Genomic DNA, 72089 nt, shown 5'->3' with positions numbered 1-72089 from the left:
CCAATCCTTCTCAAACTCTTTCAAAAATAGAAGAGGAGGAAATGCTTCCAAACTCATTTACAAAGCCAAAACAAGATAAGGATACTAAAAGAAAAGAAAATTAGAGGACAATATCCCTAATGAACATAGATGCAAAAATCCTCAACAAAATATTAGCAAACTAAATTCAACAACACATTAAGAGCATCATACACCATGATCAAATGGAACTTATTCCAGAGATGTAAAGATAGTTCAATATCTGTAAATCAATCAATGTGATGCACCACATTAACAAAATGAAGGATAAAATCACATGATCATTTCAAGAGAAATAGAAAAAGCATTTGACAAAATTCAACATCCAATTATGATAAAAACTCTCACCAAAGAGGGTATTACTACAAAGAGGGTACATACCTCAACATGATAAAGGCTATATATGACAAGCTCACAGCTAAGATTATAGTGAAAAGTGAAAATTTTAACCTCTAGGATCAGGAAGGAGACAAGGGTGCCCACTCTCACCACTGCTGTTCAACATAGTATTGGAAGACCTAGTCATAGCAATCAGACAAAAAAAAAAAAAGGAAATAAAAGAGATCCAAATTGGAAAGGAGGAAGTAAAACTGCCACAATTTGCAGATCACATAATACTTTATCTAGAAAACCCTAAACACTCCACCAACAGACTATTAAAACTAGTAAACGAATTCAGTAAAGTTGCAGGATACAAAGTCAATATACAGAAATCTATTGCATTTCTATACATTAACAATGAACTAGCAGAAAGAGAAATTTTTTTAAAAATCCCATTTACAAATGAATCCAAAAAAAAAAAAAGTTAGGAATAAACTTAACCAAGAGATGAAAGTCCTGTACTCTGAAGACTATAAGACATTGATGAAAGAAATTGAAGGCCACACAATAAATGGAATGATAGCTCATCTTCATAAATAGGAACAATTAATATTGTTAAAATTTCCATACTATCCGAAACCATCTATAGATTCAATGCAAGCCCTATGAAAATAGGGTGGCATTTTTCACAGAACTAGAACAAACGATCCTAAAATTTTTATGGCACCACAAAAGACCTGGCATAGCCAAGACAATCTTGAGAAAGAAGAACACAGCCGGAGGTGTGACACTCCCTGATTTCAAACTATACTACACTACTAGCTACAGTAGTCAAAACAGTATGGTACTGGCACAAAAACATACACACAGATCAATGGAACAGAAGAGAGATCCCAGAAATAAACCGACACTCATATTGTCAAAGGTGCCAAAAACATCCAATGGGAAAAAGACAGTCTCTTCAGTAAATGGTGTTGAGAAAACTGGACAGCTACACGTAAAAGAATGAAACTAGACCATTTTCATACACCATATGCAAAAATCAACTCAAAGTGAATTAAAGATTTTATATAAGGCCTGAAACCATAAAAATCCTAGAAGAAAACATAGGCAATAACCTCCTTGACATTGGTCTTAGCGATGTTTTTGTGAATTTGACTCCAAAGACAAGGGAAACAAAAGCAAAAACAAACAAGTGGGACAACATCAACTAAAATGATTCTGCACAGTGAAGGAAACTAAAATGCTTCATCAAAACTAAAAGACAATCTATCAAATGGTATAAAATATCTGCAAATGATATGTCTGATAAGTGATTAATTTCCAGAATATGTAAAGAACTCATACAACTCAATATCAAATAAACAAACAATCCAATTAAAAAATAGCCAAAGGACCTGAATAGACATTTTTCCAAAGAAAAATGTTGGCTATACAGATGGCCAATGGAAGCATGAAAGATGCTCAACATCATGAATCATCAGGGAAATGCAAATCAAAACCACAATGAGATATCAACTCATACCTATCAGCATGTCTGTTATCAAAAAAACAGCAAATAACAAGCATTAGTGAGGATATGGAGAAAAGGGAACACTTGTGCACTGTTGGTGAGAATGTGAATTGATGCAGCCACTATGGAAAAACAGTATGGAGATTTTTCAAAAAAATTAAAAATAGAACCACCATTCTATTCAGTAATTCTACTTCTGTGTTTAGCTGAAAAAAATGAAAACACGAATTGAAAGGTGCATATGCACACTGATGTTCACTGCAGCATTATTTACAGTAGTCAAATTATGAAAGAAACATAATTGTCCATTGATAGATGAATGGATAAAGAAGATATGGCATATCAATCAATGGAATACTACTCAGTCATAAAAAATAATGAAATATTGCCATTTATAACAACATGGATGAACCTTTATGCCATTATATTAAGTGACGCAAGTCAGATAAAGACAAATACCCTATGATTTCACATATATGTGGCATCTGAAGAACAAAACAAACTAACAAACATAATAAAACAGAAATAGTCATAGACACAGAGAACAAAGTGGTGGTTGCCAGAGGGGAGAGGAGGTAAGGATATGGGCAAAATAGGTGAAGGAGATTAAGAGGTATAAACTTACAGATATAAAATAAAGAAATCACAGGGATATAATGTAAAGCATTGGGAATACACTCAATAATATTGTCGTAACTTTGTATATGGTAGCTAGATGGTAACTAGGCTCATCGTGGTGATCTTTTATAGTGTATAAAATTATTAAGACAAGACTTCTGCCTTCATGAAGATTATGGGTAAACAGAGTTAAAGTGGTAGATAGAACTGAATGAGAATAATATATTCTCAAATATACATTACATGACAGAAAGATAGGATGTATAAAGAACATAGTATTCAATGCATTGACATAAAAAGAAAAGTGATTAAATATTTTAGCATCATCTTTACACATTCATATTCATTTATTTTAGTTGAAAACAAAATACTCTAATATGATTAGCTTAATTTAATTTTATTAATCATGTCTAACCATCATCAATTAGGTAAATATTTCATGAAGATGATAATGTCTTAGTATATCTATTTTTATGTCATTAATTTTTAACCTTCATTAATTTCCAATTTTCAAGTTTCAAATGCTTTTATGAAACTGCTCTGACATCTTAGGATTTTACATCACTTTCCTGTACCAAAATACTGCATGAAACAAAACATTTTAATATGTTTTTTTCTCCAAAAAGACCACATTAGGCTTTGTAAAATGTGTTAATATGTACAACATAAAATATGTGTTTATGTTGATAATCTCTGCTATAACTTTAATTTGTTTAAAAGCAATTTAAATTTTTTTTTATTTTATCTTGGGCCATGCCACATGGCTTGTGGGATCTTAGTTCCCCGATCAGGGATTGAACCTGGGGCCATCCATGGCAGTGAAAGCGTGAAGTCCTAACCACTGGACCACCAAGGAATTCCCTAAAAGCAATTTTAAATGTAGTGATATCTTACTAGATGTTAATAAAAACTCATAAGGTGATCATATACATGTTTACAAGGGGGATAAAAATGGTAAAGATTATTTTTCATGAGGCAACTTAAAATTTTAACTTAAACATGTAACAATATTCAGTTTATAATAGGAAGTGTTTTGTATTTCTGGTCCACTAGTCCTATAAAATAAGTCCCTAGTACATATCTATAGAGTGCAATTTGATAATTCACATATTGGTCACGCTTTATCAGAGAATTGAGTGTTTAAAATATAGAGGTGTCTATATTTGTAAAAAAAAAAAAAAGTCTTTTAAATGAGCACAAATAGAGCTACTCGTTAGTCCTTTAGAGTTTCTTTAAAAAATATATATATATTTTATTGCTGAGCCTTTATAAACATAAGAAGCAGCTAGCCAACAATCTTTTTAATTGGACTTTCCAAACATATACAAAGTCATAAACCCTTTTTCTTTAGAAAAAATAATTTAACTCTAAATGTTAAATTCTGTAGACTAGAGAAATGATAAATTAACCAATATTTATTCTGCGTATTAGATGAGCTTGAAATGGACTTTGAGGTCCTTCTTATAAAAATCATTGTGCAAAAGAATGAATTAAGCATCTGAATACATACAGGAGCCATATAGTACATTATAAACTTCACCCCTTAACAGCCAAACCATAGTCTATGGACGAAAAAAAAAAGTGGTATGGCAAAACAAAACAAAAACTTGCTGCGGTAGCAGAGTCCAACTTGTTTGCTTCCTGCTAATTGTTTATGATTTGTTTTCTTCCTTTATTAAAAAGTCTATATAAATTACACATTATTTGATTATATATACTTATAAAGTCCAAAGACAACAGATTAAAGAAAGTAACAATTAGAAGTCTTCTTAATGTCAACTTCTAATCTGACACTTCTTTTAAGAGATACCCACTTATAACGGTTTAATACAATTTGTAATAAGTTTCAAGACTGATTTTTTATTTCTTTTTATTTGGCAGGACTTTTCTTTTGTTCTGTGAATTTTGTCCAGTGTTCACAGCTCAGAACTAAAGTCCTTCAGTGCTCATTTTACGTTCTAAAATGAACCATAAAGGAAATGCCAATATTTAGGGCTCAGTATTTTCCCTTAGGGCATACAGATTAAAACTTTAGGCACGGAAAGTTAAAGTGACTCACCCAGGACCACACTTAAACTAAATAGGATATGTCGATTTAAACCTAGACAATCTGGCTCCAGAGCTGGTTCTGTTAACCACCATGACTGTTGTTTCCATGGAAGGTCCATGCATGTCTTCAGGTTTATTCCTAATGGACTCATTTGAGAATATAACTTTATGGTATGTCCATATCTGTGTATAAATTTTACTTCTAATCACCATGTAGTAACATGTGGTACTGAAGTACCATGGTTTATTCAGAAATTCCTTCATTAATGGAGTTTGGGATAGTTTCTAGTATTTTGCTATTGCAAACCATACACCAATGAACATCATTGCACACATAGCTTTGCTTTGGAATCCTGAGAAGTGCTAATTTAGAAGTTATAAGTATATTAAATCTTGATAGTTTCCATCAAATGGACTTGCAAATATATGCATCAAATTGTACTCTTTTAATAGTGTCTGAAAATACCAGATTTCATACTCTTATCAGCATTGTTCATGATCATTTACTTTTTTTTCTTTAATATGATCAGTTAAAAATTGAATCTCATTAAAAAATTATTACCCATGCTCTTTGCAATATTAAGGATAGATTTTAAGGATTTTTTTAATATTTGCAATTTGTGTTTTTTCTTTTGTATATTGTTTTTTTCTAATTGAAACATTTTCCATTGGTAGCTTATATTTTCCTGATTAGTTTATGGAAATTTCTTACATATTAAGGATGTTGATCCTCTGTTATATACTGTCAATATTTATTCTAGTTGTGTCATTTACGACCTTTATTTATGGTGCTTTTGGTTATATAGAACCTTTAAATTTTATGCAGTTACAGCCATCATTGATTATAGAAGCTATGGGTAAAATTAAGACATACTAAACTGGAGAACTGTATTCTTTTTTTTTTTTAATTTTTATTGGAGTATAGCTGATTTACAATGTTGTGTTAATTTCAGGTGTACAAGTGAATTAGTTATACATATACATATATCTACTTTTTTTTTTTCTTAAGAGTCTTTTCCCATATAGGCCATTACAGAGTATTGAGTAGAGTTCCCTGTGCTATACAGCAGGAGAACTGTATTCTTAACAGCATTTTGTTTAAAGGGAGGCCATTGCTAGCCAGCTCTAGCAGAACTTTGATAGGGATGCAAAACTACTCGAAGTTGATAAGATTAGAGCTTTATAAAATGAGTCTACTTTTGTCAGGATTTTACTGCACTTTTGTCCTCTCACATGTGCAGGTGAAGAATCTCTCTTAGGATTCTAATAGCAAGCAACTAGAGAACTCTGCAAAATTAAGATAACTGGTTCTTAATGGAGAACTTTGGGATGGAAAAGAATTAATGAATGAGGGAGTGGAGCAGATAAGCAGTATAAGAAAATAATGCCTGTGCTTTGGATGATATTAGACAAGGGCTTTTAAATTAGGCGCTGGTCAAAGTATCTACTTGGATTTGTTGGTAAGGCAACTGAGTCTTTAAGGCATAAGTGTGAAAACTAATGCTTTAAAACAGGAGTCCCCACCCCCACCCCCAAAAAAGCGAAGCTTCATCTGCCACTCCCCATTGCTCCCCATTGCTCGCATTACCGCCTGAACCATCGGCATCCCACCCCCGTCCGTGGAAAATTTGTCTTCCACCAAACCGGTCCCTGGTGCCAAAAAGGTTGGCAACTGCTGCTTTAAAACATTATGCATGTGCAGGGTGCACAAAGATAAAGTCACATATGCCTTTGATAATATCAACTTGTGTTAAATACTATATGTATGTTTTGGTATCTGACAGGAGAAGTTACTGCTTACTGCCCTCCTCTTCAAAATGTACTAGGCTATTATTGCACATTTTCACTTCCAGATACATTTTAGATGGTTTGACAAGTTTCATAAAAGTCCTGTAGGGATTTATAGAGTAATTGAAGGAGAAATGACATTTTTACAATAGTGAGTTCTCCCTTACAGGAATATGTTCTCTTTCAGTTCATTGAGGTCTTCTTTTACGACTTTCAGGAAAGCTTTATAGTTTTTCTTTTTCATTTAGACATGACCATTTTTTGGTTATTTGTGAGTTCTAAAGTGGTTCTTGTGTGTGTGCTACACTTTTTAAATACTTTTTTCATTTTCTATTTGATAAAAATGGCACAAAGGTAGAAAATTATGTGTGTTAATTTTTAATTTGGCCACTTGTTTATTTTATATGTCTAAAAATGGGAAATTAATTTTCTTGTTTTTTCATTATAATTAAAATGTTTGAAAATAATTGCAATTTTGAATTCTGCATCCCAATATTCATATCTTATCTAGTAAAGTTCCATTTTATTTCTAGCTTGCCAATTTTTTAAATTATATAAGTGTTGAATTATAATTGTTAATGTATTGCATTCCATTCACATATTTTCTTTCACTTAGATGCCTGGCAAGTTGATGCTGGTAGTTGATGGGAGGTTTCAAATCCTTTCAAGACTTTTTCCATGTTGGCTTCTCCACAGGACAGCTTGAATGTCCTCATGATATGGTGGCCAGCTTTCCCCAGATTACATGATCCAAGGTCACGGCAGAAGCCAAGATGGCCTCTTGCTCTGGCCCTGGAAATCATAAACTGTCACTTCTGCTACAGTCTGTTTGCTTGAATCAGTAAATCTGCCCACATTGAAGGGGAGGGAAATTAGGCTCCAACTTTCAAAGAGTGTCACAGAATTTGTGGACATATTTTAAAGCCAGCATATTATACCCCTATAAAGTACAATATACATATGGTTGCACAATTAATTTTTATGAATGGTGTAGCCTGTGTATTCTGCTACATTTTATTCAATGTTTTGTGATCCATCATCTATCTATCTCACTATATTTCTATCCATCCATCCAACCAACCATCTATTGTTTTAGTATTTTTATATAAAATTTCTGTGTACTTTCATTTTATGAATATATGTTAATATTCATTTTCCTGCTGAGGAAATTTAGTTCAAGAATTTTATTTTTGACCTCAAACAATGGTGTTATAAATGCTTACATATATTTTCTTAGGCAACTATGTGAGATTTTTTTGATAGGATATATATCTAGGAGAGAGATTTCTGAGTAACTGTTTTAAAATTCCATCTTTACAGATATAGTCAAATTTCTCTCCTCAAGCAGCATATTAGAGGACTCATTGCTTTACTTTGTCACACATTTGATATCTCTTGTCTTTCAATTTTGTCAATCTTAAAGTATGTTACTATAGTTTTCACTTGAGCATCTCTGATTGCTAAGGAGGTTGATCATATTTCAAATGTTAATTTACCAGTTTGGATTTTCTCTTCTGAGAGTTGACTTTTTTTCTTTTGCCCATTTTTCTAATGGTTTGTTACTTTTTTTATTTATTTGAGGAAATTACTTATATTTTGTTATACAAACACTTTTCCCTTGTGGAATCGAAACTGATACTTTTAGTTCTGACTTTATGAGTAAATAGATCTCACAGTCAAAAGAGAAACAAACACTTTACCCTCAAGATTAAAAAACAAAACAACAAACAGAGTTAATCTGTATACTTCTGGTCCCAAAATAAATGAAACCTTTAACATTTCCCCTAACCTACTGACTCCCTAGTAAAAGCAAGTTTATTCCTCATTTTTGCAATATTGCTATTTGAAGCTATGTCACAATTTTTGTGTTTAGGGTAATCATGAAAAAACCTTACTTTCTGGTTGGCCTTGCATACAACATCACTGCTGAATACACTTATAATTAACTAGATTACCTTTAGTTTTTTTACACTATCTACACAGTCATATCATCTATGAGTAATCTTTATATATTTTCTCTCTTGTTTGTTTTATTTTTCATGGCTTCCAGTACAATGTTGAATTATGATGAAAGTGGACATTGCTATATCATTCTCAATTTTAGGAGGAAGGCTTTCAACATCTAACTATTAGGCTTGTTTTTACTGCTTTATTGTTTTGTATATATACTTTAATAACTTAGATTGCTATTGTAGTTTTAGTTGATTGAGAAATTTTCAATCGTTAGATTTTTTTTGCATTCATATAGGATCATATGATTTTTCTCGTTTATTTTATTAATATTATAAATTACACGGTTTGATTTCTTTCATCAGTTTGGTAATTTTCTTATATATAGATCTTGTATATATTTTGTTAGATTTATACCTAAGTATTTCATTCTGTTTGGATCCTAATATAAATGGTATTGTGCCCATTCTAATTTGTAGTATACTATTAAAATTTTTTGGAAGAGTTTTAAATCTACAGAAAAATTGTGAAGATACTACAGAGAATGCCCACATACCCTACACACAGTCTCCTCCATTGTTATTACTCTATATTATAGAATGGTAAGTGTGAAATAATCAATGAAACAATATCGATATATTATTATTAACTAAATCCTTAATTCGAATTCCCTCAATTTTTACCTATTTTCTTTCTGTAACAGGATATTGATTTAAATTTAGATTCCTCTTGGTTGTGACAATTTCTCCAAATTTTCTTGTTTTTGATGACCTTTGCATTTTGGGGAGTACTGGTCAGTTATTCTGCAGAGTGTCCCTCAAGATTTGTTAGTTACTTTTTACATGATTAGACTCTGGTTGTGCATTTTGGGGAGAAAGTCCAGAAAGGAAAAGTGCCATTCTCATTACATCATATCAAGGATACATTATCAACATGGCTTAAAACTGATGTTAACCTTGAGGTTGTTTGGCAGGTGTTTCTATTGTAAAGTTACTTCCCTCCACTTTTTCATAGTGTTGTCTTTGGAAGGGAGTCACTATGTACAGCCCACACATAACGAGTGGGAAGTGACACTTCACCTCCTTGAGAGCAGAGTATTGACAAAAATTATTTAGAGTTTTTTTGCATAGAAAATTTGCCTATTTGTCCTCATTTATTTAATTAAATCATTTGTATCCACATAAGACATAGATATTTATTTATACTGTGGCATATAATTCGACTCTGCTTTATTTATTTTGTTGTTCAAAGTGTTCCAGCTTTGGCAATTGGGAAATCTTTCAGTTAGCTCCTGTATTCCTTTGACATACCCCCATTATTGTGTATGTACTATTTTGGAGGAGAGGAGGCATATCTATATTTTCTGGCACTATAAGATACAACAGGCTCATCTTGTGTATTTCCCGCCCCAGTCCTAGAATCAGCCTTTTTTTCCAGGAGGTGCTGGTTCCTTTTATTGGAGAATGGCATTAGAAACCACGAGCTGGGCAGTAGATGTGCTCGTTGCTTCTGGGCCCACTCAGCTGACAGAACAAGGAAATATATGCATGGATACTAACCCATGTATATACACATGCTTATAACTATTTCTACGTGTAACCATCTGTATCTATGTTAAGTCATGAGTTCATACTGATGTCACCAAACCTTATCCATTACCACATAGAACATTCCTTTGCTTATCTGTCACTGCTTACTTCAACACTGAGAAACCTGGCTCTCACTATACACCATCCATTTACTTAATTGTTCAATTCCAGTATAAATATTATTGGTTTTAACCTTGTTAACCCATATCCCCTGGACACAAATTTATCAAGGAGAGTATAGTGCTATGCAAAGTTTCTTTGCCTTTAGTCTTACAGACTAAACTAATTTACAAAGTTACTTAGGTAACTTTTCCCCCATTGGCAGTGGTATTGTTTGATGCATTTATAATACATTTATATGATTTTTATGTATATATTTCCATTTCTGTACCAGAATTCTCCATCTGTGTTTTCATATTCTGACTATATTAAACATAATCTTGTGTTTTGTAAGATAATCTCCTTTATGCTTCTCCTGTGGTCCTTCTTTTATTTTGTTTGTTGTTTTTACTCAAATTTTGTCCTGTTATATACTTGGAGACTTTTGTTTATAAGTTAAACATTACATGTGAAATGTTTTAGAGATCATTTGAGCTTCTGGATAATGTTATCTTTCTCCAGAGAGGATTTACTTTTTCTCTGGCAGGCAGATGACAAACCTAATTAATATAATCAGCACTTGAAATTTTAACAGCTGGTCTTTATTCTCTGGTTTATTTTCAGTTCAACTTTAATCGTTATTTTGTAGCCCTTTAGGTTCCCAGACCTCAGTTATTTACAAGAACTTTTCCTTATTGGCAAGTCCTAATTTCCACACACCCCTGCCACCCGCCCTTAACTGCATGAGACTATGGAAAGTTCTGCTGAAGTTTTCAACTACTTCTCGGTCACAGCTTTTAATATCACCAATCAACATGCTGGAAAAGCAGCACCCAATGTCATTTTTACCTCTTTTGACTTCCAGTTTCTCCTAAATAGTGGCTATAAAAATTCATATTGCTTAAGCAACTTTTGGATGGTCTCAAGGAGATGGTTTTTAAATATTTTTGAAGATTATTGCATATGACTGTCCCATCCATCATTCCTGGAATAGCAAGCACTCACTCCCACTCCTTCCTGTATCTCTACCCTAACATCTGGGATGAATTTTCTTCTTCCAGAATCTTTTAAAAACAATAAAACAGGGCCTCCCTGGTGGCGCAGTGGTTAAGAATATGCCTGCCAATGTAGGGGACATGGGTTCGAGCCCTGGTCCAGGAAGATCCCACATGCTGTGGAGCAACTAAGCCCGTGAGCCACAACTACTGAGCCCACGTGCCACAACTACTGAAGCCCACGCGCCTAGAGCCCGTGCTCTGCAACAAGAGAAGCCACCACAATGAGAAGCCCGCGCACCGCAATGAAGAGTAGCCCCTGCTCGCCATAACTAGAGAAAGCCGGAGCACAGCAACGAAGACCCAACGCAGCCAAAAATAAATAAATTTATAAAAAAACAATAAAACAGACCCAAAATGGAGTTGCTTAGGCTAAGCCCTATGTCACCAAACTGAGACTTAATTACAGTTTGGACTCTCCCAGAAATGGAATCTTAAACCAGCCAATCAGGAATCGTCTGATCAGCACTAGTGAGGTAATCTGCTTGATAGATCCCTGCCATCCCCTATAGAAAAGTAACCTTGCAATAACCAACCCACTTTTTTGTCCAGTATTAACTACCTTGTTCCTGCTTCCTCCTGCCTATAAAAGTCTTTCATTTTGTAGAGCTACTCAGAATTACTTTCCATCTGCTAGATCAAGTGATGTTTAATTCATGAATCATTGAATAAAGCCAATAAGATCTTTAAAAGTTACTCAGTTGAATTTTTTTTTAAAACATACTTCTATACTGAATGTTTAGATTTTTGGGCTTCTAGATTCATGGGTGGCTGCATCTACTATTGGATTCTCTGCCTTAAGTCTCTACCTAGGTTTATTTTCAAACTTCTTGCTCCATAAAGATGAGAAAATCTGAGATCCAGTTCACCAGGTTTAGCAAATGCCATCAGGAAAAAAATTGATTCATTTTTCTCCATACCTCTCTAACTCCAGTCTTTACTAGATTAAGTAGCTTGTCATTTCTTCAATGCTTTGAAGAAGATATTTTTCTTACTCCTTTACCAGTAGCCATATTACATCAATGAAAACAAAATGCTTCTCAAATCTTATCTCATTATTTTACATTGTTTTTCCTTTTCTTTTCATTATGGAAAAAGTCTTAAGTTTGACTGCTATTTCACTGAATCATGTTTCAAAATTTTAAATCTGTATTCTGTTTCTCATTTTGGTTTTAACTTCTTTTTAAAATTCCACTCAATTTTTCCTTATTTAAATGGTTCCTAATCAGGACGTTTGATAAATTGTATAGATGCAGTTTCTTCTTGAATATCATTGAGAATAGATTTACACATTTTCTAAAATTCCTTTTGTCCTAGTTCTATTTCATAAGATAATCTTAGTTTACACAAAGGTTTATTTTTATTTAATTAAAGTATGTTTTCTTATGTTTAGTGAAACTTTTAAAATTATGTTTTAAAGAGAGTTTTCTTCTTTTTCAGTAGAAAACTTAGATAATTTCTATCTGGTTGCTTCTATTCCTGTTTTGATATGTTCAAATAGTTCAGTCCTAACAAAACAAAGTAGAAATGCTTAGCTTGGCCATAACATTACATTGCTAATTTAGAAACACAGAAGCTTGTTGGGAATAGAGTGGAAGCCAATATTAGCTTGGCTTCTCTGTCAATTAATTTTGCATTTTGTGTGGTAGCAAGGAATTAGTGTTTCCATCCACGTCAAAATAAGCTTGTGCAAGCACTGCCACAGAATCCAAATTCAGTGCGACTGCCTTTGTTCGGTGTGCTTCCCAAAAGTGACTGAGGGAAATGTTTGTATTGCACATGCCCCATAACTTGTCTGTGATTCTAGCATTTATTAATTGATAAGGTTTCTAAGTAAAGCTCTTCCAGGTTTTCTCCCATTTACTTTCACGTGGTATATTCCTTTGTATTACCAAGGAGCCAAGTAGTGTGTCTTCTTTCTCCCATTTGGTTATGTCCATACTGTTTGTGGGAGAAATTAATCAGAATCCCTAATCTGTGGATATCACTTTGATATTCTTCTGAATTTATTAAAATCTAATTTTAATGAGATGTTTTTTTCAAAGTAGGGGCAGTGAAATTAGATAAGTGTGTTCAGGTGTTATCTGAGAGTATACAAAATATTTTATTTTAAACATTGTTTTTGTCCAAACTGATGACTTAACATATCAAAGTAACATAGGATATTGCTTTTTGAAGAAAATTAAATGTCATCAATTCCATCTTTATGAACATAGTTATTTTTTAAATTCTTATTGAAAGAACTCTTTTAAACATATATGTATATGCACATATATACAATCATATAGTATTATTTACATACATTAAAATAAATATAAGCAAAACAAATTGATAAGTTATTTATAACATTTTAAAACATTCTGAGATTTACTATTTTTAATATGTTTGCAACTCAGATACATGGTGACTTGTTTAAATACTTGATACTCTCTACCTAAATCTACGGGAGCAGTTATTTGATTGGCTATCTGCCCCTGAATTTGTCTAATCTTCACAACTGATGCATTCAAGTTGTTCTTTTACTATTTTTCCAGCAGACTCTGGAGTCTATCTTGTATAATTGCCAAGGGAACTTGGAGAACTAATTTCCAATTTGCCTTCCTGCTGTCTACTGTTGATTGTGTGCCCCAAATAGGCTAACTGTGTTCCTTTTTTATGTTTCACCATCATCTAACAGAGAAGAACTTTAGTGAGGTATGCAAATCTCCTGCTAAAAAATCAATTTAGGTGTTTGTTAACAATGTGTATTCCAGAGTCTATACTATACTTATTGAAGCAGAATATCTTGGGAAATAGTGCAGAAAACTAAATATTTACCAAGTTCACTGGGTGATAATTGTGCACAGTGAAGTTGATATCCACTGCCACCATGATTCAGAGCAAGTCTTGGAATTAGACAGATGTGGGGTCCAAGGAAATTGCTATTTACTATATGTAGGATTGTGGAAATGGACTTAACATGTGTGGCTCATTTTACATATCTGAAGTACAGTATAGTATAGACTGTAGTACAGACTAGATATGAAAATATAGTAAAGTATTACTTATAAATCTTTTAGTACAATTCTTGGAACCAATTACATTTCATCAAATATAAGATGCCATCGATTTAAAGATGTAAGATTATTTTATGTATAGTAGGAAGAAGAGGAATTACACTATGACACGATACTCAGTAATCACTTAGACATTTTATTTTGTATTTATTGAGTTATTTTAAACATGTATGTACATATATCTAATCATATAGCATTATTTGCATACATTAAAATAAAACATAAGCAAAATGAATTGATGGAGGCATTTCTAAAACTTCTAAACATTCTGAGATTGACTCTTAATATCTTTGAAATTCATAAGTCCATCTTCTGTTCTACCAGCATCATGATACAAACATTACTAAAAAGAATGGTCAACTGTTGGCTCAGGGCATTTATTTTTCCAGCCAGTGACTTATTTTTCCAGTTTGGGTGCTAGAAATAAAATAATTTTATCAGAAGGTATCAACAAAAGATTTTCAAATTATACCATGACTAACATTCTTTCTCCAAATTGGTCCCAAGATGATTTTTGATTCAACAGTTAAGTGACTGCAATTGTCTAGTCAAACTTTCATGAGTAACAACCATGTTTACTCAAGGACAATTGACAGACGTGTCACAACTGCCATGAGGCTGAGAGTGATTGAAAGATTTAGTAGTCAACCCAAATACAGAGATATTACAATATGGGGGAATTGTGCATTATTATTTGAAAAAAAGAATTAGGGAAGGACAGTAGTATGTGCTCAAGAAAAATGGTAAGCAGATAGTAGCTGCCATTTTCTATTGAGTGCTTTATTGTGGTCCTCTCTCACACCATGTGCTTGACACCTACTTCCATCTTTCAAATCTTGACCTTGTAGAAGTGTCTGAGTCTCCATTACTCTACCAGATCCCCTTGTAACGTAGTTCCTACTTGCCTAGAGCTCATCAAATACCCTTTAACTGAGGTTTTGTATCTGAAGTCCAGGGCTTTGCACAAAGTCCTTCAGTAAACGTCAGGTTCTATCCTTTGCCCCTATGCTGCTGAGACTCTCCCTGAATGCCTTGTCTCCAGGTCATAACCATCCCTAACCTGGTCTGCCCCAGCTTCCTTAACCCACTTTTAATGCCTATAGAGGTTTCTGAACTCCACCTAGAGATTCATTCTACTTCTATAATTATTTTGTAAACCATGGAATACTATATGAGAATATTAATGATGCATCTCTTTCTTTTTCTTTTTTTTTAACAGACATTTTGCCTTTACTGCTGCAAGATATTGGAAATCTGTTCAAGGTTTTGACCTTTTATGAATCTGGATTTTTCACTCCACAGTTAGCCGGAGGATTTAACATAAGGTGAAGATTATGTACAAAGGTTATTTTCCCCTTCTGCTTCATGAGCAGTAATATATAGTTAGTTATAATTTTACCAAAACTGGGAGATAAGTGTCTGTTGGTCCCTATGTCACTTCTACTCTTAATTCTACAGAGCACAATCAGTTATTTAAATTGACTTTCAAAGCCCTTGGTAATCTGGCTCCATATTAATTCTTCAACCCTATCTCCTTATGCTTTCTTCTAAAAACCTCTGCTCAAGTCAGCTTGATCTCATCACGGTCTTCTGAACACACCATGTGCATTCCCACCTTTACTCTTCAAACATCCCTGCAGCTAAAACAAATTTCATTCTCTCCTTTTTTTCTCAAGTGTTGCATCTTCTCCTGCTAATCAAGAACACACTCATATTTCCCTTCTTTCATTCATTCAATAAATATTCCTTGAACATATATTATTACCAGGCAAGTAAATAAGAAAAAAAAAAAAAGCCTCTGTCATATTGGAACAATAAAGGGTGTAGGAAATAATCAAATAATAAACCTAACTATAAAATATATTTTTAAATATTATGATTATGCTAAGGGAAATTTGAATTGGAATAAATTAACAGACTTTATCAATAACTGTCAATTCCAATCTATAGCATGTTCAAATATTGTGCATTGGATTGTTATTTTACTCATATGTATATAGCTTGCCTCCATAGTTACAGCATAGAATCAAAGAAACTGAATTAATTCATATCTGCAGTAGAATTATCAGTGCATTGAGAAATAAGAAAGAAATTCAAACTTTGCTCATTTCCCTCATAAGATGGCTTGCAATCACCTGGTATGTAAACATATTAAAGCCTCACAATAACACAAGTATCTGTTACCTATGCTGACTCTTGTGTTTCCCCTACCCTGTGCAGGGGAAGTGGGCATTCTTATGTTCTCCTTGAGGATAAGTAAGAGTAGAAATGAATTGGAGGGGAAGATGATGCTTGTCTCTTGCCAGAGAATTGGCCAGCAACTCAGTCTCAGGGAATAAAGGGGCAGAGAGTAGATTCCTATGTCCCCAGTGTTTTCCAGGGCCACTAATTGGACAAATCTTAATACTGCAACCACACAATAAGTAATAAGTATAAGATTGTGTACCACAATCTTAATACTGTAGCCACAGAGCCTGCTCAGAATATTTAAGCTGGAGTGAACAAATTCTATCAGGTAGTGATAATCTATTGCCCAGACTTAATGAACTATGAAATAAGCAGAATGGACCCTCACATCTATGTTGAAAAGCACTAATAAGCTATTACAGAATTGCACTGAATATTTAAATTAGAGTGTAGATTGTTTCACCTATTATTGTTAAAACCAAAGATGTTGATAACATTTTCCATAGATTTAATAAGTATCTAATGTCCTTGCTATTTGCTTAGTATTAACTGACAATTCTGTAGATACCAAACTTATAGCATAATATTTGTATAATTTTATAAAACATCAAAACTTCTCTCTCATGCTTATAGAAATAAAAATTTGGCAGTGAATTCAGCACATGAGATATTAAAATTTACCTTTCACTCTTGCATTTTAAATGACACCTGTAAATAGCTTAAATATCTGTAGGAATATTTCTACTTCTTTTCCCTTTGTCTACTGGTGTCTGCAGAGTTCCCATCTGGATTTGGAAATCTATAGTAGATAGTATTATGGCTCCACAGGACATTACATTGGGTTCCTTGGAACTGGAGGTAAATCATCTCTACAAAAGTTTCCTTCTTATAGTTGAAGAGCCCATACTGGTTTGTCTATAAACATTTGAAAATCTCAATTCTTCTCCCACTCTTTGAGGCCTAATCAGATGTTACTTTTGACAAATTACTTTTCCCCTCTTATTCATGAGGTCACCATTCCTTCCTTTTTATTTTTCAAGAGGCATTATATGTTCAACTTCAACAGATGTATTGCTTTAAAAATGCCTTATCATGAGTTATATTCATCTGTGAAAACAGATGTATGGACAAAATAACTCAAAGAAAAGTTTATACCAAAACTCATGTAATGGGTGTTGAATGGTTCCAGTCACCTGGAAAAAAAGATGTTAGATTTAGTAATCATTGAGAGTTGCTACTCAAATATCCTCTGTTTCTTTTTTCCCCTGTTGTTTTATTTTCTGCTATTTGCATCAACTTGGGCTTAGGGATTTGGGCCCTGGATTCCAGCCCATTTTTCCCATTGGAAGTTTTTCAGAAATCCTGTGGGTAAGAGAGCATCTGGTTTATGATATTTATAAGTGTCTGAGCTCCCTAATATGCCTAGTTACTGTGGAGACTAAAAGCAAATAGGAACCTGCACTGAAAACAAACTGACAAAGGCTGAACCGAAAAGACAGCTTAAGCATGGAAAGTGCATGGCATTATTCTGCAGTCCTTTCCAACTGAAGTTTAGAACAGGTCATGTTCAGTGTCCTTTCTTTGCAAAGAGGCCAACTTAAAAAATGACATTATTTATCAATACTGAAAATAGACATCAGATAACCCTTACAGCTTAGCGTAACGCACAATGAAAGCTTTCTGACGTTTGAATTGATTCATTCTGTATGAGAGATTATATATGCTTCTACTGCTGTTTGCTCATTGCTATTTTTAAATGTGACTTTTTTCTTCTGGATAAATATTGCATATATCTACCTCAGTTTACTCATTATTATAACAAAACAGGACCTCATACATTTAAACCACATTATTTGTAAGTTAAATCCACTTTTCATAGACAAGTGTTCCTTATCTGAAAAATGAAGGTGAAAAATGATGCTACTCTGTTTGCTACCCCACTTCCTTCTGTACCTTTGCCTTCCTGGCTTTACCACTTCCCTTTTAATTTTTATTATTTAAAAGAGATGCTGTTTTTTACTCTAATACTTGATGTCTAAGGACACTCCCGGCTTTAACAATACACAGAAATTTATCTGTTCACCATCTTTTCCAAAGGGTGCTACTATTTGATGCAAATGAATAAAATAAGGAACATTGTATTTTACTTAAAAATAATTTTCCAAAATTTAAACATTATCTTATACATAAAAATACATCTCTGATACAAACATATTATAATTCTTCACACATATGCTTTTTATCCTAATTACAAACTCATCTTTATTTAGAAATGTTGAAAAAGGATTTTGGTTGGAGAAGAGAGGATGGTGCTGGAAACAAGTACTAAAATAATAGAATTGGAAAGACCTGACATATGGGCTTTTTTAGGACTTAATTTCTCCATCTGTAAAATGTTTTCTTTGGGGATATTTTTTGGAGGAGCTGTGATACTGTGGAAAGAAGATGAAATAGAGATTCAGAAGACCTGGATGCCGCTCCTGGCTCCACCGTTTATTAACTGGATACACTTTCAGTTACTAACCACCCTGACAAGGTCCTTGTAAGGATCAACTATCTATGAAAGTACTTTATAAATTACAAAGTTCTATCTAAGTCTAATCTATCAATATTTATTGCCGTATCCCTAATTTGCAAAGTGGGCTTATTTATAGGAGATTCACAATGCACTGTTTTTAATTAAATATTTTTAAATTGCAAAATGATGGATGCTCCTTGGAAGAAGAGAAACAATGCAAGAATATGTAAAGACAAAATTGATAACTTTCCTGTAAACCCCTTTCTTAATTCTCAGACACAAGTGATATTAAAAGCACAGTATATAACGTTCCACAACTTTGTTCATGTTCACGTAAATGTATATTAATATAGTTAACTTTAGTTTTACATTTGATAATTATTCTTGTTTTTCCTTATTATTCTTCACTTATACATATTCTTGTGGCTTTGTATTTGTTTTTTCATTCTCTTTCTTTTTTACTTAAAAGTATGTCATGTTTGTGTACTTTGTGATCTCTGCACATGAAAGGTAGAAGATCTAACATTTTTAAAAATCACTTTATAATTTTATATGGTGAATGTACTGTAAGTTATTCAACTATTCCTTTATTGATGTCCATTCATGTTATTTCCAAGTTTTTGCCACTAGAAATTATTCTAAATAAGCTTCCTTCTATAGCAAGACCTTAATTTCTATTGGATAGATTCATACGGGTGGGTCAAAAATGTATATTTTTAACTACAAAAGATAATATCTGATCTCTTGCTGAATTTACATTCACACCAGTCATGAATGAAGAGGGCCAATTTTTAAAGTTTGGTTAATCTTATAGATTTTTAAAAAGTCATCATGAATACATCCATTTTATTTGACTATTAATTATGTTGTGCTTATTTTCATATGCTAGTCTACTATTTAGAATTATGCCTGTTTTTATTTTTAGCCAATTAGTGGGAAAATCTATTTTTTTATCTTTTACTTGTCCATTTGTAGAAAGTTAAAACTATGGTAATATCAATAACCTTTTGTTCAATATTATTGTATCTTTGAAGGCTCTTACAAGACTTAATAATTAGATAGTCTCTAATATAATACACAAAAGCTTAATTTCAGCCAATGAAATTCTCTAGCTCAATGCTGTCCAATAGGACTTTCTGTATGATGGAAATGTTCTATATCTATGCTGTCCAATATGGGATCCATGAGCCACATGGGACTGTTGAGCACTTGAAATGGAGTAATATGGCTGAGGAATTACAAACCTAATTTTATTTAATTTTAATTCATTTAAGTTTAAATTTAAATAGCCACATGTGGCTAGTGGCTCCTTTAATGGAGAGGGAAAGTCCAAAGTTCTTTCATGTGCTTAGAATTGATTCTCTGGGCAGGGGAGGGGGAGAGTGTGTTTTTTTAACTTAAGAGTTAAAATATACTGAAATGGTTATTTTTGCATAAATAACCATTCGTATGTGTTACTGAAGAACTGGTTAGAATGACTTACAATCAGTCAACTTGATCCATTTTGGCGTGTCAAGTCAATCAACTGTCTTGCAATCAGACTTAGCATTTAGATGCTCAACATTCAGAAATAGTAAATGATTCTGCTCAAGTGAAATTTAATTGGTCAACTATGAGGAAATGGCTCCATAATATTGAATGGCATGCTATTCTATTTTGCCAATATTCTGTTACTATATTAATGTTTTTACAAGGTATGCATTCTTAATTCAATAGTATATATTTTTATGTAATGTCTTATAACATCCTTCTTTTCTATTTTTTAGGAGAAAACATTTTCTTTTACCTAGGTTCTGCCTCATGTGACTTCAGTCAACACTGGAATTTTTTTAAAAGGTAAGTTTAATAAAAGTAAAGTATTCTACTATTCTCCCTGTATTTTGAATTTCCTATAATTAGCACCTGAAATGATTTTTCTCTCTCTCTCTGATTTGATATCAGATTGAGTCTCATCTAATCATGAGATTTCAAAGCAAATACTTTGAAGGAGGCTTTTTTTTTTTCCTGCTATTTTTTCTTGCAGAAAGAAAAGTCAAGAAAAGTTCTAGCTTCTAGCTGTTACTGGCACAAATCTGGGCTTATTAGAGCTATCCCAATTTGTAAACCTTACCAGTTTCATATGCAAATATTGATGGCTTGAGTAGCAGAAAATGTAATCCTATTATAGTCTCAAATTTATCTGAATTTTTAGAAATGCTGATTAGCCTTGTTAATCACCTGGCTTCTTTCTCAGATACTATTAGTATCTGTGGTGGTTTCACATCCTTTCATGTGAGAAAATATGATTTTGGCTACAGCTGCTTCCAAGGTTCTCTTCTGTCAGAGAAATATCACAGCATAGTCTCTTTTACTTCTCAGTTTGAGTTTTAGTAATAAAATATCTAGATAAATATTTTGTTACACATCCATTAAATTAAAAATTATCTATTTCACAAAATCACTTAAAAATTACTCTGTAATCTCAAGCAGTGGAAAAGGCTTTTCAGTTCAAATCTACCTGAATTTGAGTCTCAGTGATATCAAAACCCTACAACATAACATTAGACAGTACAACCAAAAATGTGAGTCTTGTTAAGCAGAAAGTTTAAATAAAACTAAAGTGTATCTGATAGTTTACAAGCATAAAATAAAAAGGACTGCTTTTGTTATTTCAACATGAGTAACTTAGAATGTCTTTTTTTTTTTTTATTTTTTTTATTTTTAAACATCTTTATTGAAGTATAATTGCCTTACAATAGTGTGTTAGCTTCTGCTTTATAACAAAGTGAATCAGTTATACATATACAATATGTTCCCATTTCTCTTCCCTCTTGCATCTCCCTCCCTCCCACCCTCCCCATCCCACCCCTCTAGGTGGTCACAAAGCACCGAGCTGATCTCCCTGTGCTATGCGGCTGCTTCCCACTAGCTATCTATTTTACATTTGGTAGTGTATATATGTCCATGACACTCTCTCACCCTGTCACATCTCACCCCACCCCCTCCCCATATCCTCAAGTCCATTCTCTAGTAGGTCTGTGTCTTTATTCCCGTCTTGCCACTAGGTTCTTCATGGCCTTTTTTTTTTTTTTTTTTCCTTAGATTCCGTATATATGTGTTAGCATACTGTATTTGTTTTTCTCTTTCTGACTTACTTCACTCTGTATGACAGACTCTAACTCCATCCACCTCATTACAAATACCTCCATTTCATTTCTTTTTATGGCTGAGTAATATTCCATTGTATATATGTGCCACATCTTCTTTATCCATTCATCTGTCGATGGACATTTAGGTTGCTTCCAGGTCCTGGCTATTGTAAATAGAGCTGCAATGAACATTGTGGTACATGACACTTTTTGACCTATGGTTTTCTCAGGGTATATGCCCAGTAGTGGGATTGCTGGGTCGTATGGTAGTTCTATTTGTAGTTTTTTAAGGAACCTCCATACTGTTCTCCATAGTGGCTGTATCAATTTACATTCCCACCAACAGTGCAAGAGTGTTCCCTTTCCTCCACACCCTCTCCAGCATTTATTGTTTCTAGATTTTTTGATGATGGCCACTCTGACCGGTGTGAGATGATATCTCATTGTAGTTTTGATTTGCATTTCTCTAATGATTAATGATGTTGAGCATTCTTTCATGTGTCTGTAGGCCATCTGTATATCTTCTTTGGAGAAATGTCTATTTAGGTCTTCTGCCCATTTTTGGATTGGGTTGTTCGTTTTTTTGTTATTGAGCTGCATGAGCTGCTTGTAAATCTTGGAGATTAATCCTTTGTCAGTTGCTTCATTTGCAAATATTTTCTCCCATTCTGAGGGTTGTCTTTTGGTCTTGTTTATGGTTTCCTTTGCTGTGCAAAAGCTTTTAAGTTTCATTAGGTCCCATTTGTTTATTTGTGTTCTTATTTCCATTTCTCTGGGAGCTGGGTCAAAAAGAATCTTGCTGTGATGTATGTCATAGAGTGTTCTGCCTATGTTTTCCTCTAAGAGTTTGATAGAGTCTGGCCTTACACTTAGGTCTTTAATCCATTTGGAGTTTATTTTTGTGCATGGTGTCAGGAAGTGTTCTAATTTCATACTTTTACATGTACCTGTCCAATTTTCCCAGCACCACTTATTGAAGAGGCTGTCTTTTCTCCACTGTATATGCTTGCCTCCTTTATCAAAGATAAGGTGACCATATGTGTGTGGGTTTATCTCTGGGCTTTCTATCCTGTTCCATTGATCTATATTTCTGTTTTTGTGCCAGTACCAAACTGTCTTGATTACTGAAGCTTTGTAGTATAGTCTGAAGTCAGGGAGCCTGATTCCCCCAGCTCCATTTTTCGTTCTCAAGATTGCTTTGGCTATTCGGGGTCTTTTGTGTTTCCATACAAATTGTGAAATTTTTTGTTCTAGTTCTGTGAAAAATGCTAGTGGTAGTTTGATAGGGATTGCATTGAATCTGTAGATTGCTTTGGGTAGTAGAGTCATTTTCACAATGTTGATTCTTCCAATCCAGGAACATGGTATATCTCTCCATCTATTTGTATCATCTTTAATTTCTTTCATCAGTGTCTTATAATTTTCTGCATACAGGTCTTTTGTCTCCTTAGGTAGGTTTATTCCTAGATATCTTATTCTTTTTGTTGCAATGGTAAACGGGAGTGTTTTCTTAATTTCACTTTCAGAGTTTTCGTCATTAGTGTATAGAAATGCAAGCGATTTCTGTGCATTAATTTTGTATCCTGCTACTTTACCAAATTCATTGATTAGCTCTAGGAGTTTTCTGGTAGCCTCTTTAGGATTCTCTATGTATAGTATCATGTCATCTGCAAATAGTGACAGCTTTACTTCTTCTTTTCCGATTTGGATTCCTTTTATTTCTTTCTCTTCTCTGATTGCTGTGGCTAACACTTCCAAAACTATGTTGAATAATAGTGGTGAGAGTGGGCAACCTTGTCTTGTTCCTGATCTTAGTGGAAATGGTTTCAGTTTTTCACCATTGAGGACAATGTTGGCTGTGGGTTTGTCATATATGGCCTTTATTATGTTGAGGAAAGTTCCCTCTATGCCTACTTTCTGCAGGGCTTTTATCATAAATGGGTGTTGAATTTTGTCGAAAGCTTTCTCTGCATCTATTGAGATGATCATATGGTTTTTCTCCTTCAATTTGTTAATATGGTGTATCACATTGATTGATTTGCGTATATTGAAGAATCCTTGCATTCCTGGGATAAACCCCACTTGATCATGGTGTATGATCCTTTTAATGTGCTGTTGGATTCTGTTTGCGAGTATTTTGTTGAGGATTTTTGCATCTATGTTCATCAGTGATATTGGCCTGTAGTTTTCTTTCTTTGTGACATCTTTGTCTGGTTTTGGTATCAGGGTGATGGTGGCCTCGTAGAATGAGTTTGGGAGTGTTCCTCCCTCTGCAATATTTTGGAAGAGTTTGAGAAGGATAGGTGTTAGCTCTTCTCTAAATGTTTGATAGAATTCACCTGTGAAGCCATCTGGTCCTGGGCTTTTGTTTGTTGGAAGGTTTTTAATCACAGTTTCAATTTCAGTGCTTGTGATTGGTCTGTTCATATTTTCTATTTCTTCCTGGTTCAGTCTCGGCAGTTTGTGCATTTCTAAGAATCTGTCCATTTCTTCCAGGTTGTCCATTTTATTGGCATAGAGTTGCTTGTAGTAATCTCTCATGATCTTTTGTATTTCTGCAGTGTCAGTGGTTATTTCTCCTTTTTCATTTCTAATTCTATTGATCTGAGTCTTCTCCCTTTTTCTCTTGATGAGTCTGGCTAATGGTTTATCAATTTTGTTTATCTTCTCAAAGAACCAGCTTTTAGTTTCATTGATTTTTGCTATTGTTTCCTTCATTTCTTTTTCATTTATTTCTGACCTGATCTTTATAATTTCTTTCCTTCTGCTGGCTTTGGGGTTTTTTTGTTCTTCTTTCTCTAGTTGCTTTAGGTGCAAGGTTAGGTTGTTTATTCGAGATGTTTCCTGTTTCTTGAGGTAGGCTTGTATTGCTATAAACTTCCCTCTTAGCACTGCTTTTGCTGCGTCCCATAGGTTTTGGGTCGTCGTATCTCCATTGTCATTTATTTCTAGGTATTTTTTGATTTCCCCTTTGATTTCTTCAGTAATCACTTCATTATTAAGTAATGTATTGTGTAGCCTCCATGTGTTTGTATTTTTTACAGATCTTTTCCTGTAATTGATATCTAGTCTCATAGCGTTGTGGTCGGAAAAGATACTTGATACGATTTCAATTTTCTTAAATTTACCAAGGTTTGATTTGTGACCCAAGATATGATCTATCCTGGAGAATGTTCCATGAGCACTTGAGAAAAATGTGTATTCTGTTGTTTTTGGGTGGAATGTCCTATAAATATCAATTAAGTCCATCTTGTTTAATGTATCATTTAAAGCTTGTGTTTCCTTATTTATTTTCATTTTGGATGATCTGTCCATTGGTGAAAGTGGGGTGTTAAAGTCCCCTACTATGATTGTGTTGCTGTCGATTTCCCCTTTTATGGCTGTTAGTACTTGCCTTATGTATTGAGGTGCTCCTATGTTGGGTGCATAAATATTTACAATTGTTATACCTTCCTCTTGGATCGATCCCTTGATCATTATATAGTGTCCTTCTTTGTCTCTTGTAATAGTCTTTATTTTAAAGTCTATTTTGTCTGATATGAGAATTGCTACTCCAGCTTTCTTTTGATTTCCATTTGCATGGAATATCTTTTTCCATCCCCTCACTTTCAGTCTGTATGTGTCTCTAGGTCTGAAGTGGGTCTCTTGTAGACAGCATATATATGGGTCTTGTTTTTGTATCCATTCAGCCAGCCTGTGTCTTTTGGTGGGAGCATTTAATCCATTTACATTCAAGGTAATTATCAATATGTATGTTCCTATTCCCATTTTCTTAAATGTTTTGGGTTTGTTATTGTAGGTGTTTTCCTTCTCTTGTGTTTCTTGCCTAGAGAAGTTCCTTTAGCATTTGTTGTAAAGCTGGTTTGGTAGTGCTGAACTCTCTCAGCTTTTGCTTGTCTGTAAAGGTTTTAATTTCTCCATCACATTTGAATGAGATCCTTGCTGGGTAGAGTAATCTTGGTTGTAGGTTCTTCTCCTTCATGACTTTAAGTATATCCTGCCACTCCCTTCTGGCTTGCAGAGTTTCTGCTGAAAGATCAGATGTTAACCTTATGGGGATTCCCTTGTGTGTTATTTGTTTTTTTTCCCTTGCTGCCTTTAATATGTTTTCCTTATATTTAATTTTTGACAGTTTGATTAATATGTGTCTTGGCGTGTTTCTCCTTGGGTTTATCCTGTATGGGACTCTCTGTGCTTCCAGGACTTGATTAACTATTTCCTTTCCCATATTAGGGAAGTTTTCAACTATAATCTCTTCAAATATTTTCTCAGTCCCTTTCTTTTTCTCTTCTTCTTCTGGGACCCCTATAATTCGAATGTTGGTGCGTTTAATGCTGTCCCAGAGGTCTCTGAGACTGTCCTCAGTTCTTTTCATTCTTTTTTCTTTATCCTGCTCTGCAGTAGTTATTTCCACCATTTTATCTTCCAGGTCACTTATCCTTTCTTCTGCCTCCGTTATTCTGCTATTGATCCCATCTAGAGTATTTTTAATTTCATTTATTGTGTTTTTCATCATTGCTTGATTCCTCTTTAGTTCTTCTACGTCCTTGTTAAATGCTTCTTGCATTTTGTCTATTCTATTTCCAAGATTTTGGATCATCCTTACTATCATTATTCTGAATTCTTTTTCAGGTAGACTACCTATTTCCTCTTCATTTGTTAAGTCTAGTGTGTTTTGACCCTGCTCCTTCATCTGCTGTGTGTTTTTCTGTCGTCTCATTTTGCTTATCTTACTGTGTTTGGGGTCTCCTTATCACAGGTTGCAGGTTTGTAGTTCCCGTTGTTTTTGGTATCTGTCCCCAGTGGCTAAGGTTGGTTCAGTGGGTTGTGTAGGCTTCCTGGTGGAGGGAACTAGTGCCTGAGCTCTGGTGGATGAGGCTGGATCTTGTCTTTCTGGTGGGCACGTCCACGTCTGGTGGTGTATTTTGGGGTGTCTGTGGCCTTATTATGATTTTAGGCAGCCTCTCTGCTAATGGATGAGGCTGTGTTCCTGTCTTGCTAGTTGTTTGGCATAGGGTGTTCAGCACTGTAGCTTGCTGGTCATTGAGTGATGCTGGGTCTTGATGTTGAGATGGAGATCTCTGAGAGATTTTTGCCATTTGGTATTACGTGGAGCTGGGAGGTCTCTTGTGGACCAGTGTCCTGAAGTTGGCTCTCCCACCTCCGAGGTACGGCCCTGATGCCTGGCTGAAGCACCAAGAGCCTTTCGTCCACACGGCTCAGAGTAAAAGGGAGAAAGAATAGAAAGAAAGAAAGAAAGAAAGAAAGGAAGGAAGGAAGGAGGAAGGAAGGAAGGAAGGAAGGAAAGAAAGAAAGAAAGAAAAAAAGAAAGAAAGGAAAGAAAGAAAGAAGCTATAATATAGTGAAGTAAAATAAAGCTATTGTAAAGCAAAGCTATACAGACAAAATTTCCCCTAGAAGCATATACATATACACTCACAAAAAAAAAAGGAAAAGGGGAAAAATTAATATATCCTGCTCCCAAAGTCCACCTCCTGAATTTGGGATGATTCGTTGTCTATTCAGGTATTCAACAGATGCAGGCACATCAAGTTGTTTGTGGAGTTTTAATCCGCTTCTTCTGAGGCTGCTGGGACAGATTTCCCCTCCTCTTCTCTGTTCGCACAGCTCCTGGGGATCAGCTTTGGATTTGGACCCGCCTCTGCGTGTAGGTCGCCTGAGGGCGTCTGTTCCCCGCCCAGACAGGACGGGGTTAAAGGAGCAGCTGCTTCGGGGACTCTGGCTCGCCCAAGCCGCGGGGAGGGAGGGGTACAGAGGAGGCGGGGCGAGCCTGCGGCATCAGAGGCCGGCGTGACGTTGCAGCAGCCTGAGGCGCGCAGTGCGTTCTCCCGGGGATGTTGTCCCTGGATCACGGGACCCTGGCAGTGGCGGGCTGCACGGGCTCCCGGGAGGGGCGGTGTGGAGAGTGATCTGTGCTCGCACACAGGCTTCTTGGAGGCGGCAGCAGCAGCCCCAGCGTCTCACGCCCGTCTCTGGGGTCCGCGCTGATAGCCGCGGCTCGCGCCAGTTTCTGGTGTTCGTTTAGGCGGCGCTCTGAATCCCCTCTCCTTGCGCGCCGCGAAACAAAGAGGCAAGAAAAAGTCTCTTGCCTCTTCGGCAGCTGCAGACTTTTTCCCGGTCTCCCTCCCAGCCAGCTGTGGTGCGCTAACCCCTTCAGGCTGTGTTCATGCCGCCAACCCCAGTCCTCTCCCTGCGATCCGACCGAAGCCCGAGCCTCCGCTCCCAGCCCCGCCTGCCCCGGCGGGGGAGCAGACAAGCCTCTCGGCCTGGTGAGCGCTGCTCGGCGCCGAGCCTCTGTGCGGGAGTCTCTCCGTTTTTCCCTCTGCGCCCCTGTTGCTATGGGATCCGCGCTGTTAGCTGCGGCTCGCGCCCGTCTCTGAAGTTCGTTTAGGCGGCGCTCTGAATCCCCTCTCCTCGCGCACCAGGAAACAAAGAGGGAAGAAAAAGTCTCTTGCCTCTTCGGCAGCTGCAGACTTTTTCCCGGTCTCCCTCCCAGCCAGCTGTGGTGCGCTAACCCCTTCAGGCTGTGTTCACGCCGCCAACCCCAGTCCTCTCCCTGCGACCGAAGCCCGAGTCTCAGCTCCCAGCCCCGCCCGCCCCGGCGGCTGAGCAGACAAGCCTCTCGGGCTGGTGAGTGCTGCTCGGCGCCGAGCCTCCGTGCGGGAATCTCTCCGCTTTGCCCTCCGCACCCCTGTGGCTGCGCTCTCCTCCGTGGCTCCGAAGCTTCCCCCCTCTGCCACCCGCACTCTCTGCCCGCGAAGGGGCTCCTAGTGCGTGGAAATCTTTCCTCCTTCACAGCTCCCTCCCACTGGTGCAGGTGCCGTCCCTATTCTTTTGTCTCTGTTATTTCTTTTTTCTTTTGCCCTACCCAGGTACGGGGGGAGTTTCTTGCCTTTTGGTAGGTCTGACGTTTTCTGCCAGCGTTCAGTGGGTGTTCTGTAGGAGCAGTTCCACGTGTAGATGGATTTCTACTGTATCTGTGGGAAGGAAGGTGATCTCCGCGTCTTACTCTTCCGCCATCTTCTCTCCTCCTAGAATGTCTTAAGAGTACTATAAATTCTGATTAAACATTGATTAAGAAAGCTTAGATATTCTAAATCAGAAGGATAATGAAAAGAATGTAACTGTTAAAGTTTCAAATATAACCTTTTTTGCTGATAATGTATTGTGCAAGATTAAGGATGAGTACAAATGCATTGACACTTCTCCTATCAAGGATCGGGGTTACTTCGCTACTTCCTTAACAAATAGAGCATGGCAGTAGTGACACCATGACAGCTCTGGCTTAGCCTTTAGCAGGACAGACAGATTCCCCCTACATCTCTTGGAGCCCTAGGGTGCCATGTAAGAAGTCCAATGACCCTGTTGAAGAGCCCACGTGGAGAGGCTCTGAGGTTTACATGGAGAAAGAAAGTGACCCAGTTGAGACCAACCTTCTCACTATCTGTGCCAATAAAACAAAAATCTAGTTAAAGTTATCTTGGACCCTCTAGATTTACCCATCCACCACTAATCTGAGCCCTGCTCAAATTCCTGATCTGCAAAATCATGAAATATACTAACATGTTTTTGTTTTAGACCACTAAATTATAGGATAGCTAGTTACACTATAATAGATAACAACAATAACAACAACAGCAAAAAAGTAGAAGTGAAGGAAAAGAATTTCTTGCCATTTGCAATTACATAGACAACTGATTAGTTTTACATGTATTAACTGTTAAAATAGTAATCCTACACTAATGTATCCAAACTTGTTTGAGCAGATTAACTGACTGAGAGTTTTATTAATATGTGTGAATAATCTTTGCAATAATTATTGGTCTTTACTATTTACTTTACAGAAGTAACCTGTGGTAAAGAGAGTACACAGGAAAATCAGATATTTATAGAGGCAGTTTATTGTATTTGCAGAGTAGGATTAGGTACCTATCAAAAGATCTGAGATAAAAGATCTACTCTGTCACTCATTAGCTTGGAGACTTCGATCGAGTCACTATCTTTGTGGGTTTTAAATTCTTCATCTATAACATTAAGTCATTAGATTGCCTATGCAGAGGTTACTTCCATTTCCTTGAGAAATCTCTAAGCCCCTGCTGTGTCATTGTCCTATATTCTTTCATGAGATGGTCAGTCAGGTGTGGCCACAAGAAAACAAATTTTCTTATGTCCTAGGTCTGAGAGAGACAGGGTCATGAAGGGACCTCATGAGGGGAGCACCAAGGGAGCTGGCTCAGCCAAGTGGGTGGAGAGCTGAGAGAGAGAGTGAGGACCTGTGGGCAAGTGAGGGTCAGGGTGGAGTACTCAGCAGAAGGTGCCAGAGGATTTCATTGTTGTGCTTGAATGTCACTAGGTCATGGTCAGGGGAGGGCAAGAAGGGGAACCTGTAGCAGGGGTCAGCTTTATCATGCTAGTGTACCTGGTCACCCGGGAGGGCTGCTTATAGCCTGTTAGGGGGGACGTTGAGGCAGCAGGAAAATAAGGAGTTTTAAAATTTACAATCCAGTCATTAGGTTGTGCTATGGTCTGGATTGTTCGGGTGTCCCTGAAATCCATATGTTGAAATCCTAATGCCCAATGTGATGGTATTAAGAGGTAAGGGCTTTGGCAGGTACATAGGTTATGAGGGTGGAACCTCTTGTGCTCTTATAAAAGAGACCCCACAAAGCTCCCTTCTGCCATATGAGGATTCAAGGAGAAGTCAACCCAACCGTGCTGGCACCTGATCTCAGCCTCTAGCCTCCAGAACTGAGAGCAATACATTTCTATTGTTTATAAGCTACCCAGTCTTTGGTATTTTATTATAGCAGCCCAAACAGACTAAACTAGGTTGTAAATATTTTAACACTTCACAACTAAATGTGTACCAAACCTAGGAGGTTTGAGAGCAGATAACTTCCTTCCCTACCATTACGTAATATAGTATTATAAACATTTCTGGTGGTCCTAAATATTTCATTCTCCTAAACTAACCCTTGATAGTTTCCCAGTGAGAACTACCTTTAGAGGAAGGAGTTGATACATACTGCTTGATTCTCAGGTGTTGGATTGTCAGGTAACAGGTGTAGCTGGGAGAATGCTTACCTATACATTATTTATCACTAGAGGCTATACTTTCTTATGCCTCATGTGAGCAATCCAGTATATAAATAATATGCATTTTTTCCATTAATTTGATTCCTTCTCTGCAGTTTCCATACTTTAAGGTTAACTGTGACAGATTCAAATTATAAAATAATCTTAGAAATAATTCACAATATAGTGTTAGCTATAGAAATTTTCTAACATTTGAATTCCCTAAGCATGTGAGTTTTGGGGGAGCATTATTACTGCACATGAGTTTTACCTTTAGCGTCAAGTAAATTGGTTACATTGTGTATTTCACCGTAGCATTTTCTGTCTCCTTGCTTTCATTTAAGATGACACTTTGATCAAAGGTGACAAAACATGAAATTATGGCCAGCTGTAAAAATGTCACATGCTATTTCAAAGTCCTCCTGCAGTTGGAAAATTTCCTGATTATTTGGACCCACCAAGGGAATTAAAATTCAGTGCACTTGACATTACAGCATGTTTTAACAAGAGCACAATTATATTCCTACCCTGTTCCAATATAGAGTTGCCTAGTGAGAACTGTCAGACAAGCCCATGGGGGATAGGAACTGTCACCAAGCGTCCGCTCACACAGGAGAGCAAAATGAAGTCAATGGTTTCTCCCTTTATAAAAATCACTAATTATATTTTATTTGAAAATATGTGCTCCTACGCCCAGAGCAAGCCCCGAGAATGTGAGAAAATCAGTCTATTTTCAAGCTTTATGGTGAAATCCTTTACATAGTAAGAACTGTTAGCTGTTTTCTCCTCTGTAAAAAGAAAAAAAAATTCTAGGACATATGTAGCAACTGTCACAATCGTGAAAAATAAGACATTTTGAAAATATGTCTGCAAAATTACCAGCTTTATTTTTATGGAGAGAGAAAAAATGTACTTTGTGGGCTTTAATTTTATTGAAAAATATTGATTGAACACCTACTTCATACTCGGCTATTTGCTAGGCTCTGGGGTACAAGAAATGCATAAATACATTTTCTGCCTTTGTCGAACTCACAGGCTAGCAGAGGAGACATAAATGCAAATAAAATTAATTCCCTAGTCAGAAGGAGAACAAAGATGAGAAATAAATAATTATAACTCAAAGATGATAAGGCTGTCTCATAGCACGGGTTCAAAGTGCTTAGCCTAACACCAACTGCAGAAAACTTAAGTCTACAAAAAATAGACTTGTGAAATACACAATGTAACCAATTTACTTGAAGCTTGGACCCTCTAGATTTACCCATCCACCACTAATCTGAGCCCTGCTCAAATTCCTGATCTGTCACAGTTAACCTTAAAGTATGGAAACTGCAGAGAAGGAATCATATTAATGGAAAAATACATATTATTTATATACTGGATTGCTCACATGAGGCATAAGAAAGTATAGCCTCTAGTGATAAATAATGTATAGGTAAGCATTCTCCCAGCTACACATGTTACCTGACAATCCAACACCTGAGAATCAAGCAGTATGTATCAACTCCTTCCTCTAAGTAATCATTCCTTAAAATGTAATTGTCCTAAGAAGGTGAAAAGTATACTAATTCACCGATTTATAATGGTTTTCGTATTAATGTATGTCTTCTAAATTCAGGAACCACTTTAGTTCATTAAACATGTTTGATATTGTCAACTTTTTAACTCTAGTTAAAAAGAAGGCTTTTTTTAAACTCTAGTTTTTACTTATGTTTGGTGTTTGCATCTAACAAAAGGTAAAAAATCTAATATAATCAGAAGACATAAAGTAATGGTAAAGCTAAGGAAGAGGAAAAGGGGAGTTTTGTGGAAGTGTATCAGCAGCTCCACAGTAGGAAGGTGGAGGTGTGCAGAAGAGGTGTCTGAGCTTCTATTCTACATTTGTGAGAGGAGCTTTGAATTCATCTACGTCAAATATTGAGCATCAACAAAAGACTTACTTAAAGAAAAAGTCATACTGCTCAAAATATTTTGTGTATTTCATTTATTTTTCTCACTACATTAATACCATAAGGAGGCATTTCCATTTCTGTGGCAGGCAAGATCAGTTTAATCCCACTGCAGATTTGACCCAAATCTTTAACTTGTTTTGATTCCTTTGAGACTCGAGGTTCCACTCATTTCTGTGGTTGGAAGAACACCAAGTATTCTAAAGTACTGCCTTTTACCTCTTCTTTGATTTTTCTCCTCCCACCAACTAGCTGACCTGAAAAATATCTCCTCAATATATGAACTTAACTCATTACTGCTGATTAAATTTGATAGACCTCTCTTGTCTTATATGTACCCTCAATTCATCTTTTGTGAAGTCTTCTTACTCAATGATACCACTGGGTGGTTGGGTGGTGTAGCGTTCGTTGAGGTACCCCTTCCACACTGAAGAATAAGTTGTTACATCTGACCCCTCTTACAACTGAAAAAAATAAAAATTAAAAAAAAAAAAAAGAGTGCCAGAATGCCTAGTGTCCTCTTTGGATTCTGGAGGCAACGTATTACTATTTGGGTGTGTTATTCTGGCTCCTTTACTGAGTGACCAGAAAAGCTGCTAGTTTTGAGTGGGGCCCAGAACAGAAGGCTCTACAAAAGGTCCAGGCTGCTGTGCAAGCTGTTCTGCCACTTAGGCCGTAAGATCTAGCAGAGCCGATGGGGCCTGAAGCATCAGTGGCAGAGAGGGATGATGTTTGGAGCCTTTGACAGGCTCAGAGGAGCCTGACTAAAGTTTGGACAAGGAGAGAGTTAAGGGGACTCATTAGTCAATGAACTGGACTCAACACACTCTATTCACCACAGAAGCATATATCTGACTAGTAAGAATCTTAAAATGTATTTATTGACATCTCTCTGTAAGTGAATCAAGTGGGTGTAAAGCGGCATAAACACAGCAGTGAAAACCAGCCTCTTCCATATATGTTGGTATGTTTCATGTTATATTTTCCTGTTTCCATTTAATTGACTTCTGTCTGATTTTTATTATCTTCTGCCTAATTTTGGCTTAATTATTTTTCCTAGTTTTTTAAGGTGGATGTTAGATGACTTGTTCAAGACCTTTTTACTTTTTAAAAACCATATATTTCCCTCCCAGAATCGATTTATCTGTCCCCATAAATTTTCATATGTTTTTATTTTCATTCAGTTAAAAATACTTTTAAAGTTCCCTTATTATTTCTTTTTTAATGTATGTGTTATTTAGAGATATGATCTGAGATTATAAGTATTTGGGTGTTTCTCAATTTTTTTCTATTATTAATTTCTAATTCAATATTTTGAATAATGTCAATACCTTAAAATTATTGACTTTTGGTTTAAGGCCTAGCCTAAAATTTATCCTGAAGAATGCATGTATATATGAAAAGAATGAGTATTATTTTCTTGTCTGGTAGAATAGTCTGTAAACATCAATTAGGTCAAATTGACCGATAGTGTTGGTCAAATCTTATATAATCTTACTAATTTTCTATCTAGTTTTCAAAAAAAATCTATTTTTGATAGAGGGTATTGACATTTCTACCTAAAATTTTTAAGTGACCTATGTATGCTTTTAATTTTCTTAGATTTTGCTCCTTCTTTGTTAGGTTCATATATATTAGTGGCATTATATTTTCCTGATATATCGATCCATTTATTATTATGAAATGTCCCTCTTTGTCTCTAATAATATCTTTTGTCTTATAGTCTGTTCTGATATTAATCTATCCATTTCAGCTCTTTAATGTATGGTTACTGATTGCATGATGCAACTTCTTCCATCCTTCTACTTTTTTCTTTTTTAATAAATTTATTTATTTTATTTATTTATTTTTGGCTGTGTTGGGTCTTCATTGCTGTGCACAGGCTTTCTCTAGTTGCGGCGAGCGGGGGCTACTCTTCATTGCGGTGTGCGGGCTTCTCATTGCAGTGGCTTCTCTTGTTGCGGAGCATGGGCTCTAGGCATGCAGGCTTCAGCAGTTGTGGCACGTGGGCTCAGTAGTCATGGCACATGGGCTTAGTTGCTCTGCGGCATGTGGGATATTCCCGGACCAGGGATTGAACCCATGTCCCCTGCGTTGGCAGGCGGATTCTCAACCACTGCACCACCAGGGAAGCCCCCATCCTTTTACTTTTAATCTATTTGTGTTTATGAATCTGTAGTGTATATTTGTAGACAGGCTATAATTGGATATTGTTCTTTAATCCAATCTAACAATACCTTTGGATTAGTGTTTAATCTATACACAATGTTATTATTGATTGGATTAACCTCTGTCATTTTGCTATTTTTTTAATGTGTCAAGTCTTTTTTGTTCTTCTGTTTTTACTTTTCTACCTTGTTTTGTGATTATTAAAATTTTTTTATTGTACCATTTTAATTTCTCTGTTGTTTTTTAGCACTTTTTAAAAGTTATTTTCTTAATGGTTGCTCTAGAGATTACAATATGAATTTTAACTTATCATGGTCAATACTTTGTTAATTCTGGACATAGATAGCAATACTTCTCCAGTATGATTCTATTTCTTCTCCTTCTTTGATACTAATATTTTCATGTATATTTCATTTATGTATGTAATAAGTTCAATGATATAGTGTTATAGTCATTGGCCTTTGCAACAATATTTTCTTTAACTATTTAAGAGGAAATGGAAAAAAATACATTTGCCGTCATTTATATTTATCTATGTTTTTGCCATCTACAGTGCTCTTTATGCTTTTCTGTAGATTTGAGTTATCATCTGATGTCATGTACTTTAAGACTGAAAGACTTCCTTTAATACATTTTAAGGCATTTCTGCTAGGAATGAATTCACTTAATCTTTGTTTATCTGTGAATGTCTTTATTTTTCTTTATTTTTGATGGTAGTTTTATCACATATACATTTTGGGTTGACAGGTTTTCATTTTTTCTTTCAGCACTTTGAAAAAGGCATCTTGTTGCCTTCTGGATTCCATTGCTTCTGATGAGAAGCTAGCCATAAATCATATTGTTGTTTCCTTGTACATAATTAGTCAATTTTCTCTTGCTGCTTTCAATTTTTTTTTTATATTTGTCTTTTAGCAGTTTGACTATGATGTGCCCAGATGTAAATCTCTCTTTTTCCCATGGGAAGTTTTTTGAGCTTCTTGGCTCTGTAAACTGTTTATCGTCAAATTTGGGACATTTTGAGCCACTATTATTAAAATAGTTTTCTCTCCTTTACTTCTGGGACTCCTATGGCATATATGTTGGTATGTTTCATGTTATTCCATAGTTTTTTTTTTTTTTTTAATGTTTCCTCTTTAATTTATTTTATTTTATTTATTTATTTTTGGCTGTGTTGGGTCTTCGTTTCTGTGCCAGGGCTTTTTCTCTAGTTGCGGCAAGTGGGGGCCACTCTTCATCGCGGTGCGCGGGCCTCTCACTGTCGCGGCCTCTCTTGTTTCGGAGCACAGGCTCCAGACGCGCAGGCTCAGTAGTTGTGGCTCATGGGCCTAGTTGCTCCGCGGCATGTGGGATCCTCCCAGACCAGGGCTCGAACCCGTGTCCCCTGCATTGGCAGGCAGACTCTCAACCACTGCGCCACCAGGAAAGCCCCTATTCCATAGGTTTTTGAAACTCTATTCCTCTTTTAAAAATATTTTCCTTTCTGTCTTCAGATAGGATAAATTAAATAGATTCATCTTCAAGTTTGAGGATTCTCTCTTCTGCTATCTAAAATATGATGAGGGACCAATCTATTTTCATATTGGTTATAGTGCTTTTCAATTTTAGAATATCGATTTGGTTCCCTTTAAACAGTTTCTGTTTCCTTATTGAGATTCTCTTAAGTGTTGATTCATTGACCACATATGTTTCTTTAACCTTTAAGCATGTCTTTTAATTCTTGAACATATTTATAATTTCTTCTTTGAAGTCTTTGTTATATTCAACATCTGCACCCACTCAGGAACAGTTTCTATTGACTGCTTTATTTCTTGAGTAGGTCACATATTCTATTTCTTTGTATGCCTCATACTCTGTCATTGAAAACTGGACATATTAGGTCATGTATTGTACCTACTCTGGATGCTGCAGTAGTTGATATCTTTGCTCAGTTATTTTTTTTCTCATTTTTGATTTTTTCAACTCCCCTGACTTCCTGGGGTTGCTCCTGTATCCACATACCTCACTGGTCAGCCAATGATTGGTTAGAGGTTGTGCTGAACACCATGAGCCCATAAGATTTCCACCCTCTGCAGATAGACGTGTGTTTAGTTAAGGAACATATGTAAAGTTCAGACAGCTTTCAAGTCTCTTTTGGCATTTGCTTTTAACCATGTCCCTTTGGGTCTCCCCTGCATGTGCACACAGTCTGCTAGTAAACCAGGTGTGAATTAAGAGTTAGTCTCACTTTTATAATGCTCTTTCATTCCTGCTGTTCCCCGGTAAAATAAGTGGCAGGTCCGTTGATAGCCTCAAATGGGACTACAATCCAAAGAATAGCAGAATTGAAGGCTTTTCTCATTTGTTTCCTATTGAATGTGCTACTTTACTGACAACACCCTTCACAGCTTGTGCTGTGAACCTGCAGGTCATGGCAGCACTCCCCATGCAGTGAAGCTCCTGCTTTACATGGTCAGCACCACACTAACCAAGCTGGGAGTGGGATGAGACCAGGTCCATGGAAAAAAGCCACTGTCTCGCATGGATCTTATTCAATGTTTTGGCAGCTTTTCGTAAATTAAAGCCTTTTCCATTTATTGTTGGTAGTTTTCAGAAAGATTTTTGCTGATTGTGCCCAATTTTATGGTTTTTTTAGGGCGTGAAAAGAATTTACCAATTTTTTTATTCTTCCATACTCCCATTTTTTAAAATGAGTATTGAGTGGGAACTTACTACACAATGTATTTACAACTTACTATAAGGTTACTAATTAATAGAGTATGAACCTGGAGTAGAAATAATTTACAAGTCTATAAGTAAAAGTTCATAAAAGGATCTAAATGAAGTATGGAGAAACTATGTGACAATGTGTTGTTTTAAATGAATGGGGAGAAGGTAGTTTATTTAATAAATGGTGGTGGTATAATTGGCTATCCATCTGGAAGTAACAAAATATTGTCTACCAAGTATGAATCACATCATAAAATAATAAATTTCAATAAATCAAAGATTTAAAATTCAATAATTAGTAAATAATAATATTAGCAGAAAATGATATAATTTGGGGGCAAGTAAGATTTTTCTTAAGCAAGACTAGAAACACAAAAGCTCCAAATGAAAACAAAATACCTTGGGGGGGCGGGGGGAGAAAGCAGAATACATAGAGTGAGAAGTCAAATGGTATTCTGAGGGAAAAAAAAGTGTAATAAATAAAAAGACACAATTTGGCACTGTTCAAAACGTACCCAGAGTCACACATTTGATGAGAAAAATAACAATAGAGAACAAATGGTGAGAGAGATTGAAATGGTGAAGTAGACATTGAAGCATTATCATTCAGATCTCTTTTCAAGAGGGAACTTCTGCACTGGTCACTTAGCTGAAAACCTGTAGCTAAAGATGCCTTCTAGACCCCCCTCTGCTACCACACACCTCCTCACAGTCCCAGGCAATGACTGAGCAAGGTGATGTTACAAGGACTCACCATTTCTGCCCAGTATAGGAGCAATATTTGTATCATCCCTCCCACTGGGCTAGCAGAGGCTTTCCCAGAGCTGTCCTTACTACAAAATTCTCCTTCCTTTCATCTTTACTTTCACAGATCTTCTTATAAATGCATCTTGGATCTGAAGGCTCCCTACCCACTCCTACTTCCTCTCCCTTTTATCTTTCATATGAATTATCTCCATAAAACTTTTTTTTTCTTCCAACTCTTTCTCATGTTTCCTTTCCATTGTTCCTAAAATAAACTTCTAAGAACTTTGAATTTAAGAATTCAGAATTATAACCAAAAAAAAGGATGCTTCAGAAAGACTCTTCCAATACAGTGAGTTATTACCACAACAAAGTGAATCTGCCGTTAAGATACCTGGGGAAGTAGGTTGCATGTTGTTCCCTTGTACACAGTCAATAAACTGATCATATGAATTAAGATTTGAGAACCACTCTACAATTCTGAAGGTAGAAGAACTTCACAGTTACTCTTCCATAAAAAAAGAAATAAAATCATTCAATTGTAAAATACATCATCATAATAACTGCGAAAGAAACACATATCACGAAGGGCAGAATATTAAAAAAAAAAGTTCCGTGAACAAGCCATGTGATTCCTATTGCAGAGTGCTTGCATGTTTAGTTCCTTCTGCCTGGATATTCTCTATTCTTCTCTTTTTTAAGTTAATTGCTACTCCTGTGTCTAAAATCAGGTGAAATGTCACTCCTAGATTGATCTAAAACAACCATCAAGTGCTCTCGTACACTTTTTCTTATTAGAAGGTATTTGTAGTTAAATAATTCAATTTGTAATATCATAATATTTTGCTCTCTTACCGATTATAAATTTTATAAAGAGAGAAACTGCATTGTTTGTTCACTGATTTAACTTCATCACCTAACCCAGGACCTTTCACTAGTAGACCACCTATAATTATTTGTTAAATGATGGCATACACAGAATTCAAAAATCATGACCCCTTACATTTATGTAACTGTTTATGGTTTCCAAAACTCTTCCAGAACAAAAGCTTATTTAAACTACACAATTACTGTGTAGCAGGAGAGGGTACTTATTCCCATTTTATAGATGAGAAAATGGTGTCTCATAAAAATATACTGGCACAGACCTGTGTTAGAGAGGGAGGAAACAAGTTCTGGTAATCAGTGATCATCCTCAATTTTCTAACCCTTGCTACCCAAGGGATGGTTCCCAGGCTTAAAACATCTGTGTCATTCAGCTTTTAGAACTAGAAAATCTCAGTTTTCCTCCCCAAACCCACTAATTCAGAATCTGCATTTTAACAAGATTTCCAGGTGATTCATATGCCTGTTAAGCTTTGAGAAGTATGTTTTAAGGCACGTTGATCCTTTAGATGAGTGGAGTGATGGTGGCCAGTGGTGGGTATAAACTGTTCTGTATAAATAAGAAAGAGAGAAGAGGCAAGAAAGGTGAGTTGAAAAACTAGGGTAAGTAAGCCCTGTAAAGGGAGAGGAGAGAGAAGAGACTCTGTGACTTCAAAACAGAGACATGAAAATTGAGAGAGGATGCTTAACTGGGCTTTCTTTTTTTTTTTTTAATGAATTTATTTATTTATTTATTTTTTGGCTGTGTTGGGTCTTCGTTTCTGTGCGAGGGCTTTTTCTCTAGTTGCGGCAAGCGGGGGCCACTCTTCATCGCGGTGCACGGGCCTCTCACTGCCGCGGCCTCTCCCATTGTGGAGCACAGGATCCAGACGCGCAGGCTCAGTAGTTGTGGCTCACGGGCCTAGCCGCTCTGCGGCATGTGGGATCTTCCCAGACCAGGGCTCGAACCCATGTCCCCGGCATTGGCAGGCAGATTCTCAACCACTGCGCCACCAGGGAAGCCCCAACTGGGCTTTCTTAATTGAAATTTTCAGTGTTAATAATGAAAATCTTCTCTCCATCTCCACTATGAAAGCTTCAGTAAAATATGTATTGCTTATACTCCCGGGGAATACCAGCCTGACAACAGCAAGGGCATTTTTCATTTGATTGGTGTTTGTTTATTGATTACTTTGTAGCAAGTTGTTTTCTACCAATTATGTTATTCACAGAGCAGAAGGTTCATTGAAAAAGAAGGTACAGAGGAAAAGTGAAAAAGTACAAATAAATGTGTTTTAAGTAGTACAGAGGATGCTAAGTAAAAGCACAGTATTATGATAATGTTCATGAATTATCACAATTATGAATGAAAATGCTCATTTGTGTTATTATGGGATTTTCTCTAGAAGAGTGTAAATAGAAGAATTTAAGTCTTGTGGACACTCTCTAATTGAATATCTAATTTTTATTTTTTCAGTGTCTACTACAGACTCCACTACAGTGGAGTCAGACAAGAATGTGAAAACATTAAAAAAAAACCCCACAAACTTAAGGCAGAAAAACAGCAGTGTGATAAATAGTTTACTCATGAGTTCAGTAGATACAAACTGTGTTCCCTGATAAGTTTGTAAATAAAATTTTTTATGCAAGGAATCCAGTACTCAATTAGATTCAGAAATTCTTATGAGGGACTTCCCTGGTGGTGCAGTGGTTAAGAATCCACCTGCCAGTGCAGGGGACATGGGTTCGATCCCTGGTCAGGGAAGATCCCACATGCCGTGGAGCAACTAAGCCCATGCATCACAACTACTGAGCCTGTGCTCTAGAGCCCGCGAGCCACAATTACTGAGCCCGTGTGCCACAACTGCTGAAGCCTGCATGCCTAAAGCCCATGCTCCACAACAAGAGAAGCCACTGCAATGAGAAGCCCACACACCGCAACAAAGAGTATCCCCGGCTCGCCGCAACTAGAGAAAGCCTGCGCGCAGCAACGAAGACCCGACGCAGCCAAAAATAAAATAAATTTATTTTAAAAAAAAAGTCATGAGTCCTAGACTATGGGGAGATAGAAATTTGTGTGATATAGTCTCTTACCTCAAAGATCTTAGACTCTGCAGACCACACACATACAATTGTGGATGTTGTTTTTTTAGAAAAATTGTTCTGGAAGGCTGTTTACTTAGTTCAATGTAAATATCTTTTTTCTTAAACAAATATGCAGGTGATTCACCTTCCAAACACAGATTCTTAGTGTATTAGTCAAGACACTCTTTTTTTTAATGACAAAATTCCAATAATCATAGAAAAATATTAGTGACTTATATAGTTGAAAATTATAAGATGAGAGGTGCTTTTAAGCAAGGCAGGAGCCTGGCATGGATACAGTCCCCTCAGAACTATATCTCTCTTTTCCTCCCATTTTTGTCTCTGCTTTTTGCTTTTTCCTTTATTCTCAGGCAAGCTTTCACTATGTGGCAGCAATTGGCTAACATGTTTTTTAGTATCCAGGAGCATCAGGAGGAAAGAGATCCTCTCCCAGCATCCATACCAGTTCCAAAATTGATGTTGACTGCTCTGTTTGAGTTATATGCCCACCCCTGGACCAAGTACAGAATCCAAGGATATAGCATATTGCTGTTGGCATGCCCAAGCTAGGTGGGTTGGAAGCCTTTTAATTGACAACTCCTGCACATGGGCCAGTACAGTTATGAAAGCAAACTAGTGATTTGTTAAAAGAAAGGAGAGAGGGGGCAGACAAGCAAGGATAATAAGTCCTTAGGGGACATGTTTGCATGTTGGTATAAGTTTTATAGTATCCCCATTTTTTATCTGGTATGATAAGGGGAGCAAATCCTAATTCACGCCAAAATAGCAGTGTATGTAAATGAACATGCACACTATATTTTTTCTTGAAAAGTAAAATTGTGCTTTATGAGGAGTGTTTGGCATCAAGATTTCAAAGAATTAGTTCTAGAGAAACCCAAGTTCTATTCAGCAGAAAATTTTGCTCTCGGTTGAGGTTCATTTTGTGTTTTTCCTTATTGAAAGCATTGCAGAAAACCAATGAAACTGCAAAGTAATCTTAAACCTTAACAATGTCAAAACCATACCCCGTACCTGAATGTCCTCCTTTATCCTTCTCAACAAGAAGTTGTTAAGCTGCACTTTGCTGAATTTGAAGTCATCACATGACAGTTTAATCAACTCTTCCCTTTCCTTTGCCAAGAAGCCATCTGGCAGTGTGTCTTTTTCATTGAAAATGTGTCCCTGATCCAATTTTCATTTGTTACTCTGTCGAGGAAGCATTCATTCCAATGGGGGACCAAATTTGAGCACTGTTCTTTTCTGCCAGCTCTAAGGATGAATTTTCATTTTATTTTCAATGAGTAAATTTCCTTAAGGTTATGGAATGATTGGCAATTCTTTTTTGCTTCTTTTGTATGTTCTGCTGATGTTGGTTTCTTGTGGCTTTTGTTTTGTCATGAACATTCAAAGGCAAGCATTTTAGTTCTAATATACTGGCATCCCTTTCTTTAATTGTGGTGTGTCAACAAGTCAGTTAAGTAGACTCAGCTTCACAGACATAATTCATCCATAAAGAAATGACTACACTGAAAATAAAAGAAATGTGTACCTCAGCATAGACTTTCAAGAGGAGAATCAAGTTCTTTGGAAATATTTTAAAAAATACATAATACATTTTTTGAAATGTCTTTCCCTCTTTCCTTGTCCCCCCGCCCCAGCTTTATTGGTGTATAATTTACAATAAAAGTGTATACATTTAAGATGTACAACATGATGTTTTGACATATGTATACATTGTGAAATGATTACAACAATCAAGCTAATTAACACATTGGTCACCTCACAGTTACCATTTTGTGTGTGTGGGAAGAACACTTAAGATTTACTTTCTTTGAAAATTAAAGTATACAATACAGTATTATTAACTATTGTTGTCATGCTGTACATTAGATCTCCAGAACTTACTCATTCACTGTAACTGAAACTCTGTATCCTGCGATTAACATCTTCCCATACCCCAACCCTTCAGCTGCTGGCAACTACCAATTCTGTGCTCTTCTTTTATCAGTTCAGTGTAATGAGATTATGTAGTACTTGTGTTTCTGTGGCTGCCTCATTTCACTTACCAAAATATCCTCCAAGTTCATTCACGTTGTTGCAAATGGCAATTTTTTTTTCTTTTTTAAAGGCTGAATAACGTCCATTTTATATATGTGTGTGTGTGTGTGTGTGGAATATTTTATATATATACACATAAATAAAATATATTTAGATATTATATATATATGAACAAATAAAAAATGTGAGGTTATATGTATATATGTGTTCTATATACATATAACCTCACAATTTTTTTTTTTTCTTCAAGCTTAAAGTGCTTTATTTTTTTATTTTTATTTTTTTCACACACACACACTGTATTTTATTTTTACAAGAGATAAATCGACTGACACCAAGCATTGTACATGGATGACCACAACAAAAGCAACAATGATTGCAATTACGAAACATGAAACACACTCATACTATGTCATAATATTGACATTCAGTCCAGTAATCCTCCACTGTAACAGCTCCTTTACTATGCAGTGAAAATTGATTTGTATATTCTTTGCCTCTGAGTCCTTGTGGAATTTTTTTTTTTTTTTTTTTAAATTCAGACAGAAAGTCACAAAAATTATACTCATCCTCATCAGTTCACTCAGTCCCATGTAATTAATTTTTCTTTTCATCTTGATCTTTTGTTAGCACTTTTATGAGTTCACCAGTTTTTCATTAGAGTTCTGAAAATGCTTATTCATTCAGTTCAGCAGTACAGTCCGTTACCAGAAACCTGTACTTGTCAGAGTCTTTTCCATGTATTTCTTGAAGATGAAACCCTTTTATAGGAACATATTTGCAAAATCATCAGAGTACACCCAGAACTGTCTGTAAATGACAAAAGACTTAAAAATGACCACGGTTAAAGATTTGATGACAGTTCATAATAATGCAGTTGACAAGAAAATTAGTTATTTCTGAGATATACATTTTAAAGTAATAACTAGGATTATTACTTATAACATTATACCAGAACATATAAGATTTTTAGAAATTTCATGTAATGTCTGAAACATTTATATTAACATATTTCCATACATATTTCCATACAAGTACAAATATAAGATTTTTAGAAATTTCATGTAATGTCTGAAACATTTATATTAACATATTTCCATACATATTTCCATACAAATACAAATATGATTTTTAGAAATTTCATGTAATGTCTGAAACATTTATATTAACATATTTCCATACATATTTCCATACAAATACAAATATAAGATTTTTAGAAATTTCATGTAATGTCTGAAACATTTATATTAACATATTTCCATACAAATAACCCAATGAAAGTTTAGTATTAGTTGTTTTGTTTGTTTTTTTATACTGCAGGTTCTTATTAGGCATCAGTTTTATACACATCAGTGTATACATGTCAATCCCAATCGCCCAATTCAGCACACCACCATCCCCACCCAACCGCAGTTTTCCCCCCTTGGTGTCCATATGTCCATTCTCTACATCTGTGTCTCAACTTCTGCCCTGCAAACTGGCTCATCTGTACCATTTTTCTAGGTTCCGCATACATGCATTAATATACGATATTTGTTTTTCTCTTTCTGACTTACTTCACTCTGTATGACAGTCTCTAGATCCATCCACGTCTCAACAAATGACTCAATTTCGTTCCTTTTTATGGCTGAGTAATATTCCATTGTATATATGTACCACAACTTCTTTATCCATTCGTCTGTTGATGGGCATTTAGGTTGCTTCCATGACCTGGCTATTGTAAATAGTGCTGCAATGAACATTTGGGTGCATGTGTCTTTTTGAATTACGGTTTTCTCTGGGTATATGCCCAGTAGTGCGATTGCTGGGTCATATGGTAATTCTATTTTTAGTTTTTTAAGGAACCTCCATATTGTTCTCCATAGTGGCTGTATCAATTTACATTCCCACCAACAGTGCAAGAGGGTTCCCTTTTCACCACACCCTCTCCAGCATTTGTTGTTTGTAGATTTTCTGATGATGCCCATTCTAACAGGAGTGAGGTGATACCTCATTGTAGTTTTGATTTGCATTTCTCTAATAATTAGTGATGTTGAGCATCTTTTCATGTGCTTCGTGGCCGTCTGTATGTCTTCTTTGGAGAAATGTCTATTTAGGTCTTCTGCCCATTTTTGGATTGGGGTGTTTGTTTCTTTGATATTGAGCTGAATGAGCTGTTTATATATTTTGGAGATTAATCCTTTGTCCGTTGATTCATTTGCAAATATTTTCTCCCATTCTGAGGGTTGTCTTTTCGTCTTGTTTATGATTTCCTTTGCTGTGCAAAAGCTTTGAAGTTTCATTAGGTCCCACTTGTTTATTTTTGTTTTTATTTCCATTACTCTAGGAGGTGGATCAAAAAAGATCTTGCTGTGATTTATGTCAAAGAGTGTTCTTCCTATGTTTTCCTCTAAGAGTTTTATAGTGTCCAGTCTTATATTTAGGTCTCTAATCCATTTTGAGTTTATTTTTGTGTATGGTGTTAGGGAGTATTCTAATTTCATTCTTTTACATGTAGCTGTCCAGTTTTCCCAGCACCACTATTGAAGAGACTGTCTTTTCTCCACTGTATATGCTTGCCTCCTTTGTCATAGATTAGTTGACCATAGGTGCGTGGGTTAATCTCTGGGCTTTCTATCTTGTTCCATTGATCTATGTTTCTGTTTTTGTGCCAGTACCATATTGTCTTGATTACTGTAGCTTTGTAGTATAGTCTGAAGTCAGGGAGTCTGATTCCTCCAGCTCCATTTTTTTGCCTCAAGACTGCTTTGCCTATTCGGGGTCTTTTGTGTCTCCATACAAATTTTAAGATGATTTGTTCTAGCTCCGTAAAAAATGCCATTGGTAATTTGATAGGGATTGCATTGAATCTGTAGATTGCTTTGGGTAGTATACTCATTTTCACAATGTTGATTCTTCCAATCCAAGAACATGGTATACCTCTCCATCTGTTGGTATCATCTTTAATTTCTTTCATCAGTGTCTTATAGTTTTCTGCATACAGGTCTTTTGTCTCCCTAGGTAGGTTTATTCCTAGGTATTTTATTCTTTTTGTTGCAATGGTAAATGGGAGTGTTTCCATAATTTCTCTTTCAGATTTTTCATCATTAGTGTATAGGAATGCAAGAGATTTCTGTGCATTAATTTTGTATCCTGCAACTTTACCATATTCATTAATTAGCTCTAGCAGTTTTCTGGTGGCAGTTTTAGGATTCTCTATGTATAGTATCATGTCATCTGCAAACAGTGACAGTTTTACTTCTTCTTTTCCAATTTGTATTCCTTTTATTTCTTTTTCTTCTCTGATTGCCGTGGCTAGGACTTCCAAAACTATGTTGAATAATAGTGGTGAGAGTGGACATCCTTGTCTCGTTCCTGATCTTAGAGGAAATGCTTTCAGTTTTTCACCATTGAGAATGATGTTTGCTGTGGGTTTGTCATATATGGCCTTTATTATGTTGAGGTAGGTTCCCTCTATGCCCACTTTCTGGAGAGTTTTTATCAGAAATGGGTGTTGAATTTTGTCAAAAGCTTTTTCTGCATCTATTGAGATGATCATATGGTTTTTATTCTTCAATTTGTTAATATGGTGTATCACATTGATTGGTTTGCGTATATTGAAGAATCCTTGCATCCCTGGGATAAATCCCACTTGATCGTGGTGTATGATCCTTTTAATGTGTTGTTGGATTCTGTTTGCTAGTATTTTGTTGAGGATTTTTGCATCTATATTCATCAGTGATATTGGTCTGTAATTTTCTTTTTTTGTAGTGTCTTTGTCTGGTTTTGGTATCAGGGTGATGGTGGCCTCATAGAATGAGTTTGGGAGTGTTCCTTCCTCTGCAATTTTTTGGAAGAGTTTGAGAAGGATGGGTGTTAGCTCTTCTCTAAATGTTTGATAGAATTCACCTGTGAAGCCATCTGGTCCTGGACTTTTGTTTGTTGGAAGATTTTTAATCACAGTTTCAATTTCATTACTTGTGATTGGTCTGTTCATGTTTTCTATTTCTTCCTGGTTCAGTCTTGGAAGGTTATACCTTTCTAAGAATTTGTCCATTTCTTCCAGGTTGTCCATTTTATTGGCATAAAGTTGCTTGTAGTAGTCTCTTAGGATTCTTTGTATTTCTGCAGTGTCTGTTGTAACTTCTCCTTTTTCATTTCTGATTTTATTGATTTGAGTCCTCTCCCTCTTTTTCTTGATGAGTCTGGCTAATGGCTTATCAATTTTGTTTATCTTCTCAAAGAACCAACTTTTAGTTTTATTGATCTTTGCTATTGTTTTCTTTGTTTCTATTTCATTTATTTCTGCTCTGATCTTTATGATTTCTTTCCTTCTGCTAACTTTGGGTTTTGTTTGTTCTTCTTTCTCTAGTTTCTTTAGGTGTAAGGTTAGATTGTTTACTTGAGATTTTTCTTGTTTCTTTAGGTAGGCTTGTATAGCTATAAACTTCCCTCTTAGAACTGCTTTTGCTGCATCCCATAGGTTTTGGGTCGTCGTGTTTTCATTGTCATTTGTCTCTAGGTATTTTTTGATTTCCTCTTTGATTTCTTCAGTGATCTCTTGGTTATTTAGTAACGTATTGTTTAGCCTCCATGTGTTTGTCCTTTTTACGTTTTTTTCCCTGTAATTCATTTCTAATCTCATAGCGTTGTGGTCAGAAAAGATGCTTGATATGATTTCAATTTTCTTAAATTTACTGAGGCTTGATTTGTGACCCAAGATGTGATCTATCTTGGAGAACGTTCCGTGCGCACTTGAGAAGAACGTGTAATCTGCTGTTTTTGGATGGAATGTCCGATATATATCAATTAAATCTATCTGGTCTATTGTGTCATTTAAAGCTTCTGTTTCCTTATTTATTTTCATTTTGGATGATCTGTCCATTGGTGTAAGTGAGGTGTTAAAGTCCCCCACTATTATTGTGTTACTGTCGATTTCCTCTTTTACAGCTGTTAGCAGTTGCCTTATGTATTGAGGTGCTCCTATGTTGGGTGCATATATATTTATAATTGTTATATCTTCTTCTTGGATTGATCCCTTGGTCATTATGTAGTGTCCTTCCTTGTCTCTTGTAACATTCTTTATTTTAAAGTCTATTTTATCTGATATGAGTATAGCTACTCCAGCTTTCTTTTGATTTCCATTTGCATGGAATATCTTTTTCCATCCCCTCACTTTCAGTCTGTATGTGTCCCTAGGTCTAAAGTGGGTCTCTTGTAGACAGCATATATATGGGTCTTGTTTTTGTATCCATTCAGCCAGTCTATGTCTTTTGGTTGGGGCATTTAATCCATTCACGTTTAAGGTAATAATCGATATGTATGTTCCTATGACCATTTTCTTAATTGTTTTGGGTTTGTTTTTGTAGGTCCTTTTCTTCTCTTGTGTTTCCCACTTAGAGAAGTTCCTTTAGCATTTGTTGTAGAGCTGGTTTGGTGGTGCTGAATTTTCTTAGCTTTTGCTTGTCTGTAAAGCTTTTGATTTCTCCATCAAATCTAAATGAGATCCTTGCCGGGTAGAGTAATCTTGGTTGTAGGTTCTTCCCTTTCATCACTTTAAGTATATCATGCCACTCCCTTCTGGCTTGCAGAGTTTCTGCTGAGAAATCAGCTGTTAACCTTATGGGAGTTCCCTTGTATGTTATTTGTCGTTTTTCCCTTGCTGCTTTCAATAATTTTTCTTTGTCTTTAATTTTTGCCACTTTGATTACTATGTGTCTCGGCGTGTTTCTCCTTGGGTTTCTCCTGTATGGGACTCTCTGCGCTTCCTGGACTTGGGTGGCTATTTCCTTTCCCATGTTAGGGAAGTTTTCGACTATAATCTCTTCAAATATTTTCTCTGGTCCTTTCTCTCTCTCTTCTCCTTCTGGGACCCCTATAATGCGAATGTTGTGGCGTTTAATGTTGTCCCAGAGGTCTCTTAGGCTGTCTTCATTTCTTTTCATTCTTTTTTCTTTAGTCTGTTCCGCAGCAGTGAATTCCATCATTCTGTCTTCCAGGTCACTTATCCGTTCTTCTGCCTCAGTTATTCTGCTATTGATTCCTTCTAGTGTAGTTTTCATTTCAGTTATTGTATTGGTCATCTCTGTTTGTTTGTTCTTTAATTCTTCTAGGTCTTTGTTAATCATTTCTTGCATCTTCTCAATCTTTGCCTCCATTCTTATTCCAAGGTCCTGGATCATCTTCACTATCATTATTCTGAATTCTTTTTCTGGAAGGTTGCCTATCTCCACTTCATTTAGTTGTTTTTCTGGGGTTTTTTCTTGTTCCTTCATCTGGTACATAGCCCTCTGCCTTTTCATCTTCTCTATCTTTCTGTAACTGTGGTTTTTGGTCCACAGGCTGCAGGATTATAGTTTTTCTTGCTTCTGTTGTCTGCCCTCTGGTGGTTGAGGCTATCTAAGAGGCTTGATGGGAGGCTCTGGTGGTGGGTAGAGCTGACTGTTGCTGTGGCGGTCAGAGCTCAGTAAAACTTTAATCCACTTGACTGTTGATGGGTGGGGCTGGGTTCCCTCCCTGTTGGCTGTTTTGCCTGAGGCAACCCAACACTGGAGCCTACCCGTGCTCTTTGGTGGGGTTAATGGCAGACTCTGGGAGGGCTCACGCCAAGGAGAACTTCCCAGAACCTCTGCTGCCAGTGTCCTTATCCCCACGGTGAAACAGAGCCACCACTCGCCTCTGCAGGAGACCCCCCAACACCAGCAGGTAGGTCTGGTTCAGTCTCCCCCAGGCTCACTGCTCCTTCCCCTGGGTCCCGATGCACACATTACTTTGTGTGTGCCCTCCAAGAGTGGGGTCTCTGTTTCCCCCAGTCCCGTCAAAGTCCTGCAATCCAATTCCCACTAGGCTTCAAAGTCTGATTCTCTAGGAATTCCTCCTCCCATTGCCTGACCCCCAGGTTGGGAAGCCTGACGTGGGGCTCAGAACCTTTACTCCAGTGGGTGGACTTCTGTGGTATAAGTGTTCGCCAGTCTGTGAGTCACCCACCCAGCAGTTATGGGGTTTGATTTTACTCTGATTGCGCCCCTCCTACCGTCTCACTGTGGCTTCTCCTCTGTCCTTGGACGTGGGGTATCCTCCTTGGTGAAGTCCAGGGTCTTCCTGTCAATGATTGTCCAGCAGCCAGTTGTGATTCTGGTGCTCTCGCAAGAGGGAGTGAGAGCACGTCCTTCTACTCCGCCATCTTGGTTAATCTTCCTAAAGTGCTTTAAATATAACTCACTACCCTCACAATTTTAAAATTTGTTCATCTGTTTTAGACACTTGGGTTGTTTTCATATCTTGGCTTTTTTGAACAATGCTGCAGTGAACATGGGAGTTCATGCATCCCTGAGATCCCTATTTCATTTCCTTTGGCTATATACCCAGTACCTGTGGAGTATATGAGATCATATGCCTTCTCTCAATCCCACAAGGCCAGTTTGACTGCTGAGAGCCTCCCATTTATTTTCCTTGGACACCGCCATGAAGTGTATAAGGGTATGTGCCTTCACCCAATCCAGCAGAGTCAACTAGCTATCTGTATGTGCTCATGCACGATTCTATAGAGGTTGTAGGTACTTTCTGCTGGGGTACTGGCTACCAGGGCAGGGGTCCTTGGAGTGCTGGGGGCACATGTGGCCTAGTTGAGGGGGGGTGGTCTGCAGGTGATGGGTCCTAAGAAACTAATAGGAAGGCCTCTTAGTGGAGTCCACAAGGCATTTGGTAGAAACCAAGGCCCTTTGTTGAGTTCTGCACCCCAGCTGCTGTGAACTCCCACCCCTTTTCCTGCGCCCAGCTACTCCTGAACTATTCAGCCATGCTGATCTCAGTGTTCTGGGTGGGGCAAGAAAGAAGTGGGCCTCTGGGGCAGTGTTCTGCATAGCTGGGGGAGCTAGTGCTCACTACCCTCACTTTTCCCTGTGGGAGAAATCTCTCTTGAGGAGAGATTTGTTGGAGTGTCTCTTCACACTGAGCTGTGCCACCCTATAGAGGAGGAGTAATGTGAGTAAAGTGAAATTGTTCTTTTTACTTTATTAAATGCATCTATTAGATTTTTTTGCTCCAACAGAGTGCTATGGCCTCTCTGCCAGAGTCCCTGGTTCCCAAAATGGTACTCTCATCCATGGGTGGTTGTCAAAATCAATGTTTCTGTGGGGCACGAGCCCTGAAAATCCTTAGTCCACCGTCTTGCTGACGTCACTCTCCTAATTTCTTTCCTTCTTTCCATTATGCTGTCCAAAAATATAATCAGACTAAAGTTGATTCCTTTCTTCAAAACAAATTGAGCATCTTTCATAAGTATCTTTGTTAGAATAGGCAATTTTTATGATATTTGGAGGTAGGTGATATAAAATAAGGTGAATGAATTCAACAAAATATATAAAATATGACTATTTGTTTAACTATAAGAAGATAGACAACCAGGGAAATGGGCCAGAGACATTATGACAAAGTATGAAGCAAGAAAGCAAGATATTTAGAATATTGTTTTAAAAGTTGGTAGCGTGCTACATGAAAAAGGTAACACTTAGCAAGTGCAAATTAGCTTGCCAGAAACGTTCTTTCTTCCAGTAACTGACAAACTCCTTGTTTTTCACAGGCAAGGCCCTCCTCTGCTGAGAAGTCTTTGTTGACCCCTTTGTTCAACCCCTGTGTGTCTCTATTGTAATAACATTTACCACATGTCCTTGCTAATATATGTTTAACTTCTTGTGTCCTATTAAGATATGAACTCCTATAAAGTCTGTTCCTATCCTTCTGTGCCAATGCCTAGCATTTTGTGCTCAGTCCAAATTAGCAATGAGTAAATGACAAGGTGTATAAGTTAGTAAAAGACAGCTCTCTCAGAAACCTCCAAAGAACGAAAAACTCTACAATCATTTACAGGAGGAGGAGGAAAAAATACATGTATCTAAAATCTCAGAAAATATACTCATATGAACAGCTCGCGGGATATGTGTTTGTTAGTAAATAAGCAGAGTGTCATAAATTCAAGCCATCAGTTGCCTAAAGAAAAATGTGAAGGAATTTGAGAAATGGCAATCTACATTTGGCTTACTAGAGAGGATGAAAATTTAGTAAATAAGATGAACCAAACAATAAAATCTGGAATTTAAAATGTTTTGAGCAGTTTTTATGGAATCAAAGATGCCAGTTAGGCCAACAGAATACCACCAAGGAGGATGAGGGAACAAACCAACCATTGAAATTAAAGCAAATATAAAGTTCCATATATAGAACATTAAACTAAACCTTCAGAAGAAATCATGGCTAAGTCATTTCAAACCCAGAAAAAAGTAATATTCACTAATAGGTAAAAACAAACAAACAAAAACAAAACAAAAACAACAACAAATACAAAACCATTATGGGTTTCTGAAGAAAAGACGTTAACTGTTATATGTGAAAAACTGTATAAGAATTATAGTTGACTTAAAGCTAAGACCAGCAGTTTAATTTAGAGGGGGAAAACCTCAGATAGTTCTAAAGTAATGTATTTGGTTTTAGCAGGCTTGTTTTTTTTTTAAAGTGGAGTATATACAGAAGAAGATCTAGGCTGGTAGTAGGAGGTATAGAAATTTTGTCATAAGAATAGAAAAGTTCATTTTATTATAACATTTAAGTATCTAAAAATTAAACCCACCTATTAACAGAAAGCAGTATTATAAGAGGAATTAATCTTCCCATCATCTGAAAAAACTTAGCAGAGAAAGAAAAACTATCTTTATGACGCTATGGAAGAAATTTCTGCATTAGTGACCTATTCAGTTGGTGACCCCTAATAGTCTCTAAGATATCATTTTGGGTAGCAAAATGATATTCAATTGGTGACCCCTAATAGTCCCTAAGATATCATTTTGGGTAGCAAATATTAATGGATCTTTGAAAAATAACTGATTGCTGCTGAATATAAAATAATTAACAACCTATCTCCTAGCCACCCACATTAAAAACTTGGCAGCCTTCATATTGCAATAAACCTGCCTCTTTCTTAATATTATTAGTTTCTTCATTTTTAAAACGCCATTTTCTTTCCATCCACAATTCTTACTTAGAATTTAAGTTTTAGTAAAAGTTCTCTTTCCCTCCTAAGGATTCTCTTGCCTCCAGGGTGTCTGTTCTCCACACTACTCAATAATCAGTTTTGTACATAATATGAAACAGAAATGAGCTCATGTCTCTCATCTACTTGAAAAATATTCAAGGAAAGGATGAGTTTTGTTTAGTTTTGCTTTTGTGTGAAGATGATTATATAGCCCCAGCACCCAGACATAACTAAATCTTATTTTGTCACAGTCACCTTGTTTCTCATAAGTTCCTTGAAGGAGATGTATTCAAGAGCAAAAATAGCAAATGTCAAAAAGGTACTGCTTTAGAGCTGGGCTTCTGCCTGAGACCCTAGTACTGGAGTCCCTAAATCCAAACTTGTGGTTTGCCCAGAATGTCTTTAACATTGCCCTCAGTTTGACTAAATTTTAGGGGTTTTTTTTTACCCCTGACTATAGGCCCCTGACCTTCCTTTCCTTAGAGCATTTACTTTAGAAAACTTCTAATTGCAAATTTTTTTCTGCCCCTTTGAAATGAATATAAAAGTCTCTTTCCAGTTTTAAGACTCAGAAATTCCAGGGACTGTCGTTTTTAAGGACCTGGAAGCCCTCTCATGGAAAGGTAATTATCAAGGAAATTAGTGCCCCTCTCTCCCAGTCTCTGTGGAATGGGGGTTGCTTAACTTCAGTGGGCCACTGATCAAAGTTGGAAAAGTACCTCCTGCCATAAAGATAAGAGAGAGTTTACTTTTTTTTGGGGTAAGCCCAATTAGCAAACACAGAAGGCCTAAGACCCCAGATCTTAAAGACTCTACAGCCATTTTTTTTAAGTGGAGTTGAGGTCAATCTTTCTCCCTTGTTGCAACAGTCTTGAATAAAATCCTCCTTGCCTGTTTAACTTTGGTGGGTTATTTTGTTTATTTGTTTTTTTTTGTTTTACTTCTATAGGCATTTGCCAATGGAAAGGTGAAAGCTCTTTCTCCTCTAACATGAAATTCAAAATTCTTTTTTTTTTTTTTTAAGGAGAACACTTTTATTTTATTTTATTTTATTTTCTGGTTGCTGCACGTCGGCTTTCTCTAGTTGTGGTGAGCAGGGGCTACTCTTCGTTGCAGTGTGCAGGCTTCTCATTGTGGTGCCTTCTCTTGTTGTGGAGCACAGGCTCTAGGCATGCAGGCTTCAGTAGTTGTGGCACACAGGCTCAGTAGTTGTGGCTCACGGGCTGCAGAGTGCAGGCTCAGTAGTTGTGGTGCATGGGCTTAGTTGCTCCGAGGCATGTGGGATCTTCCCGGACCTGAGCTCGAACCCATGTCCCCTGCATTGACAGGCAGATTCTTAACCACTGCATCACCAGGGGAGTCCCAAAATTCTTAATATCAGCCATCTGTTGAGCTTCAACCATGAGCAAGTTCAGTGAATGATGAGAGAGAGGATGAATAAGTGACCTATCTCATTATTAGCTAGCTTGTTCTGAAACATTTTTCTAAGGTAATAAGAAATACAAGAGTATCAGAGGCAACATGGTAGCTGGGCTGGACTGGGTAAGGTATAGGTGAGTGAGAGCCACATCAAGTGTCTACCAAAATGCACACCAATAAATGGAGCTTAATCAGTGTCCTAGAGTGGGGCCCCATCTGATTATTATTACTTCTTATCATTTAAAGCAGAAACCAAGGCAGGAGAGGTGGTTTGACAGAAAGACAGACAGGTGCATTCAAAAGTTACCATTTGACTGTACAGAAAAGTCCAGCCTCAGACTGTCAGCTAACTTAAGAGTTTCATTTCCAAATAGTGCTGTGATGAATTGGGCTATTGTTTGGCAGGTATTTACTCAAATCTCTTTCATTCTTGAGGTTTGTATGAATTCACTGCTGCATGAGCTTAACCATGCAATTTGCTCTGGTCAATGGTATATGACAGATTTGAAGCCAACAAAGGTTTTTAATGTGCCTGCATAGGTTGGCTTGTTCTGCTACACTAGTGTCATTCCCCATGAAAAGAATATGCCCCAAGTGACCACTAGTAAAAGAATAATGGGAGAAATATGAAACAGATTTCATTCCAATCCACAGTTTGGAGACAGGCCCAGATGCTCCAAAGCCTGAAGCAGTGCCACTAAACCCATCCAAGGCTAGATGCAAGAAATAGTTTCTTATTTGTTAAGCCATAGAGATTCTGAATTATTTCTTATATAGTGAACACTAATACATGTGCTAATATACTGCATTATAATTATTATATCTGTCTCTCTCCTGAACTACACCATAGAAATTAGAGGGCAAAGACTTTTTCTTATTCATTTTTATAGCTAAGAACTCAATACATAGTAGATGTTGTTACTGTGAGTCTAGTACACAAGTTTGACTGAAGTAGCCACTCTGGTGATGCTAATCAAATTATTCCTATTCAGTGCATAATTTATTTTTTTTGAAAACTTATGGTAGATGTTATTTTTTGCATCTACCTCAAATAGTTTTTGGAAGTAAATAGAATATAAATTTAAAATTCTAAATATCTGACAGTTACAGAAAGATAGAGAAGATGAAAAGGCAGAGGGCTATGTACCGGATGAAGGAACAAGATAAAACTCCAGAAAAACAACTAAATGAAGTGGAGATAGGCAACCTTCCAGAAAAAGAATTCAGAATAATGATAGTGAAGATGATCCAGGACCTCGGAATAAGAATGGAGGCAAAGATTGAGAAGATGCAAGAAATGATTAACAAAGACCTAGAAGAATTAAAGAACAAACAAACAGAGATGACCAATACAATAACTGAAATGAAAACTACACTAGAAGGAATCAGTAGCAGAATAACTGAGGCAGAAGAACGGATAAGTGACCTGGAAGACAGAATGGTGGAATTCACTGCTGCGGAACAGACTAAAGAAAAAAGAATGAAAAGAAATGAAGACAGCCTAAGAGACCTCTGGGACAACATTAAACGCCACAACATTCGCATTATAGGGGTCCCAGAAGGAGAAGAGAGAGAGAAAGGACCAGAGAAAATATTTGAAGAGATTATAGTCGAAAACTTCCCTAACATGGGAAAGGAAATAGCCACCCAAGTCCAGGAAGCGCAGAGAGTCCCATACAGAATAAACCCAAGGAGAAACACGCCGAGACACATAGTAATCAAAGTGGCAAAAATTAAAGACAAAGAAAAATTATTGAAAGCAGCAAGGGAAAAACGACAAATAACATACAAGGGAACTCCCATAAGGTTAACAGCTGATTTCTCAGCAGAAACTCTGCAAGCCAGAAGGGAGTGGCATGATATACTTAAAGTGATGAAAGGAAAGAACCTACAACCAAGATTACTCTACCCGGCAAGGATCTCATTTAGATTTGATGGAGAAATCAAAAACTTTACAGACAAGCAAAAGCTAAGAGAATTCAGCACCACCAAACCAGCTCTACAACAAATGCTAAAGAAACTTCTCTAAGTGGGAAACACAAGAGAAGAAAAGGACCTACAAAAACAAACCCAAAACAATTAAGAAAATGGTCATAGGAACATACATATCGATAATTACCTTAAACGTGAATGGATTAAATGCCCCAACCAAAAGACATAGACTGGCTGAATGGATACAAAAACAAGACCCATATATATGCTGTCTACAAGAGACCCACTTTAGGCCTAGGGACACATACAGACTGAAAGTGAGGGGATGGAAAAAGATATTCCATGCAAATGGAAATCAAAAGAAAGCTGGAGTAGCTATACTCATATCAGATAACATAGACTTTAAAATAAAGAATGTTACAAGAGACAAGGAAGGACACTACATAATGATCCAGGGATCAATCCATGAAGAAGATATAACAATTATAAATATATATGCACCCAACATAGGAGCACCTCAATACATAAGGCAACTGCTAACAGCTGTAAAAGAGGAAATTGACAGTAACACAGTAATAGTGGGGGACTTTAACACTTCACTTACACCAATGGACAGATCATCCAAAATGAAAATAAATAAGGAAACAGAAGCTTTAAATGACACAATAGACCAGATAGATTTAATTGATATATATCGGACATTCCATCCAAAAACAGCAGATTACACGTTCTTCTCAAGTGCGCACGGAACATTCTCCAGGATAGATCACATCTTGGGTCACAAATCAAGCCTCAGTAAATTTAAGAAAATCGAAATCATGTCAAGCATCTTTTCTGACCACAACGCTATGAGATTAGAAATGAATTACAGGGAAAAAAACGTAAAAAAGACAAACACATGGAGGCTAAACAATACGTTACTAAATAACCAAGAGATCACTGAAGAAATCAAAGAGGAAATAAAAAAATACCTAGAGACAAATGACAATGAAGACACGACGACCCAAAACCTATGGGATGCAGCAAAAGCGGTTCTAAGAGGGAAGTTTATAGCTATACAAGCCTACCTAAAGAAACAAGAAAAATCTCAAGTAAACAATCTAACCTTACACCTAAAGAAACTAGAGAAAGAAGAACAAACAAAACCCAAAGTTAGCAGAAGGAAAGAAATCATAAAGATCAGAGCAGAAATAAATGAAATAGAAACAAAGAAAACAATAGCAAAGATCAATAAAACTAAAAGTTGGTTCTTTGAGAAGATAAACAAAATTGATAAGCCATTAGCCAGACTCATCAAGAAAAAGAGGGAGAGGACTCAAATCAATAAAATCAGAAATGAAAAAGGAGAAGTTACAACAGACACTGCAGAAATACAAAGCATCCTAAGAGACTACTACAAGCAACTTTATGCCAATAAAATGGACAACCTGGAAGAAATGGACAAATTCTTAGAAAGGTATAACCTTCCAAGACTGAATCAGGAAGAAACAGAAAATATGAACAGACCAATCACAAGTAATGAAATTGAAACTGTGATTAAAAATCTTCCAACAAACAAAAGTCCAGGACCAGATGGCTTCACAGGTGAATTCTATCAAACATTTAGAGAAGAGCTAACACCCATCCTTCTCAAACTCTTCCAAAAAATTGCAGAGGAAGGAACACTCCGAAACTCATTCTATGAGGCCACCATCACCCTGATACCAAAACCAGACAAAGACACTACAAAAAAAGAAAATTACAGACCCATATCACTGATGAATATAGATGCAAAAATCCTCAACAAAATATTAGCAAACAGAATCCAACAACACATTAAAAGGATCATACACCACGATCAAGTGGGATTTATCCCAGGGATGCAAGGATTCTTCAATATACGCAAATCAATCAATGTGATACACCATATTAACAAATTGAAGAATAAAAACCATATGATCATCTCAATAGATGCAGAAAAAGCTTTTGACAAAATTCAACACCCATTTCTGATAAAAACTCTCCAGAAAGTGGGCATAGAGGGAACCTACCTCAACATAATAAAGGCCATATATGACAAACCCACAGCAAACATCATTCTCAATGGTGAAAAACTGAAAGCATTTCCTCTAAGATCAGGAACGAGACAAGGATGTCCACTCTCACCACTATTATTCAACATAGTTCTGGAAGTCCTAGCCACGGCAATCAGAGAAGAAAAAGAAATAAAAGGAATACAAATTGGAAAGGAAGAAGTAAAACTGTCACTGTTTGCGGATGACATGATACTATACATAGAGAATCCTAAAACTGCCACCAGAAAACTGCTAGAGCTAATTAATGAATATGGTAAAGTTGCAGGATACAAAATTAATGCACAGAAATCTCTTGCATTCCTATACACTAATGATGAAAAATCTGAAAGAGAAATTATGGAAACACTCCCATTTACCATTGCAACAAAAAGAATAAAATACCTAGGAATAAACCTACCTAGGGAGACAAAAGACCTGTATGCAGAAAACTGTAAGACACTGATGAAAGAAATTAAAGATGATACCAACAGATGGAGAGATATACCATGTTCTTGGATTGGAAGAATCAACATTGTGAAAATGAGTATACTACCCAAAGCAATCTACAGATTCAGTTTCACAGAATTCACCAGTGAAACCATCTGGATCTCAAGTTTTCTTCTGGGGAAGGTTTTTTATTATGAAGTCAACTTTTAAAATAGATATAGGCTATTTGGATTATCTGTTACCTTTTCTGTCAGTTCTGCTAAGGCTTAACCTTCTCCCCCTGAATTTTTCCATTTGAACCATGTCGTCAGATTTATTAGCATAAAGTTGTTTATAAATTTCATGACTATCCTATTAATATCTATAGGATGTCTAACAATGTGATTTTTTCAATTCTGATACTGGTAATTTGTATTTTCTCTTTTTTTCTTGATCAGACTTGCTAGAGATTCATAAATTTCATTAAACTCTTAGGAGGACCAAAAAAAAAAAAAAAAAAATTCTAAATATCTGAATAATTTCAAACTCTTTGGAATTATGTGAATATTTTAGCTATAAACACTTGCTGCTATTGAAATCTATGACATGCAATGAAAAATATATCATGTGGTTTTACCTTTATTTGTCAATTATCTATTCATCCAGCCATCCAGCAACGTAACATCTTTTCACTTTCTACCTTTGTGACACCATTAAAATAAATAGAACTTGGAATATGTTGTGAATGATGACAAGGGAAAACAAGAGCCTAAGGACAGAGTGGATATAAAAATTAAAAACCTAAATGAATGTCTGTATAGATCATTATTACGACTTCTCTTTGACACTCAATCATAAAACCAACATATTTGGCATCACCGAACACTGATAAAATTATACTTTATTGCCAAAAATTTATTGGGAAATATTAGCTAGGTAAAATCTAAACTACCAGATATCTTCCAAGTTTTGTCAAATATTAAAAAAGACGATTTCTAGCATGCAGAAAGCCCTAATTAAGTATTTAGCAGCCTTTATGTCTGATCTTTTCATCAGTTATCAATCTATCATTTGAATTTTTGTCCAGCTCTGGTTTGTTCCTCACAAGGATATGAAGTGAGGGTGTCAGTGCTCATTAAAGCACAACATATTTAGGAAGCTGTTGCAAAAGTCTAAGTGAGAGAATATGAGTGCTAGAAATTAAATAGTAGCTGTGGAATCTGAAATGAAAGAGTAGATATAATTCACATTAATTCTTGCAGGCTTGCATGTGATTGAATGTGCTAAAGTAAGGGAAAAAAATATATATAAAAACCTGAAACTTTAATCATGGGTGATAGAAAGATTTTTATGTCATTATCAGAAAGTGGGCAGTCAGAAAGAGGATCTAATTTGAGAAGAAAGATGATATTTTCATACATATAGGTCAATGATGCAATGTACTTTTCATTATTTTTTTTTTATTATTATTTCTCTAGATGGGACTACTCAGTTTAATTAGAGCCACTATTTTCTATTAAGTTGACACATGTATAGAGATGTTATGGCATGTATTAGAGTCTAACTAATTTCTTCCTTTCACCAAAACTCCCAGTTTGGAATATAGACATTCATAATAATAAGGAGGATGAAGAAGAAAAGAAGGAGGAGGAGCGGTGGAGGGGAAGGGGGAAGAAGAGAAAGAATTATCCTCCTATGTTGGTTGTCTATTCTCCAAGCATCATTTTACACACATTATTAATATTATTACAATTTAAAAATTATCACATTTCTGTGTGTACTCATTAATTCTTCTATATTTTATAAATGCATATACTGAGGTCAAAAGATGTTAATGACTAACCTTTGCTATAACAAAACTGGAAAATATTTGCTCTGAGGCTTGAACTCCCCATTGCCTCACATGTGACTCTCTCTTCCTTGTTTGAAATCAGTCATAAGTGTAACAAAGGAAAGTTTTCTAATTCTTTCTGGCCAGAGACATAACTTAATGCCTATCTATTTCCCAAGCAATTGTTTATGTATATAAATTCAGTTATTTGTCATAAGAATGGGAATACCTTAAGGAAAATATTAATCTTTTCAATGGAATTTTAACCCAAATTAATTTGATTTCAAATCATTACTCATAGATTGTATCATACCACCACATATTTTAACCCATGAGTTATAAAATAATCTCACATCAAGCAATCATTTCTGCATTCAGAAATGTTTAGGCAAAAGTGTAATATAGGAAAAAAATGGAGAGACAAGTGCTTACCACAAATTGCTATCTCATACTAATTCCTGATATCCACTTGTATATATTTTCTTTAGCTCTCAGATATAAAAGACATTGTGAATTCTGTGACCTAAGAAAGTTCTAGAAACTGCTAGCATTTGAAAAAAGTCTGAAATCTTTCCCAGCCTTCCTCAGTTAGGGGTTTATCAAAAATATATGTGTCTCCTTCTTCTACACTGAGAATCTAACACATTTTTCTCTTCCCCTGGTTTGTGTTCTACCTACTCACTACCTTTTCCAGAATCACTGCTTTAAGGGCATGGCCAAGATGGAGAAGTAGAAAGACCCTGAGCTCACCTCCTCCCACAGGCATGCCAAAATTACAACTATTTACAGAGCAACTATTGATGAGAATGACCTGAAGACTAGCAGAGAAGATCTTCTACAACTAAAGAAAGATAAAAAGAAGGAACCTCAATGGGGACAGAGATGAGGTATAGTCAAAACACATACTCCTGGGTGAGAGACCCACACATGGGAGGATAATTACAACTGCAGAGGTTCTCTCCAAAGAACGAGGGGTTCAACCCCACATCAGGCTCCCCAGCCCAGGAGTTCTGCACCGAGAAGACAGGCCCCCAGAACATTTGGCTTAGAAGGTCGACAGGGCTTACTTTTGATAGAACCAGAGGGCTGTGGGAAAGAAAGACTCCACTCTTAAAGTGTGTGCAAAAAATCTCGCTCCGAGACCCAGGGCAGAAGCATTAATTTGAAAGAAGCTTGGGTCAGACTCACTTGATCTCGCAAAGCCTTTCAGAGAGGCAGGAGACAATTAAGACTCAACCTGGGGACATAGATGGTGGCATAGCTATTTTGGGGAGCTCACCACACCATAAGGACACTGGTGCTGGCAAAGGGCCATTTTGGAATCCCCCGTCTAGCTTATTAGTGCTGGGAAACAGCCCTGCCCACCAGCCTGTCTGCACCAGTCCTAGGATGCCCCAGGCCAAACAGCAAGCTGCATGAGAATACAGCCCTATCCACCAGCAAGCCAGCTGCCATAGGAACCCCTGAGCCCTCAGCTGCCCAGGAATCAGCCCTGCCTATCAATGGGCCAGCAACAGGCTGAGGACCCAGCCTAACCCACCAGTGGGTGGGCACCAGCCCCAGGACCACTGTAGCTCCACAACCAGTTGTATCAAGACCTGGCCCAGGGGGCTGCCCTGGTGGCACAGTAGTTGAGAATCTGCCTGCTAATGCAGGGGACACGGGTTCGAGCCCTGGTCTGGGAAGATCCCACATGCCGCGGAGCAACTAAGCCCGTGAGCCACAACTACTGAGCCTGCACGTCTGGAGCCTGTGCTCCGCAACAAGAGAGGCCACGATAGTGAGAGGCCCGCGCACTGCGATGAAGAGTGGCCCCTGCTTGCCGCAGCTAGAGGAAGCCCTCGCACAGAAACGAAGACCCAACACAGCCAAATAAATAAATAAATAAATAATAATTAAAGGTGCTAATAATTAAAAAAAAAAAAAAAAAAAAAAAAAAAAGACCTGGCCCAGGGATTTCCCTGGCAGTCCAGTGGTTAAGACTATGCGCTTCCAATGCAGGGGGCGCAGGTTTGATTCCTGGTTGAGGAACTAACATCCCACATGTCACGTGGTGCTGCTCTCCCCACATAAATAAAATAAAATGATGTCTAAAAAAAAAAAAAGACCCGGTCTAACCAGCAAGCAGGAACCACCCTGGGACACCTTGGGTTCCTCAGCCAGCTGCCCTGGGATATGGCCTCACCCACCAGTGGGCTGTCAACCATTCCGGGACATCCTGGACCCTGCAGCCAACCATGTCAGTCGAGAACTGGCCCTGTCCACCAGCAGGCTGACACTAACTCCATGACCCCCAATTCTGCGACCAGTCACCCCAGGACCAAACTCCTCCCAACAGTGGGCCAACACTACCCCTGGGAACTCCCAGAGCTCTATAGTCAGCCATGCAAGGACTCAGCCCTGCCCACCAGTGGCTGGCAGCTCCACACGAGGTAGGTCCTGGTAACCAACCAGACTGGGGTCCAGTCATGCCTACCAGAGTGTCCTCAGTAGCAAGCCACCTGCAAGAGGACCTACGCAGCCCACATAGAGGGCACTCCTAGGGCATAAGTGAACCTACACTTATATGGGCAATGAATCTACCACAAAAGAGGCAAGAATATACAATGTGGGAGAGACAGCCTCTTCAGTAAATGATGTTGGGAAAATTGGACAGCTACACGCAAAAGAATCAAACTGGACTACTTTCTCACACCATATAAAAACAAACTCAAAATGGATCGAAGACATAAAATGTAAGAGTTGAAACCATAAAACTTCTGGAAGCAAACACAGACCGTATACACTCTGATATCAGTCTTAGAATTTTTTTTTTTAATATGTCTTCTCAGGCAAGGGAAACAAAAGCAAAAATAAACAAAAGGGACTACATCAAATTAAAAAGCTTTTGCACAGCAAAGGAAACTCTCAATAAAATAAAAAAGGCTGCCTATTGAATGAGAGAAGATATTTGCAAATGATATATCTGGTAAGGGGTTAATATCCATAATATACAAAGAACTCGTACAACTCGACATTAAAAAAACAAGCAACCTGATTAAAAAATAGACTTTTTTCCAGAAAGACATACAGATGGCACATGATGTTGGCTCAGCATCACTAATCATTGGGGAAATGCAAATCAAAACCACAATGACATATCACCTCACACTTGTCAGAATGACTATTATCAAAAAGACAACAAATAAGTTTTGGTGAGGATGTGAAGAAAAGAGAATCTTTGTGCACTATTGGTGAGAATGTGAATTTGTGCAGCCACTATGGAAAACAGTATGGAGATTCTTCAAAAAATTAAAAATAGAGCTACCGTATGCTCCAACATTTCGACACCTGGGTATTTATCTAAAGAAAACTAAAACACTAATTAGAATAGATACCCTTATGTTCATTGCAGCATTATATACAATAGCCAAGATGTGGAAGCCACCTAAGTGTCCATCAATAGATGAGTGGATAAAGAAGATTTTATATATATGTGTGTATATATATATATATATATATATATATATATATATATATAGACTATTACTTACATAATAGACTATTTCTCGGCCATTAAAAAGAATGATATCTTGCCACTTGTGACAATATAGATGGACCTAGAGAGTAAGTGAAATAAGTCAGAGAAAGACAAATACTGTATGATTTTACTTATGTGTAGAATCTGGAAAAAAAAGGCAAAAGAAAAAGAACAAACATAACAAAACAGAAACAGACTCAGATACAGAGAACAAACAAATTGTTGCCAGAGGGGAGGAGGTTGGAGGAGAGACATAAGTGAGGGAGATTAAGTGGTGCAAACTTTAAGTTACAAAATAAATGAGTCATGGGTATGAAATGTACAGTGTGGGGAATATAGTCAATAATTATGTAATATCTTTATATGGTGACAATGGTACTAGTCTTAACATGGTGATCATTTTGAAATGTAGAGAAATACTGAATCATTATGTTGTATACCCGGAACTAACACAGTATTGTCAGTCAACTACATTTCAAAAACAAACAAACAAACCCATAGAAAAAGAGATCAGATTTATGTTTAACAGAGGAGGAGGCCTGTGGGGAGAGGGGGGAGGAAGCTGACCAAAAGGTACAAACATCCAGTTATATGATAAATAAGTACCAGGATGTGATGTACCACATGATTAATATAATGAACACTGCTGTATGTTATGTATGCAAGTTGTGAAGAGAGTAAAGCCTAAGGGGTCTCATCACAAGGAAGAACATTTTTTTTCTATTTCTTTAACTTTATTTGAAATGGTGGATGTTCACTAAACTTACTGTGGTCATCATTTCATGATGTATGTAAGGTAAATCATTATGCTGTACACCTTAAACTCATATAGTGCTGTATGTCAGTAAAACTGGAAGGGGAGAAAAAAGCAAACAAAAACAAAACAAACAAAAAGAATCATTGCTTTAATTAGTCATAAATACTGATAGGATTATGTCAATGCCACAAGCATAGGCATTAAGAACTTCTGATAGTTTTGGAAGTGTTAGCCACAGCAATCAGAGAAGAAAAAGAAATAAAAGGAATCCAAATTGGAAAAGAAGAAGTAAAGCTGTCACTGTTTGCAGATGACATGATACTATACATAGAGAATCCTAAAACTGCCACTAGAAAACTACTAGAGCTAATCAATGAATTTGGTAAAGTAGCAGGATACAAAATTAATGCACAGAAATCTCTTGCATTCCTATATACTAATGATGAAAAATCTGAAAGTGAAATTAAGAAAACACTCCCGTTTACCATTGCAACAAAAAGAATAAAATATCTAGGAATAAACCTACCTAAGGAGACAAAAGACCTGTATGCAGAAAATTATAAGACACTGATGAAAGAAATTAAAGATGATACAAATAGATGGAGAGATATACCATGTTCTTGGATTGGAAGAATCAACATTGTGAAAATGACTCCACTACCCAAAGCAATCTACAGATTCAATGCAATCCCTATCAAACTACCACAGGCATTTTTCACAGAACTAAAACAAAAAATTTCACAATTTGTATGGAGACACAAAAGACCCCGAATAGCCAAAGCAATCTTGAGAACAAAAAATGGAGCTGGAGGAATCAGGCTCCCTGACTTCAGACTATATTACAAAGCTACAGTAATCAAGACAGTTTGGTACTGGCACAAAAACAGAAATATAGATCAATGGAACAGGATAGAAAGCCCAGAGATAAACCCATGCACATATGGTCACCTTATCTTTGATAAAGGAGGCAAGCATATACAGTGGAGAAAAGACAGTCTCTTCAATAAGTGGTGCTGGGAAAATTGGACAGGTACATGTAAAAGTATGAAACTAGAACACTCCCTGACACCATACACAAAAATAAACTCAAAATGGATTAAAGACCTAAATGTTAAGCCAGACACTATCAAACTCTTAGAGGAAAACATAGGCAGAACACTCTATGACATAAATCGCAGCAAGATCCTTTTTGACCCAGCTCCTAGAGAAATGGAAATAAAAACACAAACAAATGGGACCTAATGAAACTTAAAAGCTTTTGCACAGCAAGGGAAACCATAAACAAGACCAAAAGACAACCCTCAGAATGGGAGAAAATATTTGCAGATGAAGCAACTGACAAAGGATTAATCTCCAAGATTTACAAGCAGCTCATGCAGCTCAATAACAAAAATCAAACAACTTAATCGAAAAATGGGCAGAAGACCTAAACAGACATTTCTCCAAAGAAGATATACAGATGGCCAACAGACACATGAAAGAATGCTCAACATCCTTAATCATTAGAGAAATGCAAATCAAAACTACAATGAGGGGCTTCCCTGGTGGCGCAGTGGTTGAGAGTCTGCCTGCCAATGCAGGGGACGCGGGTTCGAGCCCTGGTCTGGGAGGATCCCGCATGCCACGGAGCAGCTGGGCCCGTGAGCCACAATTGCTGAGCCTGCGCGTCTGGAGCCTGTGCTCCACAACAGGAGAGGCCGCGATGGTGGGAGGCCCGCGCGCCACAGTGAAAAGTGGTCCCCACTTGCCACAGCTAGAGAAAGCCCTCGCACAGAAGTGAGGACTCAACACGGTCATAAATAAATAAATAAAAGAACGTGAATTTCTAAAAAAAAAAAAAAAAAAGAATGAGGGCACTCATTCAGACAACCTGGGCTCAGTTCTGGTTCTCCTGCTTAACAGCTGTGCAAACGTGCACAACTGTTTCCATTTACTCATTAATAAAAAATGGGGGTAAAAAACAGTACCTACGTCAAAGATTGGTTACAAGGATTCACAAGATTAATGTACTTGAAGCGCTTAGCACTGTGTACCAATCAGTACATCTTAGTTTAAAAGAAAAAAAAAAAAAAAAAAAACTACAATGAGGTATCATCTCACACCGGTCAGAATGGCCATCATCAAAAAATCTACAAACAATAAATGCTGGAGAGGATGTGGAGAAAAGGGAACACTCTTGCACTGTTGGTGGGAATGTAAATTGACACAGCCACTATGGAGAACAATATGGAGGTTCCTTAAAAAACTACAAATAGAACTACCATACGACCCAGCAATCCCACTACTGGGCATATACCCTGAGAAAACCATAATTCAAAAAGAGTCATGTACCAAAATGTTCATTGCAGCTCTATTTACAATAGCCAGGACATGGAAGCAACCTAAGTGTCCATCATCGGATGAATGGATAAAGAAGATGTGGCACATATATACAATAGAATATTACTCAGCCATAAAAAGAAATGAAATGGAGGTATTTGTAATGAGGTGGATGGAGTTAGAGTCTGTCATACAGAGTGAAGTAAGTCAGAAAGAGAAAAACAAATACAGTATGCTAACACATATATATGGAATCTAAGGAAAAAAAAAAAAAAAGGACATGAAGAACCTAGTGGCAAGATGGGAATAAAGACACAGACCTACTAAAGAATGGACTTGAGGATATGGGGAGGGGGAGGGGTGAGATGTGACAGGGTGAGAGAGTGTCATGGACATATATACACTACCAAATGTAAAATAGATAGCTAGTGGGAAGCAGCCGCATAGCACAGGGAGATCAGCTCGGTGCTTTGTGACCACCTAGAGGGGTGGGATGGGGAGGGTGGGAGGGAGGGAGATGCAAGAGGGAAGAGATATGGGAACATATGTATATGTATAACTGATTCACTTTGTTTTAAAGCAGAAACTAACACACCATTGTAAAGCAATTATACTTCAATAAAGATGTTAAAAAAAAAAAAAGAACTTCTTATAACTGTGTAACCCCATTTACAAATGAGATTAAGTAATGCACCCGATGTTACACAATTAAAATTGACAGAGATAGGAAAGACCTCATTCTGAATAATCTAACCCCTAACCAAATATGATTGCTACTACATTGATGATACTTATGCCAAGGAGAATAGTAGACATAACGATCAATCTGTTAGAGAGTGATCAAAATTCCATCTATTTCTTCCCTTTTTCTTCTTCAGTGGCTGGGCAGAGAGAGAATTTTCTTTGTATTGTATAGCTAGCTATTGGGATTCCAAAGAGGTCGATGGGATGCAAGAACTTTTGATGTCAATGAATCTTAAAAATTGTGTATTCCTCTCCCTGCCATAATACTTAGGTCCTTATAAGTAAAAGCAGAAACCTGTAGATACGCAAATATAGCAAATGATACCACATGGCACAGTGGTAGAAATGTACTCATTTTCAGATAGATGTGGTAATCTGAGAAGGATAAGAAGCGTTTCCTCAAGATGTGTTTTAGTCAGTGGAGAGATATTTTAAATTCAAGTTGTAGGTACAAGAGATAATAGAGCAGAACAAACCACTTGCTGGGTGATGAGGCAAACAGGCCTGATATTACTCACTAGATTTAATGAAAAATGTGCTAATCAGAAAGGGAATGGTGATTTGAATCTTTAAAAATCTTTGTAGTGGCAAACTCTAGTGGTAATATCCACAGGAGGAGGCTTCAGTTGATGTAGTTCTCCACTGCCAGTCCCCTAAGCAACAAGAATCCTCCTTGGAAAATGGACATATCAGACTGTCATAGACCAAAGCCTTTAACGGTTGCTTCTTCCAGCTCTCCTTATTGTAATTCAAGGACCACTCATCAGCCTTCAGTTTATGATTTGGTTTCCTGTATACATCTATCTACAGGGAAAGAATGCGAAGATTATGTGATGAAACGTGTCATTTAAAATGAGTGCATCAGCATTCTGGTGTTTACAAGTAATCCCATTATCTTGATTAATGGGAATTGGTCTCTGAGAGATGATGCACTCAGTGTCTTGAGACATTTAGATTGAAGAGTCTTCAAAGTTGACCATTAGATCCTGTATCACAAGAAATTCACTAACGTAATAAAGGGCCCCTTTGAGGTTCCTGGGGAGTCAATCTGTAGACCTCACTCCCTGGAGTGTGCAGTGACTGAGAGAAAAATAATTATATATGTTTCCACCTTCCATGTTTATTCATTTAACAAATACTTATTGTGTGCCTACTATGTGCCAACTATATAATTTTGCTATATATTTGAATTTGCTCAGAAGCTTTATAATGTGGACATGTTTTTCCTGCTTTCATTATTTCATAGCATGTGATGCAGCAATCGTTTTTATCTGACTCAGTGAAGTTGTCTATACACCAGGGTAGTTTCCTGCATAAGACCTAAAACTTTCTTGCATTTGCTAACATTAACATTAGTATGCTTTAATTTTCTGAAAACTGTACATTTACATTTGTAGTTGAACCTGCTCCTCAACACTTTTTTTTTTTAAATTAATTTATTTATTTTTGGCTGTGTTGGGTCTTCGTTTCTGTGCGTGGGCTTTCTCTAGTTGCGGCGAGCGGGGGCCACTCTTCGTCGCGGTGAGCGGGCCTCTCACTGTTGCGGCCTCTCTTGTTGCGGAGCACAGGCTCCAGACGCACAGGCTCAGTAGTTGTGGCTCACGGGCCTAGTTGCTCCACGCCATGTGGGATCTTCCCAGACCAGGGCTTGAACCCGTGTCCCCTGCATTAGCAGGCAGATTCTCAACCACTGTGCCACCAGGGAAGCCCTCAACACATTTTTTTTACTGCCCTGCTTTTGATCTGTAGTGCTATAATTTGCACTGCATTAAGAGATAGCATTCATTAAAATATTTTATTTTATGTGGAACAATGGGAATATTAAAAATGGTTGACCTTCATAGTGAGAGTTGAAAACTCAAAATTATAATAATAAAATAAAAATAAAAATTATACCACATAATTTTACATTATGATGATAATTATATTATCCCTCAATATACCACTTGGTCTTTTGCTTAGAAGTAAACAACATGGTTAGACATGGAAGGGACGAATCTGACTAAATGGTACCTACCACACAGGCTTCTAGTCATTTGACACACTTTATTATTTCTGAAATAAGTATTACAGTCTTATGGTATGAGATTTAATAGTCAAGTAGTTCTTCACACTCAACATTCTTCAAAAATCACTACACAACTGGTGTTTAAATATAATAGAATTAAAGTTGTATACCAGAGAGTGAATGGGCTCAGATATAAGAACTCTTTCTTAATAGTAAACAGCTGTGTGATAAGAAGTACTTCAATTGAAACTAAGTTAAACATTAAACATGTAATTACCTCTGTTTTGGATTTCTCAATGATATTAATTTTGTGAAGATGTTCTTTCTTGTTTTCTATAGAATACTTCTAAAGAGAGATTTTTTCGAAATCAAGAAATGTATTAACCCTTAATCATGGATGGATTTGTAAAAGGAGCACTTGTGAGCACTAAAAAACTATTGTCTCTAATAGCCCGGGGTCCAAATATTTATTATTTAGGTAACAATCCACCTAAACAGTAAAAAAAATTGAGCCTAATCTTCATTCCTTAATCTTACCTATTCTAATAATCATTTAATCTTCATTTCTTAATCTCCATGTGTAGGAATAAGATCCCTGATATCCTTGGCCCAAATAAAATATATGCGGTTTTCTATGACAGCACTCATTTTTATTTTTATAATCCATTAATTTAATATAATTATATTCTAATGAGCTTAGGACTTAGCTAATTCATCATCAAAGCAATTAGTTCATTACTCACATAAATTGTATGTGCCTGTAGAGAGTAACCTCTGCACTGGCATGATGGCGACTCAAACATCCACCAGCCTTGTCACCCAGTCTCCGTGCCTTGTTCCCCTGATAGGCAGCTTAGAACAGCAAATAGAAGTTTTGGCTCTGGAGCTCAGAACACCTAGGTTTGAATCCTTGTGCCATACACTCACTGATTTTTCTGGTATCGGCAAGTTATTTGTCCTCTTCACCTCAGTTTTCTTCTGTGTTAAATGGAGACAATGATAGTACTACAACTCACATGATAGCTATGAGGATTTAATAAGATAAATCCTGGGCAATATATTTAGGACAGTGCATTAGCACGCATTCAGTTTCTTAATAAATGTCGATTATTATTACCTGTTTGCAGTTATCTTCTAAAAGGTTTGGGTGTTCAATAGACTAAACAAAATGGATAAAAGCAACAAATTGGGATTAAAAATGGAATATAGAAAGTAAGAAAATTCCTTCCATAAGACATCTGAGAGAAAAACTAATTATCATAGTAGGGCAATTAATTTGACTTTGTTTCTTGATTACTAAACAATGTTCTGATAAAAAGTTATGAATAAATGGTAGTTAGAGATTTTAGTCTAGAATAGCCTTTATGCAAAGTATATTCTCAAATTTCATTGGGTTAATAATCTGTAATCTGAGCTAACTGCTAAAATATAATCACATTGCAGTAACAGGTACTACAGACAGCAGACTAGTTCATGAATCCTTCAGGTGTGTCCTCAATATGATGTTTTGGGG

The 72089-nt window shown here is 36.7% G+C and overlaps 1 long non-coding RNA gene across 1 annotated transcript; it reads left to right on the top strand.

Annotated features, from left to right (window-relative positions):
• The first annotated feature begins 15282 nt into the window (after nucleotides 1-15282).
• Nucleotides 15283-62033, top strand: LOC132371450 (uncharacterized). Its single transcript, XR_009504846.1, has 3 exons — nucleotides 15283-15381; nucleotides 20528-20597; nucleotides 61923-62033. It is a non-coding gene; the product is annotated as an uncharacterized LOC132371450 (long non-coding RNA).
• The last annotated feature ends 10056 nt before the right edge of the window (nucleotides 62034-72089 follow it).

This window comes from Balaenoptera ricei, chromosome 9, assembly GCF_028023285.1.
Source record: "Balaenoptera ricei isolate mBalRic1 chromosome 9, mBalRic1.hap2, whole genome shotgun sequence".
NCBI classification, from domain to species: Eukaryota; Metazoa; Chordata; class Mammalia; order Artiodactyla; family Balaenopteridae; genus Balaenoptera; species Balaenoptera ricei.
Note: the sequence above shows the minus strand (reverse complement) of the source record. Positions and strands in the feature narration are given on the sequence as shown.